The sequence below is a fragment of the Erigeron canadensis genome, chromosome 5, assembly GCF_010389155.1.
Source record: "Erigeron canadensis isolate Cc75 chromosome 5, C_canadensis_v1, whole genome shotgun sequence".
NCBI classification, from domain to species: domain Eukaryota; kingdom Viridiplantae; phylum Streptophyta; class Magnoliopsida; order Asterales; family Asteraceae; genus Erigeron; species Erigeron canadensis.
The window spans coordinates 19,942,342-20,014,430 of NC_057765.1; the positions used below are offsets into that span (position 1 = coordinate 19,942,342).

At 34.7% G+C, this 72,089-nt stretch overlaps 2 protein-coding genes across 2 annotated transcripts; both read right to left on the minus strand.

Moving 5' to 3' along the window:
* Positions 1–27,858: 27,858 nt before the first annotated feature.
* On the minus strand, positions 27,859–28,518 carry LOC122601332 (repetitive proline-rich cell wall protein 2-like). The gene has a single exon (XM_043774099.1). The coding sequence runs from the start codon at positions 28,516–28,518 to the stop codon at positions 27,859–27,861; it is 660 nt and encodes a 219-aa protein (XP_043630034.1).
* A 12,114-nt stretch (positions 28,519–40,632) lies between these two features.
* LOC122599180 (UDP-glucose:glycoprotein glucosyltransferase) lies at positions 40,633–60,120 on the minus strand. Its single transcript, XM_043771642.1, has 36 exons — positions 59,774–60,120; positions 55,874–56,320; positions 55,206–55,359; positions 54,463–54,634; positions 53,904–53,977; positions 53,575–53,671; positions 53,380–53,492; positions 53,180–53,295; positions 53,040–53,097; positions 52,283–52,435; positions 52,079–52,177; positions 51,297–51,455; positions 50,638–50,706; positions 50,450–50,532; positions 49,819–49,981; positions 49,157–49,291; positions 48,946–49,048; positions 48,773–48,867; positions 48,173–48,285; positions 47,869–48,058; positions 46,956–47,024; positions 46,719–46,864; positions 46,256–46,505; positions 45,741–45,797; positions 45,524–45,654; positions 45,354–45,442; positions 44,137–44,468; positions 43,962–44,057; positions 43,556–43,620; positions 43,363–43,465; positions 43,123–43,281; positions 42,899–43,039; positions 42,335–42,378; positions 42,115–42,229; positions 41,504–41,656; positions 40,633–41,115 (listed from the first exon to the last, which is right to left on the minus strand). The coding sequence occupies exons 1-36, from the start codon at positions 59,941–59,943 to the stop codon at positions 40,951–40,953; spliced, it is 4,878 nt and encodes a 1,625-aa protein (XP_043627577.1). The 5' UTR covers positions 59,944–60,120; the 3' UTR covers positions 40,633–40,950.
* Positions 60,121–72,089: the final 11,969 nt, after the last annotated feature.

A 72,089-nucleotide genomic window follows, 5' to 3' on the forward strand; every position in this document is an offset into this window, starting at 1 on the left:
CAGTGGGGTTCCATCAATTATTTTCCAAGAGAAACAGCTGCGGCACAGTGGTCAAGTGACACTGTTACAGAACAATCTTTATTCGATCTCTAGTACATGCCGAACTTCGTGATCTTTTCCACTTGAATCAACTCTCAATCATTCATAAATCACTTCTGACCCAATAAATCTTCCGAAATTGTACCAAATGAACGCAAAACCTGTTTAGAGCCTGAAAACACTAACAAACACCATAAACACGCCAAATGCATACAAAAACGACTAAAAACATATGAATAATAGGCCAATAATGATGTGGGTAATGGGTATAAATTAGTCACATCAAGCATATATACACGGTATATAACCGAAAACTAAATGTATTTGTCAAGAAATTCGGATTTATAGATAAGTATACAAAACATAGTCTATTTACACAAGGCAAATTCGATTTTTTTTTTAAGTTAAACAACCATTAACACGTTTGATCTAACAAATCTTACCAAAAACTATAAGAAAATGAAGAAGATGGAGAAGTTTGATGGTTGTTGGTGGCGGTTTGTGGTGGCTGAGCGGTGGCCGGATGGTGGTTTAGGGTGGCTGCCGTTTTTAGAGTGAGGGGGGAGAGAGAGGGCGGCTAGGAGAAAGAGTGGAGGGAGGAAGTGGTGGAAGTGAAATGAGGGAAATTAGGGTTTGGAGGGGGTTTTGTTTGCTTCCCAACCCTAGCTTTGATTGAAGTTGACCCAACTTTGACCTCACAAAAACTTGTTTGACTCGACCATACAAGAAAACTCGAGACCCGTAAATATATTTTGTCGATACATTTAAATGTAATTTTTCAATAGCTTTCTAACGGATATAAACATGACCATATTAGTTTATTAAATCTTTAATTGATTATATTTTAAGTATTTCATTTAATTTGGCATTTCCATAAGACAACTAGTATTCCTTCTGTTCTCGAGTCCACAAGCAATTTTTCTAAAGTCTACGTGCTCATAAAGCCCAAAAGAAACATAATTAAACTTAATCCATAGATAAAGTCTTAAAGTCTAATGACGTACTTAAACAAAACGAACTAAGACGACCGGAAAAGTACTTCGGGAAATACGCTTAGATGACAGTTGTCACATTTACAAATATAAAACAAACAAAAAAGGAACTAAACGATATAAAAAAAATAGTTTTAGTGATTATAAAATGTAAGAGGTTGGACTTAGATAACATGTTAATAATATGGTTTATTTTTAAATAGATAAAGATGGAAATAGAAAAAAAGATTTAAAAAAGTAGGAGAGAGAGAAGGAAAAATATAATTTCAATGGTTTCAAGAAATGTCAAATGTATCTTCAACCTCCTCTTTTAGTTATATGATAGATATTATTAACATGATTTTCGATCCACTTATAAAACGTACAAATACAAAATATGTTGAATATGACATGTTAAATATTGATAATATCATAATTTAACAAACATACATAAAAGATGTTCAATATCAATGAAGTTGTCATTTTTATAATAATCTTTTTGTTTTTATTATTCTATGCACCATATACATATCAATAATATCTTTTAGTTAAATATCATAAGAATCTAACGATGTAAAATTAAATACTTATAAGTTATGACCAATATTTACTATGTTATATGATAAAAATATTATATAAAGTCTTAATTTGATAAAGACATACACACAAAAGTAAATATTATAAAAAATAAAAATTTTAAAAACAATTATTATAAGCCAACGGGGTTGGTGACCTTGGGGGATCAACCTGTGTTCGAGTCCTACTTCCCACATTTATGAGGGTGGATTAACAGGAATTTTTCGAGAGTTCTGGATTTCATCTCAGGCATGCGTGTAATTTAAGAATAGGAGTATATTACTTTCTATAATTAATAAACATGTTTAATTTGATCAAAACTAAATTAAGTATAAAAAAGTTTAAAAATGTATATGACATTATTATTTTGATCTAATAGTTATAATTAAAATATAAACTTCATCCAAAGGTCTAAATTTTTTCATTTTAAAATTAAATTTTCTCTTTTATATATGTTAGATATAATAAATATAACTAATATGTACTAAATAATAGTAAAATTAACTTACCTACACTATCTTTAATTTTTTTTATCCTCTCCTAGAATTGAATCAGCACAATAATATATCCATTTTATTTATAAATTTACTCTTATCATTTTTTATTTTTAAGCACAACCATTTTGATTTTAATATATTTTTCATAAGATTTCCAATTGTCTTTTTTTTTTAATTAAAACCTATTTTGCTCTATTCCCGACTTGAAATCCATAACAGACTTATTCGTCAGGTCTCCGATAACTTTAAAATATATAAACTAACATTCATACTTTATATCAAATTTAAAAATTCATAATTATTTAACTCAACTTTTATTTATGGTTTATAAGATCTGGCTTCTTACTATTTTAGCTTCAAATTTGCACATTATCATAAATCAGTCCAATCCATCAAGTTTTTATTTAAACATCAAAGAGTAAAAAAGGGAGAGTTTTTTCTTATAGATAGTAATGTACGAGGTTTAAAAAGGGATTGATAAATATATTGTAAAAAGACGAAAGGTGAAAAGAGAATTGGTGGTGATAGTTTTTTTTTAATATTTAAATCTTAAATGAATGATAAAAACAATATTTAGTTTAAATAAAGTAAAATAATACTTTGTAGTAAACCGGTTTTTGTAACTGTTTTACCACTGTAGGGATGATTAATGAAAAAACCTCTGACGATGGATAGTTCACGATAAAATGAACAAATCATAGGGATTTTTGTAATTTACTCTTATTATATTAATACTTAAAGTTTTTGTGGACTTATATTTTTAATTTTTAATTATAACAACAAAAGTCAAAATGAAAACAAAAATCAATCTGAAGAAATCAAGATTTAAGATTGATCTATAAGTCATTAGGAAAAAGCTATCTTTTAGCATATAAAAGGATGACATGAGTTTTTATATTAGTCAAATATAAAATAAATACATATATGTGGCCTATTAAGCTTTCATTTTAGATATTTAATTTATAAAGTTTTACATCTTTCACAAAAGTTAAATGTAAAATATTTTTAAAAATTAATAATTAATTTATAAAAAAGTCATAAGTTCAATCATAATCAAGATAAGTTTTTCTTATGTTTAAAGGTTTCGTCATAACGTATACTTATATTGGAATATTTTCTATACTTTTTATGTGTTTTCCCACGTATTATGCAGGTTAATAATCTAGTTAAACAATACAATGTGACTTCTGCTAGTTTTAGCTTTAAGTTATTAGCTAACAAAGATTATCACGGTATAAACGACAATTAAAAAACAAAAATAAAAAGGACACGATTCGCATCAAATATATTCATGTGAAAATAGCAATGGCCATGCCATCGAGGTTCTTGCCATCGATTGATAAGTGATAATAAATTAATAATGGTGAAAGATGTGATAATGAAATATATAAAAGAGATGACCGTGTGATGCTCCTCCATTAAACTCGCCCGAAGAAGCTTCCATACTACACTCTACTACAAAGAGTCAAAGATACGCAATGGAATTTGACGTAACCAAATAAGCGAAAAATGAGGCTAGCTTGAGATACTCGTTTGGTATCATACCTTTTATTCTTCATATATGGACGTCACAAAAAGTTAATTAAGTTTATCTATATCTATACCACCTAATAAAGCAAATCCCTCCCCCTGTTAATTAGTTCTGTCTTCGAAATACCTAACTTGCCCTTGAACATTTTTTATTCTCATAATACCCTCTCCATCTTAAAATCAGGCACGCTCTAACCACTGTCTCTCTTTTGTAACCTGCAATTTTATAACAACCCTCAAATAAGATACAATGCTACTACCATTAGCTTAGTCTAGTAGAGCTAAGGTATATGCAATATATGCTTTCAAATTGAATAAAAGTTTACTGGTTATATTATATCTTGTCAAAAATAATTGCAATGCATATACTATACAGTGTATATTAGTATATTACAATGTGACATTTTAAAATTTAGCTACTTGTAATTTTATTTCTAAAATAAACTCAGATTAGCATGCTACATGATTATAATTTATATGTTGGAAACATCAAATTAATAAACTTTTAATATAAATTAAAACACACTAGAAATTAATTAAGTTTGAAAAAGGTTGACATGAGTAGGTGGACAAAAGTACCATTCTTTTATTCTTTGAAAATATTGGCTGTGAAAAAGATTTGAATCACAAGCTGCTTGGTCACTTGCTTATCTTCACTCTAGCATAGTTATGCTTGTTATCTTCTAAACCTACATCTAGACTGCCATTCTTCTTCACCAAAAATTGAACACGTTGACACATATCACCATCCTCAGGTGTAACTTAACAGAAAGTATAACATCCCTTTTCCTTCTTGACTAAGTCTCCAACACATCACCCTCACCTTCTTGGCACCCTATAAATAAGCTCTCCATCTCTTCATTTCAAGTCACCCTCAAATCTTTCTCATCTTCTAGTTCTAAAAGCATGTTTCTGTAAGGTGCCCTATTGTTGCGTGGATCGTAATAAGATACGATTCGTTATGTCAAGAGTGCGGAATCCTCTTGAGATAACTAGATTGCTATTGCCTTTTGTTAATTAATAAGTAATTAATCAACTCAAGGAGATGCACAAGGCTTGTGGTTCGTGTAGAAGAACACACGAAGGAACAAATAACCTTAACTCGTAAATTCGTGAATATCTCCCAAGAATTCGTAAATCATTAACCTAATTTCGTATATTAGGTCTTGTATTTATACTAATTACGTATTGGATCGTGTGGGCTTAGGCCTTAATTACGTATTAGGCCCGAAACAATAAACAACCGATCTGCCTCGTGTTGACGTTAGCACGAGGTTGTTCCTACATGCTGATGACGTCAGCACGAGGGACGACCCATTGTTCTTTGTTTGACTTCGTTTGACTCGTACATAACATCCAATCACCGTTTAAGTGTTCTACAACACTTATAAACCTTGATTCTATGTTCTTGTACCTGCAAAACAATATATAACACACAAACACAATACAAAACATAAACAGATATAATATTGAAGTTCAAACGTAATCAATAAATATCAACACAAGTTCTTATTTAAATGATTACACACAAGTTCCTAAAAACATAAACGATAATCAAATCTATGTTGCGATTGTCACAACGAATCTGCATCTACAGACTCCCCCTTGACGATTGCAACTAGATCTCTTTAAAGTCTTCAAAGTTTGAACTTCAAAGCTATCCGTTAAACAAAAGTCTGGTGCTATTCGCATGAATTTTCTCTTGCAAACAATGAGCGAGAATGTTGCGATAGCGCCTTTCCTCTACTCTCCAAAAATCCACAGCTGAGCAAGGTGTATCCAAAAGTCTTCTCTGATCACCTCTTGACAAGTTGACAACCTGCATCGGATCATACATGCGTAGTAACATTTGTTTCTTTGAATCATCAACAAACATTTGTGTTTCGCCTGACTTGATATCTATCTGCCAAAATGTCATCTCTGTCAGCATATCTTGATCCCATCTGATAGTGGGAACCTTCTTAACACATTTAATTCTTCTCTGAACAAACCAAAATGTGCCATCTGGATTCTTAATCTTCTTCAAAGGTGTTGGCTTTATCAACCTTTCTTTTGGCTTCAGACCTCTATCACTGAAATACTTAATTCTTTCATCTCTGAATCTATTCCAGTAGAAATCTACAAGTCCATTGCTCTGAAGATTAACGAACCAGCGTCTTCCCAAATCTATCATGTCAGAATCACTGAGAGAGTGGAAGTGTCTTTGACTTATTGACATGTACTAGCAACCCTCATTTCTCTTGATAATAAACAATTTGATTCTGTGATCATAGAACCAACTTGGTATCACTGAGAAGTATTTGGGTACATCCTTGTCTGAGACATATTCCCAAAACATCGATGGTTTATACGTATCACGTATCATCAAACCAGTATGTCCTCTATAAATAAACTCATGATCTTGTTGCACCGGAGGTATATTAAATCTTCCAAGGTCAACCTCTCGTGTAGCATCTATATTCCAGTATAGATCAAAAATATTGTCATGTCCTTCATCGACTATGTTTGCATATACAGCAAAGCTCAACCTTGCAGCATTCTTAGGTTCATCTGGACTATCTCTGATTGGATTAAGATTGAGATGTTCTACTTCAGCTATTGGTTCAACTTGAATGACTTCATCTTCATTAAAGACACGATCAAAGTCATAAGGTGTCTCAAGCAACCTTTGTCTATCAGCTTCCGAAGTAATGAACTCTCCTTCTTCCAAATCTTCATCATCGATACTTTCTAGATCTTCTTCAGCATCAAGATCGTCCAATGCACCTATTGTTTGAAGTTTATCTGCAATTTAAACGATTTACATATACAAAGATAAAGAACATAAATCATAAGTCAAGACATAATAAAATAGTATAAATACATAACGAAATTAAAATAAATAATACTATATCATAAATATAATGCAACAATTACATTAATATTTATCTTATAATCTTTATCTATTTTAACTTACAACAATAATATTATATCATAAATATAATGTAACACATTCATATTTATCTTATAATTATTATTCTTCATTACTCGAGTATTTTAAAATTACACTGTCAATATGTTAAGCCGAACAGAATAACTCTTTGATCACTATTCTAAGCTGAATAACACTTTGATTAACACTCTAAACTGTTAATATAACCCAAGTAATCTAATGTACACACATTATGAAACATAATCGATTATCATCAAAAATACAAAATCAATAGCACTAAGGTTCATAATCCGAATCTGAATCCGAATCTGACTCTGACTCTGAAGATGTATGAGTTAACCCTGACTGTTCTTTCATTTGATCCTAAAGTGATTCTGGATCATAATAATCATCATAATCCATAATCTCTGCTCTAGCTCTCATTTGAGCTTGTGGATCATATCCCAATCTCTTTTCTAGTCTATGCACAATTAATGGGTGCAAATCTGACTCTATAGAGGCATTGGTAGTAGAATCAGTCTTAGTTGACTCACTATCTTGAGTAGATTTTCCTTTGCTAAGATTTTCTTTTTCTTTATGATTATGAGGATCATTCACTATCTCCCTTTCTATTCTATCAGAATTAGAATCGGAGTTACCTGAATTGGAATCTTCCCTATCATCATTATTATCTGGATCATCAGGATCTGCATCTGGAGCGGCCATCACAGCTTGCCTTTATCTTGAGTCCCAGAAGTACTAGCACCCCATGAACATCTGCAGTCTCTGTATCCATAGCAGATCATCAGCAGCATCTTGATCTTGACATCTATTCTTTGGCTCACCATCTATTTGTTGTTGATTTGGATCTTGAGCTCGATCTTGATCATCATGATCAGAATCCTTACAACCATCTTTATCTCCCCCTTGAGCCAAGAATTGGTCAAGTCGAGAACCAAGAGAATGAACAAGAGCTGTCATCATGTCCATCTCTTCCTGATGCTTAGCAGCTTGGAGCTTTAGCTGACTCTCCAAAGCTGTAACCCTCATCTCTAACATCTTCTTCTATGAAAACAAACGACTCAGCTGCACTTGAACCGGAACAACTGGACGTGAAGTAGAAGCAACATCAGATGTAGAGCCTGAGGTGGCATCGTAGCTTCAAACGAAGGCATACGAGCACTGGAAGTTCCTGTGGGAGGCATCTGTGGTCTTTGCAGAGGAGCTAACAGACGTCCCATGACAGTAGAAACAGGAACTGTCGCCTGAATAGGAGCAGACGAAGGCCTAGGAGCAACAAGTGTTGGCTCTGGCTCTTGACGAACTGTAGACTCCGGAGCCGTAGGAATCATAACAGTTGTAGCCTCAGTAACAACTTGTGCGCGAGAACCAATTCCTCTTATGATAAACTTTGGTCTCGACCTTCTCTCCCCAACAACAACACTAGCAACAGAAGGAGCAGACACAGAAGCAGGAACATGAGAAACCGAAGCTCTTAAAGCAGCAACCAATGGAGTATCACCAACAGTAGGTGCATGAGACCTCTCCATGGCTTCAGAATAAGCAGCAAACTCTCTATCAACTTCAGCTTGAGATCTTGCATGTCTTCTTCTTCGCTTTGGCAGCCTTTCTTCCTCTTCTTCATCTTCTGAATCCTCAACAACATTAACCGGGACTTAAGAAGGACCAACATCAACATCAACTGGACCAGAGGTAGAAGTAGAGACTTAAGTAGATGGTGGTACAAGATTTGCGGGATCATCAACATCCTGCATAAGATCGTCCATATCTGGATCATCCTCCAGATCTCCAGCATACAGAGGAACATCATTTAGTCCCTCAAATTGATCAGCTCGCTTTTCTTGAGGATCTTCTTGAGCCTGATCATCAGCAGCAGCAGCAGGCGCTTCATCTTCCCAACCTTGTCGAGGAGCAACATAGCCAGGATTTATGAGATGTCCAAACAATGGTGGATTGACAACATTATCAGGAACACCATGACCTACAAAGCGCTTCATACTCTCAACAAACACCTTATGAGTCAGACGACCCAAATTGAAAGTAGGCCCATCAAACAGTAAATCTGCTATTCTGCACCGAATAATTATCGTAACAAATCTTGGAAATAAGAAGAATTTCTTATCATTTCCAACTGCTCTCAACTGCTTTACAAAATTGTCATAGATGTACTGGGAAAAGCTGTAGGGCTTGTTCAGTACAAGAGCAACCACCTAAGAAGCAGTAAAAATGTTCAACTGATCATGACCTGCACTCCGATGACTAAGAGACCTTAATAAGTAGTAGGCAAGCAATCTCCATTTGCCTAGAAGACGATTCTTGCGATAAGGATGAGTAATATCACCAACATATCTCATACGCCTGAGAGCACCGTCACGAAAGCTTTCTTCAAACTCAACAGGACCTTGCTCCATATCATCAGTTCCTAAGTCCAAAATGGTCCTTAAGTCTCCAGCAGTAAACTGAATGATACGTCCAGCAACAGTAGTGCGAATCATAGTGTGATCACCAACTTGCACCAATCTAGCTGAGTTTCAGAATTCAGTAATAAGACTTATGACCAGCGGAGATTTCTCGGTCAAAGCAAACAGACTCCTCTGGATTATCAACACCTACCACAAGGCCATAGATGTCTCTCTTCCTATGAGCTTTCAGCAGGATCCAGTCTTCAGGAATAACATATCCCGGTTTCAATATAAGTGCTTCTTTCTCATTAAAATGGATAGTGTTACCCTTGTCACAAATCTGAGAAACACTTAATAAATTATGTGATAACTGTTCCACATAATTGACTTTCTCCAGCGTAATCTTCCCATTGACAACATCACCTTGGCCCGAGATGTAGCCGCCCTTGGGACTTGCGAAACTAACATACGACCCATTTACATCTTCATAATTGGACAAAACGTTCTTGTCCCCTGTCATGTGCCGAGAGCATCCACTGTCAACATACCAAAGACTAATAGGCTTCCTTGGTTCTCCCTGCACATTAGACGATAAGATGGTTAGTTTCTGAAGGGTACCCAAACCTTTTGAGGTTTAGGTTTGCCGAATTCATCTCTAATGATTAATTCGGTCCAATATCCATCGCTCTTTAATGGAGCCTTGGATGAAGATGGTGTCATAGACTGTTTCTTAGGTGAAGTGAAACGAGTCTTAGGAGGTGGATTCCTTGGTGAGTAAGTACCAAATCTAGGTTGACTCCCTAATCGATCATAGAATTTAGCCGACCTATTAATTCTAACAGGAGGGGATCGATTTTGTTGAGTCATCTTCCTAGATGAATTACTCCTTTGAAGTGTACGAGAACGACTCGGACTTACACTACTAAAAGTAGTATTCTGTGAAGGTCCTTGTCGTTTTGGAGTCTTAGATCTATTGACACTAATCCTTTGATCTGTAACAATAGACTCTCCATATGACACATTTCTAAGTAACTTAACATAATTCTGTGCATTTTTATTATCAGGATGTCTTTTTGCATACTCCTCATAATAATCCTTTTTATATGCACTCATAAACTTTGGTGAAGTTACTTGTTCAACTAGTTTACCCTTGCCTTTAGGATTAGGAATATCACTAACATCCTTTGACTTGACTTGACTATCATTCTTAGGATTCTTGATCTTCCTATTTGGACATTCAATAGCTATATGGCCTTTCTCACGACAAGTATAACATTTCTTTACTTGTTGTTTTCTAGATTGACCATTTTCTATTTCAGGGATTGGTATACCATACTCCTTCATTTCATTAATGGTATCAAGCGTCTGTATTGCTTCTTCCATATTTGTTACTGGTTTAAAAGGAGCATAATGTCTATCCTTATATGGAATTTGTTCAGCTAACCATTCTTCTTTATTTTCCACACACCAAACTTTATCAATTCTTGATTTAGGTTCAATCCTATTATAGATACTTCTTTATCATAAAAAACTGTATCACTGTCTTTCAATGTGTAGTATACTACTTCATCTAGATTAAAATCTAATTCAGTTTGTTGGTGACCTTGTAGAAGTAAATCAGAATCTTTAGACACATTACTTTCCTTTTTAAGTATAACATTTTCAGCAGTTAAACTAGTTGAATTTTCTTTTAGTTTCAACATTTCTCGTTTTAAATCTGACACCATTCTACATACGTCAATGATAGAAGATAAAGAACAAGATACCTTCTGATCTGCAGCCTTGCAATCTGCCATGTATGCAACAAAATCTTCAGTTGTCATACCTTCAGGTATCACGAAGTTCTTCATCTGCTCTTCAATGCTCTTCATAGAAATGTCATCAACAGGATTTGATGACTCTTCCTTTTCTTCAGATGCTTTTACTGCAGTCATTTGTTCACTCTCAGATCTTACTGTCTCAGCAACATTACACATATTCTTCTGTACTATCTCAGATCCACTTTCTTCACTTGAGTACACAGCATAATCAATTGTTGCAGCTACCTCATCATATAATTCTACCATGTAGGCATGATTCGAGGTATCATCGGATTGTGTATTCCATTGATAAGTACCATCTGGATTTTGAACAACAACAACCTTTAAATCCGAAAATGGTGACGAAACTGGCTGTTGTGGAGTAGCAGGATATGTAATCATTGTTTGCGTCTTATGATTATTCGGAGTAATACCACCTTGATAGTAATTTTGACGACCAGCAACGGTATTATCAATCCGTCGCAAAATGACCTTAATAGTAAGCATAGCCTTTAGTGCAAAAGATCCATCGTTGACATTCTCTTGCAAAATGACCAAATCCATCGCAATTATAATATTTCACCTTGGATTTGTCAAAGCCTTTAGTGCCATTACCTATAGGTCTCCCAGTTCTCTGAGTGAATCTTCTGACCTTAATAGTAAGCATAGCAAGCTGCCATTGTAGATCCATTTCTTCCAAATCATCAGGATCTATTTGATTGTAATCCTCATCAATTACTGCAGGATCAATAACCTTTCCCCCAATAAATGCTTCATGAGCATTACAAAAGGCTGAGTAAATACTCATTCTTCCTTCTGCAGAACTCATACTCATTGGCATAGAGTGGAAAGATCATACATTGCTCTTAACATTTGAATTTGTATTGTCATAAGCAACATATCCGGCAATACCATCAGCATCTACTATTGGTGTAGCTTCTGCACCACTTAGAAATGCATTATTTCCTGAGCTGGAACTTGCTAAATGAACAGACTTAGCATGATATAAGGATGGATCTTGTGTAAAATCCGAGTGAGTGTCTTTAATCCTTCTCTTCATGTCTCTGTTCTTCAGCTTGGAGACTACCTTCTCAAAATCCCATGTACTGTATTCCTGATCATCTTGAAGTTGATGAACATAATCAGTCCAAGTTTTAGGCAGTGAATCCAGAAACTTATCAACTAGCTCAGTTTGAGGATAAACAACTTTAAAGTATGATAACTCAGTGGTCAAATGACTGAATCGAATAATAATCTCGTCAAGAGATTCTCCTTTCAGTCCATTAAAGGCTTCATACTGACGCTTGAGAAGCTTGATACGGTTTTTCTTGAAAGTTACATCGCCCTCACAATATCTTTCGAGAACATCCCATAAATCCTTTGAAGTAGTGTACTTTTTAAATAGATGTACACTATCTTGAGGCAAGGCCATAGTAAGAGTAGACAATGCCTTTCCCTCAACAGCGTATCTTTTATGTTCTTCAATAGGCATATCAGCATAAGTATACCTACTAATCACTCCGTTCTTCTCATATGAAGGCCAATCAAAACCTTGAGTTATCACTAGCCACATTTTCATGTCAGTGAGACGAATGTAGTCTTCAAAACGTCTCTTCCACATCCAATAATTTTCCATATGGAAAAGCTTTGGAGGTGTATTACCCCGACCAACCTCATGATCGTGCATGATCATCTGGCTGATAAGTAAGGCATTGGGTGAGTTTGCGACAGCTAGTAAGGTCGTCATTTTCAAATCTTTTGATGACAAATTAAACGAAATAACAACGTAGATCGTGTGGCACGAAGTCACACGAGGAGTACGTGACACAAAGAACACGAGGTCACGCGAGAAGCACGTGACACGAAGCACACGACGTCACGCGAGAAGCACGTGACACGAAGAACACGAAGTCACGCGAGAAACACGTGACAAAAAGAACACGAAGTCACGCACCTGAGCACGAAAATCAGTTCGTGCAGACGTGGCGCGAAGCTGACACGAAGTCAAGTTAGTACTGACGTAGGCACTAAGCAAGGATCTCCTCATGCTGATGTAAGCACGAGGTCGCGCGAAGTTAGACACGAACACAAAGAAAAACACGAATTTCGAACGAATTTGCAATCAATAGCAAATCAAACGATCTTAAAACTTCTGGTAATCAACCTTAGGGCTCTGATACCACGTGTAAGGTGCCCTATTGTTGCGTGGATCGTAATAAGATGCGATTCGTTATGTCAAGAGTGCAGAATCCTCTTGAGATAACTAGATTGCTATTGCCTTTTGTTAATTAATAAGTAATTAATCAACCCAAGGAGATGCACAAGGCTTGTGGTTCGTGTAGAAGAACACACGAAGGAACAAATAACCTTAGCTCGTAAATTCGTGAATATCTCTCAAGAATTCGTAAATCATTAACCTAATTTCGTAGATTAGGTCTTGTATTTATACTAATTATGTATTGGATCGTGTGGGCTTAGGCCTTAATTACGTATTAGGCCCGAAACAATAAACAACCGATCTGCCTCGTGCTGACGTCAGCACGAGGTTGTTCCTACATGCTGATGACGTCAGCACGAGGGACGACCCATTGTTCTTTGTTTGACTTCGTTTGACTCGTACATAACATCCAATCACCGTTTAAGTGTTCTACGACACTTATAAACCTTGATTCTATGTTCTTGTACCTGCAAAACAATATATAACACAAACACAATACAAAACATAAACAGATTTAATATTGAAGTTCAAACGTAATCATTAAATATCAACACAAGTTCATATTTAAATGATTTCATACAAGTTCCTAAAAACATAAACGATAATCAAATCTATGTTGCGATTGTCACAACGAATCTACATCTACAGTTTCTAAGGAATCAATATTAAGTTTCTAAGGAGGAATTGCTGGAAATATAGTAGAGTTAACAAGCTGAAGGGTCGACATTTTGTTCAAAATCATTTTGGGGTTCATTTCGAGTCTATAGCAGAAACATTCGGGTTTATTTCGAGGTCTATTCGGGTTTATTCTAGGTTGTTTCAAGGTTTCTTTGTGTTCGTTTCAAGTTTCGTTAAAAAATTGTAATCATCCTTCGGAGGTATATCTCATCGACCCATTTGATTTACTATCTTATATTTTGTCTAGTTGCCCTGTTTAGGATAAATATAGAAACACATACAAGCTGCTATCTTAGACATGCTCATCGAGAAGTATATGTAATCAAATTTATATAATTGCCATGAGTAGTTACAGATCTCCCATCTTCCATCTTCATCTACTTATCATGACAAGGAAATTCATCAAGCATTAGTGGGACTATCGTTCACTGCCTTCCCTCTGATCTACCAGCTTAAACCCTGTGTTTCTTCCTACTATCGTTCACTTCCATACCTCTGATCTACCGGTTGAGCTCCCTTCCCTCTCTTCCGTTTTGTCTGATAGTCATTCCCCGCGCTTCTTCTGGCATTTGTCAAAATCATGCTTAAAAGAAGAAACTGTGAAGTTAACAAATACTTGTTTTCTCTCTCTGCATAAACATGGAGTTTAGGAGAATGGAAATCTGGGTTTTTGAAGCATGTTAATAAAAGTGCATTTATTTAGATTGAATACCATAAAGCTTTCTATAAATTTATTACTATTATATTAGACTACATATGGCCTCTTTTTAGTTTTTAAAAGATCTTACAAGTTGATAATATATATATATTTTTTTATGGACAATATTAATATTTATGTTCAAAATTTATGTATAATACAAATCTTTATAAAACCCATATTTAAAAGCTACACAATTTTATAAAAGTGGTGTGTGCTCAGTCATGCTTCTAAACGTAGGTTTGTATATTCGACTTATAGAATGGATGAAATTTATATAAAATAAAGATACTAGCATGTTAGAAATAGTCTTAATAAAATTCTATTGTATATTGCCACACGTTTGAAAGTCATGTTGTTTCACAATTAATACAAGCAGCATGACAAATTTATCATATTTTACTATTAAATTGTAAATCATAGCTCTTCTATAATTTTCGGATTCAACATCTTTTGATAAACAAAATGTGTTTATAATAATAACTATGGGTTCTAAAGGTTCAAGATTTTTGGTTATCAAAAGTGTTCATCATCTCCTAGACTTTAAATCCGAATTTGGGAGTTCAAGGAAGTTGAGTAAGTGTTTTTTAATCTTTAAATTACTTGTTTATGATGTTACATGTCTTGTGTTACTAGTTTATTGCATAACATTGGTCAAATTTGGTGTTCTTGAGCAAATGGTCAAAAACTAGGTTTTAAAGAGGGGTTTTGATTTCCGGATGTGGGTTTGTGAAACAAGTTGTTTTCTAGCTTTGATTATACTTGTATTGATTTGTGGTACAGTGGGAAAGTTCTGTTTTGTGTCTAGCTATGCCAATTTTAAGCAAAAATTGGTTTAAGCCGTACAGTTAGAGCACGACCTCTAAGGGGCTGAGCATGGCCTTTGAGAGGCTGAGCATGGACTTTGCCCTATGCAAGAGTCGTGCTCCACTGCACTCTTCGGCTACTTTTTCGGTTCCCGCTTCGTTGTACATTCAATAGACTTGTAACTCTTAGGGGAGTTTTATATCATCAAATAAAGGTCAAATGACTTGTTACAACGCAAATACAAACACTTTGATTATCATGTCAAATTTTGGGTGCTAAGTCATTGAACCATAATTAACCAAAACTCTTCCTTTGACTTTTAAATGTTCTTGAGTCACTTCTAAAGTATCTTTTGGGAATGTGACATAGTATGGAAGGCTAAACCTTACCACTTGGGATACCGTGTGATGAATTGATGTTATGTAATAGGTCGTGATCGTCGTGGAGGTTGATACTCTGCTCATCAATCTTTGGAGATTATAGTTGCTCGTCTCAAGTGAGTTTCGTAGCCCCTGCTATATGTTGTATGCTTTGGGGTGAAAAGATACTCGCTACGTGTTTATGTGCTATGTCGTGGATTTGATTTTGGTTAATCCTACGTGCATAAGTTTTTGTGTTAGAACATGTCATAGGTAAACATGTAACGTGATTGATAACGTTGTGGATGTAGTTGAACGTATAAGATCCTTGTAGCCTATACTAAGATGACCTTCTGATTTTGTATATGATATTGATGTGTTTATATGATTATATATTGGTAGGGTTCTGGTATGCTTGATGGGTGTTGGTTGGGTGGAGGGTTAGCCGCCGGTACACCCTGTATACAAATTGGAAAGTGTATTCCTTGTTAAATGTGTTCATGTTCGTTATATGATCATTTTATGATCAAATGAAGGTTTCAAGGTTATATGTTCGTTATATGATAATTTTAAGATCAAATCAAGGTTTTAAGGTTATATGTTCGTTTTATGATCATTTATGATCAAATCAAGGTTTCAAGGTTATATGTTCATCATATGATCATTTTATGATCAAATCAAGGTTTCAAGGTTATATGTTCGGTATATGATCATTTATGATCAAATCAAGGTTTCAAGGTTTTGTGATCATTTATCGATCCAAACTATGTGATCATTTAATGATCCAAATCAAGCTTTCAAGATTTCAAGGTTATATGGTCGTTATGATTGTTATGTACATTTAATGATCGTTATGTTCATTATATGCTTGTTATGATCGTTATGTTCGTTATATGTTCGTTTTGATCGTTATGTTTCGTTATTCTCGTTTATATGATCGTTTGGTTATTTAACCAAGGTTACAGGTTCGTTATATATGATTGTTTGGTTATTAAACCAAGGTTACAAGTTTGTTACATGATTGTAGGTGCAGATTTGGTGTGACAATCGCAACATAGATTTGATTATCGTTTATGTTTTTAGGAACTTGTTTGTAATCATTTAAATAAGAACTTGTGTTGATATTTAATGATTACGTTTGGACTTCTATATTATATCTGTTTATGTTTTGTATTGTATTTGTGTGTTATATATTGTTTTGCAGGTACAAGAACATAGAATCAAGGTTTATAAGTGTCGTAGAATACTTAAACGATGATTGAATGTTATGTACGAGTCAAACAAAGTCAAACAAAGAACTAAAGGTCGTCCCTCGTGCTGACATCATCAGTATGTAGGATGAACCTCGTGCTGACGTCAGCACGAGGTCGAACGATTAGTTATTGTTTCGGGCCTAATACGTAATTAAGGCCTAAGCCCACACGATCCAATACGTAACTAGTATAAATATAAGACCTAATCTACGAAATTAGGTTAATCGTTTTAGAATCTTGGTTAATAATTTACGAATTTACGAGCTAAGGTTAATTGTTCCTTCGTGTAGTCTCTTACACGAACCACAAGCCTTGTGCATCTCCTTAGGTTGGTTAATTGCTTATTAATCAACGAAAGGCAATAGCAATCTAGTTTTCTCAAAAGGATTCCGCACTCTTGACATAACGAATCACGTCTTATTACGATCCACGCAACAATAGGGCACCTTACAATGATCGTTATGACCTAATAAGGTTATTTATTTGTTATAGGATCGTGTATTCATCGAATCAAGATTATATGATCGTTTTATGATCAAATCAAGGAAATCAAGGTTATATGATCGTTTTATGTTCGTATCAAGGTTATATAACCATTTATGTTCGTTGTTTTAAATCATTGATCGTATGAATATGTTATTGATGAGTGATTTATTTGTGAGTTTTTCCCCATTTGTTTGTCATGATTTTTGAGGTATAAATGAGTCGTTAGTATGAACTTTAAGATACTTAATGGAATTAGGTTTGTGAACAGGTTTGACTCGAGAGGTGACTGATCGAGAGAGTAGAAATGAGCTTAGGAAGATTAAGGATGAAGTTCGGGAGATACGCACATAAAGAATAAGAGCTGAATCAAGAAAACAAGTGCAACATGAAGCCACCAGCGCCGCTGGTGTCCAACCAGCGCCGCTGGCATCAAGCAACCAACGCCGCTGGTGATCAACCATCTCTTTGTGCTCTCCTTCGTGTGTTACTTCGTGCTTACGTCAGCAGGAGGTATACTTCGTGTTCGTGCTTACGTCATTGAGTAACTTCGCGTTTACTTCGTGCCACATCAACACGAACTACCCTTCGTGACTTAGGTCGTGACGTGTGTACTTCGTGTTTCACTTCGTGTGTAGTGTGGTTCGTGTCTTACTTCGTGTGAAGTGTACTTCGTGTTTCACTTCGTGCTTCGTGCCACGTGTACTTCGTCTCACACGAACTTAGTCTTATTTCGTTTAATTTGGTAACAAAAGATTCAAGATGACTACTTTACCAGCTGCCGCAAACTCACCTAATGCCTTACTTATCAGCCAGATGATCATGCATGATCAGCCAGATGATCATGCATGATCATGAGATTGGTCGGGGTAATACACCTCCAAAGCTTTTCTGTATGGAGAATTATTGGATGTGGAAGAGACGTTTTGAAGACTACATTCGTCTCACTGACATGGAAATGTGGCTAGTAATAACTCAAGGTTTTGATTGGCCTTCATATGAGAAGAACGGAGTAATCAGTAGGTATACTTATGCTGATATGCCTATTGAAGAACATAAAAGATATGCTGTTGAAGGGAAGGCTTTGTCAACTCTGACTATGGCATTGCCTCAAGATAGTGTACATCTGTTTAAAAAGTACACAACTTCAAAGGATTTATGGGATGCTCTCGAAAGGTATTGTGAGGGTGATGTAACTTTGAAGAAAGATCGTATCAAGCTTCTCAAGCGTCAATATGAAGCCTTTAATGGACTGAAAGGGGAATCTCTTGATGAGATAATTATTCGATTCAGTCATCTAACCACTGAATTGTCATACTTTGAAGTTGTTTATCCTCAAACAGAGTTAGTTGATAAGTTTCTGGATTCACTGCCTAAAACATGGACTGATTATGTTCATCAACTTCAAGATGATCAGGAATACAGTACATGGGATTTTGAGAAGGTAGTCTCTAAGCTAAAGAACAGAGATATGAAGAGAAGGATTAAGGATACTCACTCGGATTTTACACAAGATCCATCCTTATATCATGCTAAGTCTGTTCATTTGGCAAGTTCCAGCTCAGCAAACAATGCATTTCTAAGTGGTGCAGAAGCTACACCAATAGTAGATGTTGATGGTATTGCCGGATATGTTGCTTATGACAATACAAAATCAAATGTTAAGAGCAATGCACAATCTTTCCATTCTATGCCAATGTGTATGAGTTCTGCAGAGGGAAGAATGAGTATTTACTCAGCCTTTTGTAATGCTCATGAAGCATTTATTGGGGGAAAGGTTACTGATCCTGCATTAATTGATGAGGATTACAATCAAATAGATCCTGATGATTTGGAAGAAATGGATCTACAATGGCAGCTTGCTATGCTTACCATTAAAGTCAGAAGGTTCACTCAGAGAACTGGTAGACCTATAGGTAATGGCACTAAATGTTTTGACAAATCCAAGGTGAAATGTTATAATTGCGATGGATTTGGTCATTTTGCAAGAGAGTGTCAAAGGCCTAAAAGGATTGATAATACTGTTGCTGGTCGTCAAAATTATAATCAAGGCGGTGTTACATCAAATAATCATAAAACGCAAGCAATGATTACATATCCTGTTAGTCCACAGCAGCCTGTTTCATCACCATTTTCGGATTCAAAGGCTATTGTTGTTCAAAATGAAGATGGTACTTATCAATGGGATACACAATCCGATGATACCTCGAATCATGCCTATATGGTAGAATTATATGATGAGGTAGCCGCAACGATTGATTATGCTGTATACTCAAGTGAAGAAAGTGCATCTGAAACAGTACAGAAGAATATGTGTAATGTTGCTGACACAGTAAGATCCGAGAGTGAACAAACGACTGCAATAAAAGCATCTGAAGAAAAGAAAGAGTCATCAAATCTTGTTGATGACGTTTCTATGCAGAGCATCGAAGAACAGATGAAGAACTTTGAGATACCTAAAGGTATGACAACCGAAGACTTTGTTGCATACATGGCAGATTGCAAGGCTGCAGATCAGAAGGTATCATGTTCTTTATCTTCTATAATTGATGTATGTAAAATGGTGTCGGACTTAAAACTTGAGGTGCTTATTTTAAATAAGTCAGTTATTAACTTAACTAGTCAGAACAACATGTTTAAAAAGGAAAACGACTCTTTGTTTGCCAAAAATTCTGGTTTGGTAAAACAAGAAAGTCTTTATCAAGATAAGATTCGTGCATCTGATAAGGATATTCTTGCATTAAAAGAAAAACTAAAGGAGTCAGTTCTGATGGAAAAAGTGGGAAATGAACAATATGCTCAACTAACTTAAGATTTTTCTAAAAAGGAGAAAGAATTAGTTGACGCAAAATTGGAGATAGTTAAGCTTAATACAAGACTAGATCAAATTAGGGGATCTGAGTTAATACGATCAATGCAGATGCAAAAACCTGTACCACGGGATTCAAAAGATAAAAGTGGTTTGGGTATTAGTTATAATGAAGTTAGAGGTCCGTTCAATGATAATTATACAGATGCTCTAACGCAGCTCACTGAAAAGATTGACAATGGTGTAATAGATCCAATCGTTTCAGAAAAACAAAATGTTGATCAAAAGACCCCTAAGAGCTCTAAAAAATCGATTGATAAAACTAAGGAGCTTAACAAGAAACATAAGCTTGAAAGCTCGATTGATAAAACTAAGGAGCTTAAACCAGTGGATCCTAAGAATGGAATTTATGATGTTAGTACTTCTAAAGGATCTAATCAAGTGAAGTCAACTTGTCCTGTTGATAAGAACATTAAATGTTTCACAATGAAAGGATGTGATACTGTTTTTACATCAGATGAAATTGATTTTGAAAAGACCGATCATGACAAGATTGACAAAGTATGGAATAAGGGTGAATCTACGTCTAGTGAAGTTCCCTTAACTCCATATAAGACTCATAAAAATTCTCAATAGAAAGTACATTTTTCGGGTAAAAATGAGTCAACTGGTTTGTCAAAAGAGGAGTCAGCCACAATTGAACTTAAGGAATGTTTGGGTATGACTTCAGCTGAGTTTGATGTTAAAGCTAAGAAAGCAAAAGCTAAGAAATCGTGTTTCTATTGTTATGAAGTAGGACATGTTTATATTTGCTATCCAAATAGGAAACGGAGATGTCCTGATAAGGGTATGTCTTCTGGTGGATCTAGTGACTCAGATATTGCTGCTCATAATAATAGGTCTAAAACTCCAAAATGACAGGGACCTTCACAGAATACTACTTTTAGTAGTGTAAGTCCGAGTCGTTCTCATACACCTCAAAGGAGTAATTCACCTAGGAAGATGACTCAACAAAATCGTTCCCCTCCTGTTAGAATTAATAGTTCGTCTAAATTCTACGATCGATTAGGGAGTCAACCTAGATTTGGTACTTTCTCACCAAGGAATTCTCCTCCTAAGACTCGTTTCACCTCACCTAAGAAACAGTCTATGACACCATCTTCATCCAAGGCTCCATTAAAGAGCGATGGATATTGGACCGAATTAATCATTAGAGATGAATTCGGCAAACCTAAACCTCAAAAGGTTTGGGTTCCCTTTAGAAACTAACCATCTTATCGTCTAATGTGCAGGGAGAACCAAGGAAGCCTATTAGTCTTTGGTATGTTGACAGTGGATGCTCTCGGCACATGACAGGGGACAAGAATTTTTTGTCCAACTATGAAGATGTAAATGGTTTGTATGTTAGTTTCGCTGGTCCCAAGGGCGGCAACATCTCGGGCCAAGGTGATATTGTCAATGGGAAGATTACGCTGGAGAAAGTCAATTATGTGGAACAGTTATCACATAATTTATTAAGTGTTTCTCAGATTTGTGACAAGGGTAATACTGTCCATTTTAATGAGAAAGAAGCACTTATATTGAAACCGGGATATGTTATTCCTGAAGACTGGATCCTGCTGAAAGCTCCTAGGAAGAGAGACATCTATGGCCTTGTGTTAGGTGTTGATAATCCAGAGGAGTCTGTTTGCTTGTTATCAAAAGCAAACGAATCTGAATCGTTACTATGGCATAGAAGAATGGGACATATCAATTTTCGAAAGATGAATGACATTGTCAAACATGGTTTGGTTGAAGGCATTCCCATGAAACGGTTTGGAATGGAAGACAAATGTGTACCTTGTCTGAAAGGTAAACAGCAAAAGTCTACACATAAACCGAAACAAGAAAATTCTATTGCCAATCCTTTCGAGTTACTTCACATGGATTTATTTGGTCCAGTAAATGTAAGAAGTATCGGTGGGATGTATTACTGCTTGGTGGTTACTGATGATTACCCGAAATTCTCATGGGTATTCTTTCTTAAGTCAAAAGACGAGACTCAGCAGATTTTGATAAATCTCTTTGTCGAAACTGAAAATATTTATGGAGTTCGTGTTAAGAGAATCAGGAGTGACAACGGAACTGAATTCAAGAATAATGTGATGGATGTCTTTTGTTTGTCAAAGGGAATCCAACATCAATACAGTTCTCCGTATGAACCACAACAGAATGGAGTTGCTGAAAGGAAGAATAGGACTCTAATCGAGACAGCCAGAACTATGCTTGCAGATTCAAGGCTTCCTACTATGTTTTGGGCGGAAGCGGTGAATACAGCTTGTCATATTTTAAATAGGGTTACTGTAGTTAAATGTCATAATAAGACATGTTATGAGCTTCTACATAAGAAGAAACCGAATTTACGGAATGTTGAACCATTTGGTGTACCGTGTACTTTCTTGAAGTATCTACCTCAGTCAAAGTTTGATTCAAAGGTTGAAGAGAGATTTCTCATGGGTTATACACCGGGAACATCAATTCGACGGGTTTACAACAAACAGACCGGCAAAGTTGATTTGGGAACAAATGTCAAGATTGTCAGTCATAAGCCCGCTATACATTCTGGAAGTGGCAAAAACTTCGATTATGATAGTGTGTTTAGTTCACTACATGGTCCTAATTCTTATTCAGATCCTGAGACAGTTGACGATGTGATTATTTTAAGAAATCACATGGATAATACTCCTATATCTCCGCTTACTCGAAATGTCGATACTACTCCAACCAACGTTCAGTCTACTACTGATGTTGATGAAAGTGGTAAGGACAAGGATAAGACACCAGATTCAGACAATATTGAACCCGCAAACACTACACCACCTAATCCATCGAAGGTTACACTGCCTGATGATGATCCTATTTCTGAAGAATCGGAAGATGAATTCCACTCACCAACCTAGTGTTGACGTATTTGAGTATCTTTTCAGGTATAAGAGAAATCGCTTGCAAGCTAGGAATTGATTCCTATAGATGGACCTAAGGATCGTTTGATTGCATTCTAGATCTTTAGACTCGAGCACGATGCCTCGGTTTGTTTCCTTTTTATGGGACTTAAATATTGTATTTTGACTCGGGTATGACATCTTGTAGTCTTGTATGAACATTATATAGTTTCTCTGAGTAATTTGCATTTGCAAGCTTATTTCAGTTGCATCTCACGTTCACTACTAGAAACAGGGCTATCCGTGACCCGCTTTTTATGATCCACGCTAATAGATGACGCGCAAAGTAAAAAGTCATAAAATAATCTATCATAACTTGTTAAATCTACAGGGTTTATGACACACATTTGTTAGTGTCATAAAAAAAGGTCCCTAACGCGGAGTGTACTTACATTTGCGTGTCATCTTTGTTCCCCATATATAAAGCTAAAAAAAACCCTATCCTTTTTTTCAATCAGATCCAGAACGAACGAACCCCAAAATCTATCGAAGAGGAGCTCCAAAATCGAAGCCCCAAAATCAAACGACATCATCTACAAAAAATCGAATCCCCAAAATCGTTCGTTTTATAGTCAAAATCTTTCAATTTTCGATTACATAGATCTGATAATGGGAAGTTATAGATCTGTTCTAATTCAATTGAAAATAACTAGGGTTTCATTATTATTATTGGTTGAAGGTGTATACTGATGATGAGAAGTTAAAGATTTGGAGTAAGGATCATATACTTTTCATAATGATAATTTGAAGGAACCACACGTAAATATCTTATTCAGCAAATGGTTAGATTCATCTGCCAAGAAGCCGACGAAAAAGCCAACGAGATCTCAATTTCCGCTGAAGAAGTAATTATTCACACTCGTTTTTTTCTATTTCTATTTCAATTTCTTTTTTTTCTATTTCAGTTTCTTTTTTTTCTAGTACTTAGGGGACTGATAATGGATCGGTTTATACAAAAATTCTAACAATTTAAATTCAATACAGTTTGAAAAAAATTCATACATTGTGTTATTGTGATGTGTGTGTGTTTGTATGTTTTTATGTCTAATATATATCAGTTTAGGTAGTGTAATTGTGTAATTTACATCTGAAATATATATGTTATATAGAAAACTCGCGGCCGAATGGAAAAAGAGGACAACATTATGATTATGGAGCGTGAGATTATGAAAGGTCGAATGGAAAAAGAGGAAAACATCTTAAATAAGAAAGACGAGCAGTGACACCGATGATTTTGAGTTATATCCTGCAGCATAGGCTTGAGAAGGAACATCCAGAGCAAGTATTTCCAAATGGGCCAAGAAATATTGTTTCTCGTTTACTCGTTGAAATTCAAAAAGGTAATACTTAATCTGGTGTTTTGGTACGTGTATGTATGTTGGTATACTATTAGTCACATTTCTTTATATGAATGAATTATCAGATATAAGATTTACAGAATTCAGGCTATCTACACTTGCAACATCAGCTATTCTTGTAACTTCATACAAAGTCCAACCTGACATGTATTCAACGTTTAAGGAGAGCATTTACAGTTTTGGATGTGTCGAAAAGGTTAGTATTATTACTGCTATCTTTATATTTTTATTACATTTTTGCAAAAATGCATCTTGATTAGTTATTGTAACTCTCAGATTATGCAATGTTACTTTTAACTAAGGAATGGGCCTAAATAGAACAAATACACAGAATCATCTTTTTTTTTTGTTGGCTAATACGTATGATTTAAATGATGTCTATATGGCTACAGGTGGAAGTGAAAGCATGTCTTGATGACCTAAAGACACATTATATAGTCGATACGTGTATACAAGTTATCAAATTTTAAAAAGGCATTGTATAGATATGATCATAATCTTTGCTATATATAATTGCACACTATATGCTGAATCCTAAGAGACAAGTAGAACAAAAAGTGAAAGAAATGTCTGGAATGGGTGTCAGAAAGATGAAAGGAAAGATGGATGGAAATGAGCTATTGAGTGATCGGTATAGCCTAATGGAACGTGTTCTCATCTGCCTATGGCCTATCTGCAACTGTTTTGGAGTTCATTTTGGCAGCTTTAGAGACTAATGAACCCGGACACTAGCAGTCACACTTGCATACTAGAGCAACACCGTGTAACTGTTAGCTGATGAAAGGTAAAATTCAAAAGGTTTTGATCCCAAAGCTATTGATCATTGATTGCATTAATTCATTTTAAGGGATATATCGTTTCGTGGTTTTATTTATTCATATTCACAACTTTGGTAGTACAATAAGAAAAGAGATGTCATGAGAATCCGATCGATCTGCATTTTATGCTATCTTTGGAATATGATGTTTTGATTCTGAAATTGAATTGCTGAGATTGGAAACTGTGTTAGAGCTGTAAGATGGAAATATACATGTTTTTTCAGATGGTTGCAAAAGCCAAAGTTTGTGTGGTTTATGTGTGACACCTTAATGAATTGGCAGGTTGTTTTATCTTGATGGGTCGGGTTTTGTTTCTTATCTATCGTGTGTGATATGCTTAATATTGATCATTTATAAACAGTGAGGCATGTGAGCCGTTCACATTCTAGAAAGTTCTGGCTGGTGGAAGGGCAGGGAATGCTGGCATTGCAGTGAGGCATAAGCGCCGTTCACATTCTAGAAACTTCGTTAGGGTTAAGAAAGGTATTGGATTTCTACTTTATGAAGTTATTTGTATATGTGGTGTCTACTTTGGTGTTTTTTTAACTCTGATTTAAACAAGGGGGCTGCTGGTGCACGCGGTGGTGGGCGTGGAGCTGGACGTGGACGTGACACCTCCTTTCGTGGTAGAGGTGCTCCAAGAGGAGTTGGCTTTCGTGGTTGGGGTCGTGGCACTGGATCCAGCAGGGGACGAGGGAGATTTTAGAAAAATATGTGTATGTTTTATCTAGTATGCGTTTAGTATTCAACTTCCGCCTTTAGATGTTGTTTCGACATTTAAATTTTGATGGTTCTTTCCTCGGCTGCTTGTTCAATTGTTCCATTGAATAATGAATTAACCTCATTGTTTTGATATATATATATATATGAAATGCGTTATTTTGATATTTGTGTTTTTAATTTTGTATTATTAGGTTTTTAATTCTCATTTAATAGAAAATTAGGAACTGAAAAAAAAAATTTAAAAAAAAAAAATTAAGTTATGACACGCAAAATGGCATGTCAGAAAAGAGAGTCATAAACCGAGGGTCATAAAACGAGCGTCATAGATAGATGACGCCCAAATGCGGGTCATGAAAATTTATGACTGGTCCTTCCTTGACGCGCTTTTGCGCGTCATCTGACCCCTTTATGATACACATTGCGCGTCAAGAATAGCCCTGTTTCTAGTAGTGGTTTCTGCCATTGGTGGGGTGTTACATTTTGGGAGTAGAGTTTAATTGATGTTTAGTTACGAGGCTAAGGCCCATGTAACGGTTTTAAGTAAGCTTTTCTAGTAAAAGGCGTTGGAGGATATTGTCTAAGTCTCTAGTTGTGTCAACAAGAGTGAGATGAGGACTTCTTTGACTTATGTAGTGTAGAAAGGATTGTTGGTAATGGGTAAAACTTTGGACAATTGGATGTTGTAAGGAAATTATCGCGACAGGCTATGTGTGATCTTCTGAATCTACGGGGAGGTATATCGTTAAGCCTCTTAGGCTTAGGGGTAATGACAAAGTCTGTGTATGTTGACCGTCGTGCTTACGGAGGGGTTCTATTTAAAAGGTCTATGAACTATAGTCTCAATCTTCTTAAGCTTAGATAAGACTTTTTATACAAGATCATAGGCTCGTGGCCTCTGATATACTTTTGTTTCCGGTTTTCCCCAGGGTATATGAGTTTATGCGCTTGGCATTTATCTAGGTCGGATGTGTATATGCTCCTCTAGGGCACATTGATTTTTGGGGGGGTAACTTACTTTCGGAGTTTTACTCTATGGAAACGTTACGAAGGAAAAGTATTATACCCGATGATTTTGCTCTACGGAGGTTGTCTGATCTACGAAGGGTAGGAAACCATGTTCGTGGCTTTATCTTGACGGGAATATTGCAGTATGTCAATACTTTTAGGGGTTGATAATTTATGAGGCTTATGCCTTATGAATTGAGCCGTGGGTGAGCTTTGGTATATGGTTTAAACTATCGTGTAGGTGACCATTATACAAGCTATATAAACCTTTAGGCAAAATATAAAAGGTCATGGTTTTAGTGCATACCTTAGGATTTTAATGCCCATATAGTTTGGTTGGAGAGTTTTTACCTCACGTCTTGAGCTTTATAAAGGAAGATTGTGAATTTGGTGGAGAAAGTGTTAGAAAGATTTGTGAATTTGGTCGCAAGACGTCATCGAAAATGAGGTTTATATCATCATTAGCCCCCAGTCTAATATTATGGACTGATAGGTTCTTGATTTTAGACTGTACTCCTTGTTCGCCGACTTCACGAGTTATTGGATCGAACTTATTTCGATAAAAGAGTGTACCGAAGGCTGCTGAGAGTTCCTATATACTATCAGAGACTTCCGAAGGTCGCCGAAGGCTGTCGAAGGTTTCCGAGGTTGGCGTAAAGTCTTTTTGGAGACTTCTTGAGCTCATTAAAAGGCTTCTAGAGGTTTTCGTAGGTCTCTAGAAGCTTTAGGAGGTTTTCAAAGCTCAACGAAGGCTGTATGAGATTTCCAAAGCTCGTCGGAGGCTGCTGAAAGTGTGTGAGGCTTGATGAATGCTGACGAAGGTTTACAAAGGCTGTTGAAGATTCTGGGTCAAGTTCTCTATCTTGATCTACATCGAGAAAGACTATTGGAGGATGCCAGAAGCTGTAGGGATCCTTCGAAGCTCACTGGGGGGTCCGAAGGTCGCTGGAGACTTTATAAGATTTTTGACCGTAGCTACAGGCTGTCGGAATTTTTCGTAGGTCTTCCAAGGCTAATTGTGGTTTCTTAAGCTCGTCGAAGATTGTCAAAGGTTTCCGAAGCTTACTGAATGCTACCAGAGGTTTCCGAAACTCGTCGGAGGTTGTAGAAGGTCTTTGGAGCTCGGCGAAGACTGAGGAGGGTCTTACAGGCTCGCCGAAAGCTGTCGAAGGCTTCCGAAGCTTGCTGAAGATTGACTGAGGTGTCCGAAGCTCGTCAAAGGCTGTCGCAGGTTTTTGAAGCTTGCTGAAGACTGATGGAGGTGTCTGAAGCTCGCCGAAGGCTATCGGAGGTTTCCAAAGCTTGCTGAAGACTGATGGAGGTGTTTGAAGCTCGTCGAAGGCTGTCAGAGGTTTCTGAAGCTTGCTGAAGACTGGTGGAGGTGTCTGAATCTCGTCGAAGTCTGTCGGAGGTTTCCGAAGCTTGCTGAAGAATGATGGAGGTGTTCGAAGCTCGTCAAAGGCTATTGGAGGTTTCAGAAGCTTGCTGAAGGCTGTCGAAGGTGTCCGAAGGTCGCTAAAGGCTTCGGGTTGATTAATCCATTTGGATCTGGTGCAGGATAGGCAGCGAAGCACACTCTCCATCTCAATCTTTCTCTTTCATTATTATTAGTTTTTGTACCATGGAGATGGTTTTATTAAATAAGTATAACCGTTAAAGGTCAATATTTGTATCGGATCCTGTACTCTCATGATGTTCGATGGCATGCTTTATTGATGAAAATATTATTTATATATATATATATATATATCTACTGTGTTGATATAATGGCAGCCGTAATATATGAATAAAATATTTTTAATATATTTACTCATCGCGTAATTCATGGGGCCGCCAATTCTCAATCAGTAGATCTTGTGTGTTGTATTGATTTGTCAATATAAAGGCAATAGTAGTTCGTCGCAGTTTTCCTTTACGGTGGTGATCTATCATCTTTTTAATTTGGTACGACGGATCATAGTGTGGTTTAATGGTGGCTTTTTTTGATATGAATCAATGTGGCCCCATGGATGGCGCCAAATAAGCGTGCACCAAACCGCATAGTTGATGATAACTCCGGCTAGGGGTTTTGATCGTGGAGAGATGATTGAGGTTTAAGGATTTGTTGGCGATTCCTCGAAGGTAGGAGCGGTGCTCCATTACGTCAATCTAAGGTTGTTTGATGTGGATGTCGAATCTTGTTCGACTTTGATTAGGGTTTTGGTTCGATCCATGATCATATGTATTATATGTGTATTCGGTTGATTTGTAATCATACCAATTGAATGAGGGTTACCTCTCCTTATATAAGAGAGAGTAACCTAGAAAGAAAGCTAGGGTTTTAGCCACCTTTAGGGTTTCAGATATCATTGCTATGTTTATCCGATTTACTTGTCATCATCATCCTCTTTATAATTGGGATATGATTTTCTATACTTTAGGAATGGATTTGTAGCTATCTTTAGATATTTAATTATTATTAATATCTTCGAGCTTCGTGTTCGGTGGTCTTCGTATCATGGTTCGGAGGGATACATCGTCATAAAATATATGCATGGCTTCATTGTATGATAAGCTTCTACTAATGTTGAAGTTCAACTGAGTAAGTTAAAGAAAAGTTGACATAAGACCTTCTCAAATAAGAGTTGGTTGGTCAAAATGCTTTCATAATATGATGTGACAACGCTTTACAATGTACCTGCATATTTTAGTTTCTTTCTACTATCCAATTTCTAGTTTAATATATTTTAGGGTTTATTTTTTATTTAAAAAATAACATATATAACCTTTTAAAAATAATTAAAATATATAATTTTCTTTTTATAGCATTGAAAATACTTTTAATATACAATTATTTCATATAAGTTTCATCAAGCATTATTTAACATAAACAAAACTATTTACTTTCAAAATTAAAAATGTTAGATTTTGAAAATTAAAAAAATAACATTTCTAATGAAACATATAACTATTTATCTGTGATTATAAATAATTTAATTTATTTAATTGAGAAATGTATTTCTAGTATAATCATTAAATATTATATTTTTTTATATGAAAAAAAGTTTAGTTAAATTGTTAATGTTTGAATTTGGTTGGGTTAGACTATTAAGAGAAAAAAAACTATTTTTTTAATAAACATATGATTGGCTTGATTTGTAAATCGAGATAGCCTAATATGAAAATGGTTGAATAAAGGGCAAAATGAGTAATTAATATTTTAAAAGATCCCTAATGCTAAATCTTTTCTTATATATGTTTAAACATTTAAACAAATCATTTTATGTCTTCATAAATCTCATACCCTGTGAAAGTTTAATTCATAAACCACACTACTTATACCACTATACAAAAATTAGAGTTAATTGCAAGATTGGTTCCAGTGGTTTGTACATTTTAGCAAGGGAGGTCTCTTTTTGAGAATCATTGCAATGGTGGTCCGTATTTTGAGAATTTTTTGAAAAATTGGTCCAGTTTTGATGGATCCGTTAAAGGTGGCCGTCAAGTGTGCACGTGTGCAACACGTGTGGAGGTATTTTTGTACTTTCCACCCCACAAGGACCCCCGTTGCTAAAACAGAAAAACCACGCGGACTAATCTTGCAACTAACTCTTCTTGACCATTTTAGCAACAGATCCGTCAAAATTGGACCAATTTTGTCACACCCCGACTAAGGCAGAAAACTCGGGGTGCAAGATAAGCACACGCGCACATGGATGTTACATAGGAAATAACTAAATGAGTGCATAGATTAAACATAAATAGTCGAATACATAGTTCAAATAAACAATCATAGGTTAAAACACATAGGTTCAACAAAGCATTCCAAATAAAACATAAGATAAGTTCCCACGCAGGAGAAAAGATTAGGCATATTGCCAACAAGCACATAGATAAACATGCAAACTCCAAATCCTAAGCCTGAAGTCTGCTACGAGTCCCATGCTACCATTCCTAGCCATGATTTGCTCGATTACCTGAAAGGATACTTAAAAGCGTCAACACAATGGTTGGTGAGTTCGTAAGTTTCATAGAAAGCATTTAGTAGTAAACATGCTTTTATAAGTACACGCAGCAGCGTTTGATTATAGACTTACTTTAGATATAATAAGTGCACACAGCTTAAGATTCCAAAACGTCTCAAGGCCATTTGGTTAACCAAGCAGTGGTAGAACACACAGGGATAGGCACAAAGCACTATCGACCACATAAAGCACACACAGGGATAGGCACACGACACTATCGATAAAGCACACACACGGTATCATGCAGTAGTCTATAATCGCCATAGTAAAAGAGTATCCGTCATGTAAACGTAAATGTAATCCAATGTATGAAATCACAAGTGTATCTGAAAAATGTAACCACAAGTATATCCAAAATTGATAATCATAAAGCACCATATACGTTTTATCAAAAAAGCATTTTGTATCCTTTCAGCCCCATTAAAACATGTGAAAAGGGGGGTACGAAACTCACCTGAATGCCAACAATAAGATCAAGCTACACATGATATCAGAAAGCAAGTAACCGTTACGCAATCAATCTGTTACAAGTTATCATAATTTAAGTATTCATTCCATATAGGTAAACGTGCTCTTAATGTGTCGCCAAGTATCGACTAAATTTTCCAATAGCATACTAGTTTGACTTTGACCCAAATTCGCAACTTTGACTAACGTTGACCAACTTACGAGTTTGACTAAGTTTGACCAAATCGACTAAAGTTGACCAAACCGACCAAAGTTAACTAAAGTTGACTAAACCGAGGTAGTAATCAAAATCCGAGGTCACAATTGAAAGTTGGGGTCTTACACTGTTATTGAGGTCTTAATTGAGAATTTAGGGTATTATTTCACTATAGAACAAAATTGAAATTGAGAGGCTGGATTTGAGAGACTAAATTTGAGAGGCTAATAAATCTGGGGTAGTATTTCCAAATACGAGGTCACATTTGAAATACTAGGTCGTAATTGGAAATACGAGGTCATATTTGAAATACGACGTCGTAATTTGAAATACGAGGTCACATTTGAAATACGAGGTCATAATTGGAAATCCAAGGTCACATTTGAAATACGAGGTCGTAATTGGAAATACGAGGTCAAATTTGAAATACAAGGCCGTAATTAGAAATACGAGGTCACAAACTGACGGGGTCGCAAACTGGGCTGTTCTTTCCCAAAATTCATTCTAGAAAACCCTAATCGTATCTTTCGATATGGAAGGTATTTTTAACATCAGATTGTACTTTTAGACTCCCTAATATGATGAGAAAACAATACTAAAGTTGAAAACTCGAAAACGGACTTAAATCTTAAAGACCCATTTGAACAAAGTTTATAAAAAGTGTACAAAAATTCTTATAACTCAAGATTTTGTTAACCAAATCACGCGAAACTTTAACAAAAGTTGTAGTACGTGATTTTAGACGTTTTGGACATAAAAAGTTCAATAATTGATGTGTGTAGTGTGTGTAATAAAAGAAAAACCGAAAAATACCAAAAGAAGAGCATAAAAAGAGGTTTTGATTTTATACCTTATATCTGTAAAATATATGTTTGTGATGATGTTTAGGACGTAAAATCACTCTTATTGAAGTTAAATCTAAACAAAATAAGGTTGGATTTCAATAGAATTTGATGTTTATGAGGTAGTAAAATGGGGTAGTAATATGAGGTAGTAAAATGGGGTAGCAAGAGGTGTATGTGTGTGTTTTTGCTTGGAGGCTAAGTTGATGAGAATGTGGGTTGGTGAAAGAAAGAGATTATTTATATGTAGGGCAAGATGGGAAGGTTCCATGTTATGTCACCTTACTAATCTGAAATACGATCCCGACCGAGAATACGAGGCTACAATCCAAAATACGATGCTAAGTTAAATCACGAGGTCGCGTTTTCTAAATATGATGCCAGTTTTCAATTACGATGCCGGAAAAGAAATACGATGTCGTATTTTTCAGTTTAAACTTTTATTTTGACTTAAAAGTTTTCGTGGTTAACTCACGGGTGTTACAAATTTTGCAAAAAATTCTCAAAATAGGGACCTCATTGCAATGATTCTTGAAAAGGAACACCCCTTGCTAAAATATACAAACCACAAGGATCAATCTTGTAATTAACTCCAAAAATTATATATCCTTAATAAAATAATTTAATAAAAAATAATCATTTTACTCTTAATAAATTAATATTCACATTAAACTATTATCTTGTTAATTTAGACTCTAAACCTTTATCTTTCAAAATGTCTCCACTACCATCTTTAAATGAATTATGTTTACATCCACTTACATCAATCATTCTCGTCACCACCGTCAATCATCGCTGCCAGCACCACTAGTCACCAATTACCGACGTCGTCATCACCACAGTCTCATTACGCGAATATCGTGCTACTAATTCCTTATACTCTTTTTCCAAGACCTTAGCAACATAGATAAATTTCATTAGTAATTAAGTTTGAGATCTTAACTTTTATATTAAAATTAAAAGTCAATATTTAAAGATAGTTTTTGACTTTTGATCTTGATTTTAAATGAAAGGTGAAGATGTTTATTAATTTTTCAATATAATTAAAAATAACTTTTATAGATAGGTAGAAATAAGCTTATTGATTTTTCATGGGACTTAAGATTTAAGAAGTAAAATTAACAATAATTGGTTGTGAAAATTATTAGTAGTTCTAATTATTGGCTAATTATGTATCATTATTGATTTTTCAAGAGATAATCGATTGAAGTTAAAGGAAAAATATAAAAAATGACAACATAGTTTTCGATGTTCTTACGGTTCACCCTCACCTACGATTAGTTGAAAATTGCATTAAAAAAAAAGCATTCATTTAAAAAAGTTATACTTTTCTAATAACTCTTTAAATGATGACACCAAAACAATTTGTTCAATCGATAAATTAATCATTAATAAAAATCTTAGGTATGTGTTTTTTTTTTTTTTCCTCGAAAGACATTTGGTTGAGGTGGTTGAAGTGTTGTTTGTGATACAAATGACTCAGGTTTAAATTATGTCATCAACATCATTTATTTGGCATCATGTATAAAGAAGGAAAACCGGCAAAGCTTCGACCACATGTTCGATCCCAATGGCGACCTCGTATTGCCACTAGTAGGCCTTCGGGCTTGTAGATTTTCTTCACGCAGTTAGGTGGACTAGGGGGCAGTTAGATGGACTAGGTGTTCCGTGCATCTGAATTGTGACAGTTTGTGCATAGCTTTAGCCACTGGGACGTCACGTACGGAGTATCCGGCATTGTCATAGTTGCTCATTAAAAATTCAAATAAAAGTGTTCTTTTTAGAAATCAATTTGTAAATTAAACTGTTCTCATATATTTAACAAGCTACTCTACATAGAAGTCCACTCTCTTGGTTAGTTGGTGGGTTGGGAGTTTGGGGTATGCACGTAATCATAATTTAGCAAAAGAAAATCTAAGAAAGGCTCTTAATTCAATGATGCTACATTATGTTTCTTGGGCTGTAAAAAGTTTGAACACAAATTTTGACCCAGATTTCCTTCTCATTCTTCCATTTTGATTTGCTTTCCCCCTTTGGAATTGAGTGCTTTTTTTTAACCTTTTCATAAACCCAACTTTCTATACATTCCCTAATATTAAAAGACCCAAAACTATATCATATTTAATTACAGCTACAAGTGTTAAAAAGGCAGGTTGGAAAATTAGGTGTATCATGTCAAAAACATGTGTTTTTGGATATAAGAAAGGGTGAGTGATAAAGTTATAATAAGTTTTTCTCTATCTACGAGAATGTATGTTTTATACCGTTGTATACTATGCAGTAAATTATATATATTTGATGTAGATGTTAAATAATTGTTGTATATTTATCATTATCCATAAGAAAAGGTTTATGTTATTATAGTACACCACTACGTACATGTCATTTAATTTAAGATCGTGCCTGTTATGCGAAGCAGATTTTCAATAATTCGATCGATTTTTTGCAGCAAATGTTTTACATGTCAGAATATTGTACATTATTTCTACTCCTTACTCTTAAACTATCCCAATATACTTCAAAAAAAAAAAAAAAACAAAGCCTCTATCGCCCACTAATGTTAGAATGACGGATAATCCGAGCATATAACTAATTTCAAATTTACTTGTATCCATGAAGCAAGTCAGATTGTTCTTTGTAACCGTATTCTTTGGCAACTAGCGACTTGCTATGCCTTCTCAATAATATTTCTGTCGTTCCAATAAAAAAAAAATTAAAATTTGATTGAATTTTCTATATCTTTTTGAGACATCTGACTTGTTTCCTTTTCCCTTAGATGTGCAATATATTGACCATACGGTAAGTTGATATCTATTTGGTGTACTCTATAAAATTTAAAAAATCACCCACGTAAAATTTCATTCAAGCTAATAACATATGCTAGACGAGTCCCATTAGTAAGAGATTGAAACGAATGATGTCAATGAATATCATTGTATATATGCTAATTAGTATTATTATTGAGTAAGTTATTCTTTTTATATATAAAAAAAAGTTGGTATTGAATCTTCATGGTACAATGTTCCCATGAAGCATGGGGCATTTAATAATAATATTTTGTTTGCTTATATAAAGGAGATATGCATGATGAGGTTCCTATTGTGGTGATTATAATTGTCTATAAATTTAAAGACATCTTTCTTTTTTTGGGGGGTGTTTTTCAAAAAATTGGATTATGTTAAGGCTCTCTTAAAGACTATTTAGGTAAACTAATTAACTATGAGAGTTATTACATTATGTAAGAAGTACGTTTTAGAAAATTTTATCAATAACTGTTATATTTACCTATTTTTTGACATATATATGTTGTCTCTTTTCATTTACAAGAAAATGAAATATGTGAGCAGCGTATGCAAATTGAAAATGTATTAGTCCAATTTATCTAATGTAACGCTTATTGTTTTCGGCATCTTGCTAAAAGATTATTTATTCAATTTAATTTCTTTTTAAAAATAAAACTACATATACAAGGTGATTCTTAGTTTTCGTGTTGATTTTAAGAGCGTATGCCCAAAAAATATAATATTAGCCATAATGAGGTAAATATAAATTTTGGAAAAAACTTGGCCATATTATTCGCCGAGTCCTTTCACTGGGAGAAAAAATGTGCTATCGAGCTTGAGAGTTGACTAAAACGTTCTTGTATCTAATTATCTTTCGGATAGCCAAGACAAACTAGGACTCAGATCGGTCATCTGTATACTTCGAATAGATAGCGTACGTCTGAATTAAAATCGTCATTCTTGATAATCTCTGAATAGAAAAATCTTATCTAATTAACTGCTTATCATATGTTATACATTATTGTTTCCATATCCATTTGCCCATTTGAAATTTGTTGTAGATTAATTAGATTAATGGTGTTAAAGTACTTACATCCTGCCTACTTCTAGCGATTTAGTTGAAAATGAGTTCGAAAATTGCAACGAAAATAACTTTTCACAATCAAAGATTATGACATAACATAAGTTCCTCCTAATTCCTTGATATATATATGTTCAATCGCTATATGATGCAAGGAAAGTCAATATGATGTCATTCAACTACCTTATATTTTGGTGAAATATATAGCTACACGATGTGTTGCAAAATGCAATGAAATTCTCACAATCAATGGAATTATCGAAAAAGGAAAAGGAGCACTACTCATATTTTGAGATAACCGAATGTGCTTCAATTCTTTGCTCATTCGAGACCTTAGTTATTTGTGGGATTTTTCGTAAAAAACTGTTTGTAATTTGTTTGACAAATATTTAGCGTTCCTCAAAGAAAAATTCAAGGGTTCTTATTAATTTTGAGAATATTTTGAGGGTATTTTGTAATTAAATAGGAGTTTTTTACCTTGCGAAATGAAATAGATCTTATATAGATCTTGAAAAAGAAAAATAAAAGGGTTATTTTAGTTGATTAATTGAGAGTTTGAAATTGCATATTGAATTAATTATTTGATTAATTATTTGATTATCGTGTTTGTATAATACAAATAATGTGGAAAAGTGTGTCTACAAAAATGATTATTTGCGTTTAGCTAAATCAAAATGAAGTTTTGAAAGCCAAGTAAAAACACGGCTTTTCAAATATAAAAGATGTAATTTCAAAAGTCAATCATAAATACCCCTAAACTTGTATAATTAGATTTTTTTTAGAATGACATATTAGTTGATCAGTGGTTCAAATTTTAGCAATGACATTCAAGCGGGCAGTATGCTAAATGTGCCCTGGAAACCAAGAGTATGATAACACAGCCTGCACGCATCCAAAAACTGATTAGGTAATTGTTATTGGTCAATGTAAGTAATATTTTATAAATAAATATGTTATTGGTCAATAGGAGCTTATTTCTTAAATTCATTTTCCAATATATATGCGAATAATCAGGTTTAGGCTTGTTATCAGGTAATTGTGTGGTTATACATAATACCAAAGAAAAACCTGATCCTACACTTAAAAAGGAGAGTGATCCACGACCTAATTGAATCAGATTTTTGATTTCCTGACGTATTTGGGTGGTGTTGTCATCCCTAATTGAGTCCGACCTACCTTAAATACACACACACATATATATATATGGATAATGATAAATCAACCTAATTGATATGTCTAAAGTTGTGTCTAATTATAAGATGATGACATGTGGAAAAATCAAGGGGCAAGATTAGGAAAGAGAATTAGTGCATTCCACATGTCAAATTCCTAAGGTTTTAGGCATATCTTTAGGCACACCAATTAGGTAGATTAATCATTTTCCTATATATATATATATATATATATATTGACAACCCATTTTTTTAAGAACCTTGAAAACTCTAAAATTATGTATTGGATCACATGTTTTTTTTATTCATTCACATGTAAAACGTTATAAAAATACATGTTGTAGAAAAAAAAAATTTTTCAAAACCTTATATATCCCCATTTGTTAACATGTGAATAAAAACGTGAAAATATTCATTCACAAGTTCACAAAAAGCTATTTTGAAGTTTTTTATAAAAAAGTTTCTTCTACAACATACTTTTTTATATCATTTTACATGTGAATAAATAAAAAACATGTGAACAAATATATTATTTAAGATTTTTCATAGTTATTAAAAAAAATGGTTCCCAAAACAAGACACTCTAAAATTAATATTATAAAAAAAAAAAAGGAACACAGGAAAGTGCCCATAAATCACAAAGATAGTAGAAACTTAATGACACAAACGAAAGGAACAAAATATTCTTTTTTCCCGTTGTATCTTAACGATACAATTGTTAAGCATAATCTACGACATACAAGTACAAGAGTTCTAAAAAAAGGTGATCTTTTATATGCACAAAACGTTGCTTTCCTCAATGATGGGCGATAAAGAAGAGGGTAAGAAGGTGAATCTTATGATATTTCATTATAGCAGCTAGACATAGTGAAATCTCTTAGCCTGATCTCATTATAACTTGGTTGAACCAAAGCCTTTATTAATTTCTCTCATTCTTTCACATGTTTCAAAGTCTTTTTAAGTGGCAATTGGTTTTCCATTTCTTGCATGGTTGCAACTCAACCCCCATATTGCATATTTGATGATTGTTCATGAGTTTGATCTTTAGGGATAATAAGTTTTGAGGTTTTTTCCTTTGAATACTTGTAACAGCTCATGGTTAACATCTCATTATCTAGGATACGTGCAAGACTTCACCATTATACAGTGAGGATTCCCAGATGTCGCATACTAACTAAATGTTCGAAAAAAAAATATACCATTTTACCAAACTTGTTTCGAGTTTGTACAAAATTCAAAGAGCTTAGGATTTTGACTTTGGAGGTTGGAGGAAACATAGGAGTTGAAGGTGATATATGTACAAATTATATGTTTACCATTAATTACAAGTTCCATAACATATATTTTTAAAATACAATTATATGATAAATCTGTTATAATATAAAAGGGACAGCTTGCAGATTTGCATGGCTTCTTGCAATTTTGATGGGCATTTCCCAAAATATTTTGGATAACATGGTATATTAGTGGTTAATTTCCTTTCCATTTAATATATCGAGTTAATTATTTAAATGGTCTCTAACTTTTGTTTGATGTTGTTGGTTTCATATGTTACTTTTAGTTATTACACAGATCATATCTAACGTTGCTGTAATTCCACTAAGATATACCTGGACCCAAGAATCGTGAACTGGTCGTCAAAACACCCCATGTGACTTGCACGTGAAAGGTGAAAATGTAATTTTGTGTTTTTTAATTACTTAAATGGTACATAAGGTTTCCTCGATATTGTTGATTTCATACATATAAAGTTTAGTTATTATTATTTTTTTAAAGGTGAATTTTGCTTGAAGCTTCGTGTCGCGATTTAAGAGCGGGGTGTCTAGCTTACGTTGTCTTAACCAGATCGCGCTAGAGAGCTCACTCGAAGTAGAAATGTCTATTTTAAATATCCGATGGATAAAAACCCTCCACTAATCCGCCCGAAAACATGACGAATAATAGGGGTAAACCCTTGCCTCCTCCAAGATTCGATACTGGTAGTCCGTGGGATGTTAGTACCGCTTTTCTTTGCCACCAGGAGTCCCCCAATGAAGGGGTTTGGGTCTGGTAACACTAGGTTCGAATCTTGGAGGAGATAATAGTTACCCTTATAAATCGTCGTGCCTTCGGATGAATTGATATGATTTTCCCCATCAGGTATTTGAAATAGTCATTTCTGCTTCGATAAAGCTCTGTAGCGTGAACCCGGTTAAGTCAACATATGTTAAATCTCACGCTGTTGAATAACGACATGAAGCTTAAAGTGAAATTCACTTTTCGAAAAAAGAAGAAAAGTAATAACTAAACATTAGGTATGAAACCAGCAATATCGAACAAATGTGGGGTGTTTTGACACTCTGCTGAGGCGTTTGGGTCCAGGTATGGTTCGAGTAGGATTTTAACAACGTTGGATATGATCCGCGTAATAACTAAAGATAAGGTATGATACCAGCAATATCGAGCACCGATTAAGTAATTAACTCTAACATTTATTTATAATATATAGATTTCACATCAGTATTGTCAGTAATAATCGGACTACCTGTATGAAGCACAAGATGTCTGAAACAAATCATTATTTTTAACAGCATCTGAAACATATAATGATGGTTGAGAAATTGACATTCACTCTGACTATACAACTACACTATATGCTTTTAAGTCCAAATGTACAAAGTTGACTATTCATAGAAAGAACACTAGTAAAAATAAAAAAGTTTAACAATAGAAAAGAAGAAAAAGAAATAAGATAACGATTAGAGTAAGCTTACTAAAAACCAAAGATCAAATAAAATTTAAAGTCAAAATATTAACTTTCTTTTAACAGATTCTGCCAAAACTTTTTTGTTTTCTCTTCTAATCATTGACATTAATATCAAACTCACTATTAACATTAATATTATCATGAAAAATCAGTAATTTAATAATGAAAAAATGATACGTACAACTAGTGCCTTTCACAATGAACTTCATCACGTGAACAAAGAGAAAAATAAAATAAAAATAGCTAGTAGCACCATACCGTTGAAGCATCTATGTTAATTGTTAACCCTTCTAATAATAAAGGTTAAAAAAGTAATCAAAATTTCAGTTGTCATATCATAAAAAAAGCAGTAGCAGAATAATGGAACAGCATGGTACCCATACAATAAGATCAATGTACAAATAGTTAGTACAACCTCAATAAAGCTGTTTTATTCTATCATAGAACATTAAAATATGACTTACATTCAATTCTACATTTGGGTATTAAATCCAATGCCAAAACTGGTCACCAAAACTAATCAAATTTTGTTTTTTGTAACCTAATAATATCTAAATTCTTAATTAGATTTCTGGGTGACAGATAATCATTCCTGCATTTAGAAACGAAATCTCATCTGAATGTCCTGTTAGAACATGAAGACCACCAAATGTTGTCTTTCTTTATGAGACGGGTTGACTGTTTCAAAACACCTTTTAAGGTAAGCACCTCTCGGTTAAGTATTCACAACTCGGCTCTTGTTTCTAGGTCCTCTTCGGGTACTTGTGGTTGAGCCTCAGGGATAACAACCTTCTCTACCTGGCTCACGGCTTCGCCTAATATTTTTGAGGTGAAATGTCTTGCTTCCTGATCAAGATCTGGCCACTCGGTTACGATCCTTCTGGCACCCTGAGTTCATAAAAATGCAGTTTGAGATACAAGGGTCTTTGAGAAAACAAAATGTAAGATGTTCAAAATTTTAATGATACTAATGCGTGGAAAACTCCAATTATTAAAGGAACCAATGGACAAAATTAGCAAAAATGATATTTTTTATGAGAGAACTAATATCCCTAATACAGAAAGTTTCTCAACTGTGGTCTTAAGTAAGGGCAAACCATAAATAGGTTTTCTCTTTTTCCCTTTGAGAATCAATATTGCTGGAGCTGATATAAAGTGATTATTTAAGAGGTAAACATTTACATATTTAAAAGAAGGATCGAATGTGCTAATTCAAACTGAGACTTCACATCGTAATAATTAATTCCGAGATTCAAATTCAAACACGAAGACTGACCTGAAGTTTTGGTTCCTTGGTCATTGGATTGTTGCAAAGATCGATGGTTTTAGCACGGGATTTTGTCGCGTTGCCACACCATGACTCGCACCATAGCCATTCTTGTGGAAGAGAAAAGATGGGTACAGTGTGTTGTGCGTAGTTCGGCAGATCCTGGAATATAGATGTCGTCTTATAATAAGTGATTCTCAACAAAAATTTATAAATCGCTATAGCAAAAAACTCCAATTTTTACTACTATACTAATACTTCAGTAATTACAATGGCCAGGTTGGACAGATTAGATACGGTCAACGCAGGTAAACAAGTAAACCTGGGTACAGGTTGAAATAGGTTAGGTTAGGCTGAACATAAACACTTCTGTTTCCAAAATTATGCTTACCTCTAATATTATATATCGCTAGTGTTTCAAATACAATAACAATATACATACTATGATATATTGGTACTGACTTTAAACCATTTGACCTGTTTCCTTCTAAGAAAACTTGTTGCAGTTTACATGTTTGACCCGTTAGAGATAAAATGTAGACTGAATTGACGGTCAAAATAGGCAATTATTAGATAAACTAAAACATAACATGTAGAAATGTTCGTGGAGTTGTCCTTGCCTGATCAAGATTAGAGAGACTGTTTGGATCTTTGCTAAGTGTTTCATAGAACACCCTCAGATTGTCTCCAGCTGCAGTTTCCCGAAACTTGATCAAATCGACTACATACAATGCACTGCAACTCACAGAATATACGTTAACAAATAAATTCAAGGTTTTCAATGAAAGTAAAATTATAGGTATGTCAGTATGGACTTTGAAGAATATATGTGGATCTTACCTAATATGATACGGTCTTCCTCGTAAGTGTTCCTTCCAAAAGCCCTAAATCAAAATTTCAAGGCATTATTGTATTGTAAACATTGGAAAATATAAGAGGGTGATTATATGACTTTGAATAAGATAATCCGTTCTACTAAAACAGGGGGATGTAATTTGCTGTTTAAAGTTGCAACAACAAAATAATCAGCAGTTTTAGTGTTTAACAAATTTGGATTATTCAATACAGAAATTCCCAGACAATGGTCAGATTGGGTATCGTTGTTGTATTCAATACATAAAATGACCAAAAAAGACATTTATGTGAAGAAATGAAACAATGAGGGATAGTTTTAAGTTATGTTCCGAGAATAGCATTTAGGCTTTTTTAAAATGTACTTTTGATTCACTTCTACTGAGTATCCAAAACTGACAATCAGAAGCATAATATATTTATCTTAACATGAAGAAATAACTATGACAACCACTAATCCTATAATCAAATAATCAATCTCCCACTTGCAGACCACATATCCAAACACCCACCCTTCAAAATGATAATACCAGGAAATATAAGAAAACATACTTGCTTCCAAAACCGGAAACCATCCATATCCCGATTGTTGTCACAAAATGGGGTATAAGCAAGAGGTCTTCCTTTCAAATTCATGTCATAAAGTTCTCCCATGTCAGCTCTAACAATCTGATCCGCGTCAACAAATATAACCTGTAAAAACATACATACATGTTAAGATGCCGATAATATTCGTAGGTTTTAAATAGAAGTTAACACAATTTTTCCTCAACTACCTTCTCGAGAGAAAGAGGGAAAATGACATCAAGAAAGAGAATTTTATATGCCCAAATAATTCGCTGTTTTTCTTTCTGTTTATGCAACCAACTGGGCCACTTATATGTAACCAATTCATACTCGAAACCATATTCTTCTGCCATATGTGGAATCACATCCTGCATATAATCAATTTAAAGATCTTTAGTTTCTAGGAAAGTTCAGTAAACTGAAAGATGAAAACTTCGAGAAAGAACAACCTTAAACTGTGGTGAAAGGTAATTCTTTATAAACCAGAATTTCACTGGGCGTTCTGTGTTTTTCAGAACACTTAGAATCATGATTTTCAGAAAACGCTCATATCTGTATATATCACACAAAAAACGTATAAGAAAGATAGAAGAACCTTTCACGATGACATCAAGGTATCAAGATCAAGAATGAGTTACTTACAAGTGTCCAGAAGCAATAGAGAATATATTTATTGTTTTACCCTTTCGCCCACTGTTTATATTATCCTACAGAAAAATACTGATCAGCTCACAAATTCAAAGGTAGAGGCTGCAGATACAAACCATTTCCTATAAATGGTGATTTGCGTCATAATGTTAGCAGTCAAATGGGTAAAGTTTACAGCAATGGTGTCAAATCAAACAACGCAAATTAGTGAAATGATTCGTAAGTGGTAATAAATATTTTTTAAAAGTTTAAAACTTCTAAGATCGCTTTAGTCTAGATACAAAATCCACTAAATATCTAAAAAAAGGGGGTGGGGGGAATAAAATTACCCATTCAACCAAGAGCTCACAACCAGCCCATTACCCCACCTCTAGTGTGACATTTAGAACCATATAATTACCACTTTAGCGGTTCCACTGTTCTTTGACTGCACATTGCCACCAATAAGCGAAGACGCCCATTTCAAAATATTAGAATTCCAGGTATCCTTCTCATCCTGCAAATATCAAACAAACCTGCTTTGAAAAACACATTAACAAAAATGATTATCAACTAAGAAATAGATGAATCTCAACTTGTTTCCTTGTAGAATCATCATCAGAAGGAATCAGTAGTTGTTCATGTTCTTTTCCTTTTTTCTTCACCACTCCAAGATGAACGGGTTTTCCTCGCAAGTAGTCTATGGTGATGCGCTTTGTTGGGCTCATTTCTGATCCATCTTGCAGAGTGTAAAGATCAGAGCTTCGACCAGGTGCTAGCTGAAGGTACCAAACTCCGGGTGACACTTTCATTTGCCAATAACCCAAATTGGCCATCACAAGTGTGTCAACCAAATGGGGATTATTTTTAGTTCCAAGTATCATTTGTAGGCCTCGTGGAGGTTCATGATCCTTCTCTGAACAGTGGCCTGGATAAATAGTTCATTGGTCAGAAGAACATGCTTCAGGTCATACATATATAAGACAGATGTGTGAAAATAAGTGAACAAGATAGCGGATCATACGATTTTAATGCATGTCAAAAAGGATTGATTTGGTCACAAGCAACTTTCATGTTTCTTGACAGGTTAAATGCAGCTTGAAAACCATGCAATGACAAGGATACATTGATACTGCTATACTTTTTTAAAAAGGTTGTATGACACGTTGGGGTGTAATTGAGTAAGTCTAAAGTTCAAACTATCAAAAAATTAAATCAGATGGAACTTAATCAAATGGGTAAATTGGTTCCTGGTTCACAAAAATTCAAAACCAAACCAAACAGTCCAAAGTAGGTTAAACTTGAACTAATTGAACACTTATTAATATAGCTTACTTATTAATTCCAAAAGGTGATAAAAAGTAAGGTGGCAAATTCAAACCAATCTTATATTTTCAACTTATCTATAAATTCAAAAGGGCATTATATGAAAGTAGCTTAACTATTAAGTCACTGGGTTTTTTTTTGGTTTTTTTTTTTTTTTTTTTTGAAATGTATTTTTGGGTTCTAAAAGTAAGGTGGTAAGTTATTACAAATTTTTGGGTTTATTTTTACGTACTTTTGAACAGGTAGATTTGGGTTGGTTTTAATCACTAATAAATCAAATTGGTTAAGCTATAAGCTTTAGCTATATATGAATCAGGTGATTTGGATCGATAGTCATCCAATATGTATTAAAATGTACAATGCCTCCCTAAACGCTTTACTAGAAGGCTATCATAAAAATGCAAGTTTTCAATCACAGTTAACATCTTTATCATTTATAAAATACGAAGAATATGAAGACAAATGAATGAGAGACTGTTTGCATTACCGGTAAGAACAAGAGCTTCAAGTTCAAAAACCGCCTGCAGGGTCCTTGTGTCACCAAGGTTCTCGAGCAATATATTGTCAAGATCATGACTAAACATGCAACAAACAATTAATAAGGGAAAAAGCCATGGGAGTGACACTGAAAGATTGCACAGAATGGTAGATACTTACACTGCAATCACTGGTTCAACAAGCCATGATTCAGGAACATCGAGATTCATGGTTAGAGTTTTCGATAGTGGCATATTCGCAAAAAATGCTTTAGGGCCATGAACCGTTAAGTCATGGTTGCTGAAATCTTCCTGGAATTTACATGTAATAACTTTAATTCCAATTAAATATAGACAAAATCAAAGCATCATGAGCGATAATTGTTGGCAGATTATACCATTGTAGGAGTTACAAATCTGTAGTAATTCTTCAGTGGAAGATCCACAAGGGAACTCTGTCAAGAAAATATTGAATACATTTTAGCATAAGAAGGGCTATTTGGAGATTTGATAGATAGTCAAACAAATTCAAAGTTTCAGACTACTTGCCAAGTCAACAAAGCATTGATAAAAGGGAGGAATTTTAACGTTTGAAGTCGGAGTACTAAAGTTAGCCATTTACTTGACAATTTGAATCTAAAGTGGGAGACTTTCACATTTATTTGACGAAATGCCTTTTTTTTGTTTTGTAAAATGCCCATTTTGATCATGTATCTATTGAATCCTAATAATAAACATTTGGCAAACATTTTAATATCTGAGTATTACAACTTCAAATAACAAAAGCACACGTAACACTACTTTCCACTACATACTATGTCACAAACTATTATCTGAGTAAACGTACATGTTAACCTTTCAAAAAAAAATATTTAGGGTTTTAAATGATTATTAAGCTACATAAGAAGCTGACCATTGGGTTGAACACAAGCCTCATGCTTGGTTGAGTGCATTTCCACAGTATCCGAAGAAGTGAAGATACTTTTTGACCAGAAGAGCTTAGAGGATCAATAACAGCATCTATATGAATGGTAGAATTCTCACTACCAATAACAACAGCACTGTAATCTGAACTCAGCATTTCAAACCGGGCACTCTCAGAGCTTCGATCCCGTGTAGAAAGTGAAGATGTGACAGACATTATTATATCACTCATGAACTTGCTGCACAAAGCATTGAGAAATAAAAAACTTACAACTTTCCATGCATATTAGAAACACAAATGCTTTAAAAAACAGGTATTAGAGATGGCAGCCTGCAGAGGTCAGGTCGATTCGGTAATAAGTCAAAACATGATTTCTTCTGAGGTCAAAACCTTCCAACACATATGTAACTGTGTGACGTGTAAAAAAAAGAAGTATGCATAAGCCAAAAACCTCATAAGCGTGTCTGGATCGACGTTCTCCCATGTCACCTCTTCAATGATGTCAGCCACATGCTTTATTCTTTGCTTATATTCTACAGATTCAAGAAGGTGCAGATCTTGGCTTAAAAATGTTACACCATCTGGGACACGAACCACCTATTCAATGTCAATAAAGTAAATTCTGATTAGCATAATCTGCACTCCTATTAAAACGTAAATAAAGTACAATCGGTTGAAAGGGACACACCCTTCCATTAGTAATGACTGCATTAATGCCTTTTTCAAGCCCCACTTGTCCATATAGAAATTGACCCACCTGCACATTATGTTAAGTATTACGAATAATGCGAAGGAAAGGAGAAGAACACAATGTGAACGAGAAATCATGGATTTTCCTTTAAACTAAATCGAAGTCATTGATTGGACAACCATCATACTTGGTTTTTCATAGCAAACAACAAATTGTCCCAAGTAAAATTGTAAAGGTAGGCCTTTTGCATTTACAAGCTTATAACTTCTTCCAAATTGTTGCAAAGTAGAGTGCTCATATTTTTGCATGACTCGCTGTATAAACTGCGCCTAAATATGATAGTTCGGGAAGTCCATCATTCAATTTCAATACGTTTATATGTCTCTCCTTTCCCATTTGTTAAATCATGAATGTTATTTTACCATTGTTCAATAACATAACGCTTAAAGTTATGTAATTAACTATTTTTTGATACGAACCAAAACAGATTCGAATCTATAAACACAGTAAACAAAGAAAACGATAAAAGGGTTCTTGCAATTCGAGAAGCAAGGATCTCCTAAAAGTTTTAAGACCTCAATTCAATTCATCCATAATAAATGTTACAGCCTATTGTCTATATAAATACCAATTCTATAGCTTGATTAGCAAGCTAACTAAATAATATAGAAGATATCATAACTATAGTAATACAATAGTTTCCTAATCATAATAATAATAAAACTAATATTATATTTCTAAATAATAATAATATAATCTTCCAGCAGATCCATATCATTTTTCCTTCACTAAATCGATTTACAATGTTACAAATCAACCTAGTAAAGTACTTTCTTAAACTCAAACATGATTATTAGTTCATTACAAATCGTATCTAAGTTAATCGCGCAAACTACAAACTATATTTTACCTTCTTTAGATGACTTCTAAACTTTGCGATCGAAAATTCCGAAAGAGCGGACATAAGTCCTTTAGAATTTATTCCATTTGCATCAGCAAGTTCAGAAATCTTATCGAGAAGAGCTTGACTGCTTTGAGAATCTTGAGAGCCATATAACGAGCATATTTGGTCCAGAAAGGTTAGAACCTTCTTCTTATGACTGAAAGATATATTCAATATATTCACAATCAGACTTTTATGAACCACAAGAGTGAGAACATGAAGAAATTTATAACTAAAATTTCCCCATGGGTAGCTAAGGTGAAAATCATACCAATATGAAGAGACTGTGATTTCAAAAGTCTTCATAAAGATGAAACTATTCGAATCAAAATCAAAATCCGAATTAAACAATAATCCCACTCGAGCATTCGCAGAACCTCCCATCTGTAGAGTCTCATTAGTGTTGTTATACGATATAAGGAACATACTGTAAATTTCATGATCAACAATCACAAACACACAATAGTAGTTGAGAAAAAAGAAGTAAACAAATTAAATTTGCAGTATGAAAATGGTGCAACAATTTGCCTTGATTCGTTAGCTAGACCCATTAGTCAAACCGAGGGTTTTGTCCTGTCTTTAAAGGTTACACTAGGAATGAATATATGGACTTGGTGTTTACATATTGGTACCTGCTAGAATATAATAATAATAGCCATGTACATCTAGTCTAAATATTGTCATACCTGTGAATTTTAATGGTCCATATATAGAAAATGCTTTAATTTATATGAAAAAACCAAAAAATATACAGATAACTGGTAATCATCATCCTACTCATTTTAACTGATTGACAAACAAAGGTCCATCTTCATTGTAAAACAAACATAGAGATAAAAGCATATTCAACAAGCTAGTAACTAAAACTTACCAGGTAACGTATTCCCTCATGAAGTAGCTTAATCCCTCTTCTTGATGTGATATCAACAGCAAGGAGATGAGTCACAGGCTTCAAGTCATCAATAGCTGGGACACATAAATTAATTAAAATATGAAACTTTAAGGTTAACAAACATTAAATGTGGGAACTGATCAAAATCTTACTTCCAGCAGAGTGTAAATACTCGATAGTATTTAGCAGAGATTCATCTCCAACAATTGATGCAGTCAGGGAAACAAATTTAGGCTTCGCCTTATCTCCAACAATCTGTATAATAAATATGAGCTAGTTTCAATATGAATTAAATTCTATTAAACTAATCAAGAGAAGTGCCAATCGATATTAGGGTTGGAAAACGTGTAAGACATGCAGAACCTGTGGGTTAAAGCGCTGGATACCACTTTCGGATAGAAATTTGTCCAAAATGTCAGTTCGGGAATTGATCTGCCCATAATAAACTTGTTCTTGGACTCTCGGGAGCTCATCATTCATTGCACTCATTAGAGCCTCCTGAAAAAGTAACTAAATAATGTAAAATTCATGTCTTAAGAAATGTATAGTTCTAGTTTGATGCTAAATGAGTGGGTTGGGTAGACCCAATTAAGTAAATGTAGTCATAAATAAGGTTACTCAATTTCCAGCTATGAAGCGAGTCTAATGACCTCAAGGTATGAGACGAGTTTTTTGGGGCATGATCTCATAAACAAGCAGCTTGACCTTGATATATAAATATTAAACTATCATATACATTTCAGATAGCTGCGAAACAAACATCAAGCTCAAGCATGAACAGTAACAAAATGTTTGGGCAAAGCCACTTATTAAAATTCACCAATTACCACAGACACGACCCCGTGCACATTGGCAAATATGTAAAGAAATACAAATAATAATAATAATCATGCATGTACTTAAAATTTAGCTATGAATGAGTCAATCCCAAATTCCCAATAAGCCATATTACAAAAAAATTATAATAAAAGACCATTATATCATATTGCTAAACTTAATATGCAGTTATGCACCAAAAAAGGTACCTCGTTATAACTGTGGACAAGCCCGTTCATCAAGAGGGAACATTCCAACTTTCCCATGCCAAGCTTGAACACGAACAAGGAACTCTCCTGAGATGATTCACGGAATGATTGCTCCGTTTCAAGCTTTAATAACGTGTCTTGAGGTGGGGATTTAGATGTTGGCCTAAAAATATAAATATTCTCAATGTATTATACAAAGAAAAAGGATATCTAAATGTACATATCAAACCAGACAAAGATATCATCTTTATGTACAAAAAGAAAGTTAACAAAACATATAACCAGGTTAAAGATAACCTAAGGTGGTAATCTCAACCCATTAACTTATAAATGGATCGACTCAGATAACTTACTTTGACCGGAGTCAGATGGGTAAGAATAAAAATATGTACGCGTAAAAGAGAACTGAGTCAAAAGGTAAGAGTCAAAACAGGTCGAGAGTCGCGCAATGTGTATTTTTGAAATTTGAACCATTAAACCCTATAAATCTTTTAATTCAAAAACGTGATTATTATTGATACGCACATGAGCTTGTAAAGTTCATAACTGTTGAACAAGTACTTGGGTCAGACCAACCAAATTACAAGTGTTTCTACAAAAGCCACCTCTGAAGATATTCTTCAAGACTTACAATAGTGTTTCTACATATGCCCCCTCTACATGGTGCAACACAGGTTCATCTTCCTCCCCTGACTCCAAGCGCAATTTGTTTACCTATTATAATCAAGCTATCAATAGATATGTAGCTACGTAACAATCCAGAAATATGAATGTGTATCTGTTGAAAAAAGAATGTATATTGTACAAACAAAACCATACATTGCTGAGAAATTCAAAAGCCTTCAGCATCCCATGACTTTCTTTGATATGATGGAAAAGGCGTATGGTCTGGAATACAGTAGAATACACAGTTATACAATACTGTTTAGCAATTCACTGTCACAGAGTATAACCAAGAAGCACAAACAATGAAACTGGAGGATGTTTTTCAGATACACAAACCATAGTTGTCAAATTCATACAATTCAAATTAGATACTTATTAAGCTATACAATTCAAAAAGCACATGATCCAGTTAGCAAACGTGATATCCATATGTATCATCAAACAAAAAGGTTTTGCTCGTCCATAGTTTATCCAAAACTTTGTACAGACATGACACATGTAAGAGCTTGATTTTTTCTCCATGATTAAGACATACAATTAAACGGACAAGACAGTGAATATTCTACACCAGCAGAATGCTTAACATTTGTGTTTTGCACTTCTTTAACATACATACACATATACCCGTAAATATAGGAAGGGGTTATTGTAAAAAAATAATTTATAGTAAAGCAGGTGGAAAAGGAGATGATGGCACGCTGCAAGGACACACAACTACCTTTGAAACAAATCTCTAGTTCCAGACGATCCATACAAATCTGCCTATTGGATGAACGAAACCATCTCATAAAAGAAAGGAAAGGATAGATTACCAAGCTAGAGAGATCCTCATGACCATCACTTTCAAGAGAAGAAGGTGGGAATTCTCCACCATTTGCTTCAAGTGTCTCAATCGACTTTTTAGAATATAGTATCACTCCAAACCTTACTGGAAGACTATTCTCAAACAAAGTGACAATCGTATCAATTGTCTGCAAAATGTAGCACGAATAATATTTATGACTCATTCAGGAAACTCAATATCGATATAATCAACGGTGGCAAAACGAGGGCAAAGGCAGGTAACATGTAATTTTTTGTATGGGCGTAGTCAGAATGGACCCAAGGTTGTAAATATCGCTTTTCGGTATCGTCTCGGTCGACCACCGATAAGCGATATATCGGGGATATATCGGAGACATATCGGATTTATCGGGAATATATCGGGAATATATCATCTCGGTCGACCACCGATAAGCGATATATCGGGGATATATCGGCCGAGATAACTGAGATTTACAACCATGAATGGACCCAAAATGCTCTATCTCCAAAACTAATTAAATTTGTGAAAAACATGAATTTCATATGATAAAAAAAATATTAAGCAATTCAATACTATTCAGAACTTCTGAAAAGAGCAGCTTCATACATGCATTAATAATACACAGTTGGGTAAATTTTGACCCGTTGGACCCAATTCCCTTTAAGCTATTCTTAATTTTAACCACATGGCCCACATGAGCCATCAGTTATAAATCAGTAACCAACCAGATCAGTTCATGCTCATAAATAAAAGGGACATATTGCCATATCTAGATACAATTAGCATTACCTCAAGTCCACATATGGAGGCAGGATCCAACACATAGACTGCATGGAACAGGTTCTTGCGAATATAGCGTTGTTGTCCAGGAAATACGGGCATTAAAAGCTATAGCATTAGAGCAGCATATGTTACACCATCATAGTAGATTATAAAACTTTATTTACTTCTAAGAATTAAAATAAATAAATCTGACGCAAACATGACCTATACCTCATTTAGGTTACTCCGCCACTGCTTGTACCGGCTATCCACCTCTAAGTTATTGATGTACTGAACATGGTCTGAACGGAAATCAACACGAAATGCATTGGATTCAGGAGGAGGCAGAGTTGAAAGAAGCTTCCTAACTGTGCCTGAAGGAATCTAAAATATATAACAAATGTTAAAACAGATTTCCCCGTATAATGGATCAAAACGCATTGGTGCGGATCAATACGAGTCAGGTTGGGTCGATTAAAATATAATGTGTCCATAAAATAAAGTTTGCAAAATATAATTACACAAACTACTTATAGAATATTAATGGTTTAATATTCAAATTCTGAAAATAAACTGATTTTGGAAGTTCATGCATAAAAAATACACTTTGGGTGCCTTTTGGGCCGTTTAACCTATTCCTCTTTAGCTAACTATTGAGAACTTTAAAGTTTACCTTTTAACATTTAAACATAAAGCGTAGCCCGAATAGACCTTTCATTAGTTAATGATTTAACGCACCAAATATCTATACAAAAACCAAATTATTCCATCAATTATTAACTTTAAAAAATGATTTATAAGGTTTCATACATTAAAAAAGTACACGCTGGATATGCGTGACCACTTTACATGTAAACTATTTTTTTATGTTTGCCCATTGACCCGTTTGGGATAGAAGATCATTCGGATCACCCGTTAATGAGTAATGAGTGATAACCATCAACTCTAATTTTTGGTAAAAGTTGAAAAATATTAAAAGTCCCGTTACCTTCAGTTTTGTATATTGATCAGCTAAAGATAACTCCTGATGGACCATGTCGAGTAAGCTAGGAGAGAAATAACACCATTTTATAAGCTAACAGTAGATGACTTGCTCAGAATTATTAATAGAAAGGGAAAAGGCATTACAGAAAAAGGTCTAAATCGTCGATGTCAATTAAAGCCCCATTCAGAGCCATTAAGGATTTGCCAGGTGGGATCATTCGCTGATTTGCAAGTATTTCACCTTTGATTGAATCATTGAGCTGCATGAATTATCAACAAATTAAATTGTCCGTCAAAACTACAAACTAGAGTTAAATGGTAAATGAAAAAGCAAAAAAACTTACCTTCATATGAGACAAGTAAGAGACAACACTAGGGAAATTTTGATTAATTTCTTGCATTGAGTGGAGAGGATCTGATGCATGTACAATCTTTTGTACAGTTTGATGTCCTAAATCTGTTGAGAACATAAACATAAGTAAATGACAAACATGAGAAATAAATGCACGCATTTGCTTTAATGAAAACCATATGGTTACCCTTCAGTTCCCACACATTAAGTGTATCAGATACTGTTGATGACAAGAGAGAATCCCTAAAAGCCATTATTTCAGATGTTAGTTCCGGTTTCCTTTCCTGCATTAGAAAAAACAACATGATATTAAGCTCCAAAATTCAATAATGGGAATTTAATTTTAATTCACATAACAAAGCCTACATGTTCTCTGAACTGTCGATTAAAGAAGAAAAAGAATTAGGAGTACTAAAATTATATATCTTAGAATTCAACAATAATTCCACATGTAATGATGTAAAACGACTATATAGAGCATAAGAATTCAAGAACAGTGAAAATATGGATCAATACCAAAATTTTAGAAAAGATGAACCCTCTAACTTCTTGGCTTAAATCTTCAGTATGAGGGTCTTCTAGAGTCACACCTGCATTTTGGATTAAACTGTTTAGATACTGCCTTTTAATAAAATGGTTGTAAATTCACCCTAGCATATTCAAGTGTTTGCAATATCCAAATTTTGCAACATAAAGTAGCGGACAATTCTGTCTACAAATAGATTTTATAATCATATATTATATAGAAGTTATATGAAACTAAGGAAAAGACAAAACAAAGAGTCGAGGGTCAACCCAACTCCTATTTTCCTCATCCTGAAAACAAAAGTCACACTTTTTGACTCATTACCCAACGATACTGACCCGTCCATTTTGTCACACCTATGTTTATACTCTATCCTTATGGTTGATATTAAACTCTAAAGTTACAACAATACTAAATGATCATATTTCCAATTTGACATGAAATTATATAGAACAAAATAAATAAACATGTGCACGATTTTTAATCACCAAAGAGGAGTTCACTTTCAAGACAATCTACTTTGATAAACAAAAACAATTTCACGCTGACCTTTTTTTATTTCACTGTCATCCATGGCCTTATATTCCATGTTCTTTAATGCAAGTTCTATACCGTAACCACCCAAATTCAAGGGGTCTTTTGTCCCGGTTGCTCCACAATGACCAGTTTTTGATTCACACCCTGAAGGCAACACAGGCCTGACTACATACTTAACTTTTCCCTGTCAGTTAATTTTACTTTATCAGCAGCTAATTAATCAACATCTTCATCAAAAATTCAAATATCAGAAAAAACTGCCTTTTAATATATTTTTTTTATTCGGATCGGATTTGACTAGCTGAATTAAAGGGGCCAGAGAGCCGACTTGAATTGGAAAATCGAAGGAATGCACCAAAATTGATGGTAACATTATAGATAGCAATCACAACCCAAATACGTATGTATGGGGCAATTGGGTTATGGTTTATCTCTGGAGAGTCACAGGAGTTAAAATGCATAAGAGTCATGCCAAATGGGTCCCATGCGCCAAATGCATAAAACCTTCTAAATAATTTTACTGAAGAAACTAGATTCTTATTGAAACAATATATATGTTGTAATCATACTTGACACACTAGTCATGTATAAAATCTAAAACAATTTTTAACGCAAAATATTTCGGGTCAATTCAATCAGACCCTTACAAAAATACTGACCAACTTGAACCAGACCTGTTAGACTCATTACTCCATCAAAACATTTCGCCAGATCTTAGTAAAAGTAGTATCAAGCAAAAGAAAATATTGACTGACCTCTTTGGCTGCTTTCACCAAGCTCCTATGAAATTCCCTAAAGCAGTCTGTTCCAAGAGCTCCATATAAGATAGCAACAGGACTTCCAATAGATGAATCGAAGTAAAGATGGTCAAAATCAAAAAGTTCGGGTTGCTGAAATATATCTCCATCCCTGCAATGGTAGAAGTCATCAGGAACTTGAAATGATCCAAATTTGTCCATCCCAAATTATTTGACACATTATTTGATGTGGCAACTTTGTTTTCACAAACACTATAAATTCCACATAGCAAATACAAAGGGTGTCAGAATGTTTATTATGAAATTTACAATGAAAGGTAAAATACACTTCCTGAATAACACTTATTCCAGCACAATTGATTTTTTTATATTCTTATTACACACAAACCATTTACTTGTTTTCCATAAGATCTGTCTCTATTTTCACAAGGATGTCATTTTTAGTCATTTTTTCGCTCATACAATTGATTTAATCGTTACAGCTTCAAACAGCATAAGCACATTCAACCATGATGTCCAATATCAGATAATCACCTTCAAAACAGTCATCCAAAGAACCCTTAAATCTTACAAAATTTTTGCATTGATAAACAGTTGAAATGTAGTTTAGAGTATTTGCATAACTGATTAAGTTTCCAACATGAAATACAGTTAGGAGGACGTACTTATGGGGATTATGAAGCCATGATGAAAGCTCCGGGACATAAAAAAACAGGGCCCCACCAGTGTCTACCCAACAACACTTCCCTCCAGGGCTTCTCGGATTGACACCTACAAGCAAAGAATCGGCCTTTTTGCCTTCTTTCACTTCATTTACTTCAGAAACACCTCCATCAATATAACTGCTGTTAACGTCATCAGATAATGGATGTGAAGAAAGAGATTCTTCTGCTAATTGCTGATAAAGTACTAATCTTGGAGATGAAGATCGAAGAATAAGAGACAATTCAAACATTGATGTCAATGGTCCGGTCACAAGTGATTTGCCATAACTAGTAATTTTCAGCAAGCAATCTCTGGCAGTGTATGGATCTGTAGTTTCACTTTCATTACTTAGCCATGCCTCTATGAACTCCCAGTAAAGGTCTTTCCATTCTTTAGAGAGTAATTCCCTGTGAAGCACAATTCATGATAGTGTACAGATATTAAGTAAAATTTATAATGTAAATAAAGTTCAGGAATATGTAACACATGCACTTAACGTAACGCCACCAAGCACTGCCACCTAGATTAGATTATTTACGCTAAAGTATTGCTTTTTGGAGCAAGACATATATCATCAGTATATTTGACTACGTTTTGTCTGTCTTCTTTAACAAGTCAAAAGGGTCAAATATAAAATTTGGTTGAAGTGTATTTATAATGGATCACCTCCTAAATTGCTTTAAATAAGAAGTATATTAACATTATCATAGCATGGTCTCTCAGATCATAAAAAGTGTATTTAGCACAGTAACTATAAAAAGCTAAACAAAAGTGTTTTGGATCACCCTGACCCACCCTCGTTTGGTACCGTACTAGAAGCACTAATTCAAAAATAAGCAAGAGTGAAGCACTGAAGCCATATTCGCACTGCAAAAGTCACTATAGTTACCAGTTTCAGGTTCGCTTCGCTACGGGGACGCGGGTTAAGATTGCAGTTCGTAAGGCGTGATGAAACTGATCCGTGGGGGTAGGTACATTTCTGTTCTCTCTGGTACAATGTATCGTCTAGTTTGGTATGACGTACCCTATAAATAATAGTTTAAGTTTTTATATGTAATATATATTTCATTCATTTTAAAAAGATGATATTAATACTTAATATCATCTCATGCTTGGTTTTATGCATGTGGTAATGTTTAATATGTTTTACGTTGTTTAATATGTTCAAATGGATTCTTGTATGTTATGTTTTGTTGGATATGTTCTCAGGTGTGCCATGTTGTATGTTTTGTTATTCTACTATTTTCTTAATGTAGCCAAGTACTCGGCCGACAGGTATGGGTACCCAATGGCGGAACAACACTATAACCAGGAAGGGCCAAGGCCCACCCTACATAGCCCATCAATAATAACATTTATTTATATGATCTAGTAAATTTTGATCCATTTTATCTTATGGCCCAACCTAATTTTGAAACTTCATAACTCTAATAGGCAAATCCATTCAGTAGTCTAGATAGAAGGTTATAAAAAAGTAAAAACCCAATTAGAATGTTCCATAAAAGTCATTATTAGTTTTAGTTAAGCTCGAGTCTTATAGTGTTTGACACTAATACACATCCCTGTTCGAATATTTTCTCCCTTTTCTTAAGTGACATTTATTTTCTTCAGTTTACATTATTAATTCATTAATTTTTCAAGGGCAATTATAAAAGACATCTAGTATCAAATTTTTGCCTACTTTTTTATAACAAGATTGGTTATTCAATATATACTTGCTACTATTTTCTACAAATAAAATAAAAAAGTTACTTTTTGTTGTTATTTTGCAACAAATTTTCATGCTTTGTTGTATGCCTTTTTTTGTTGTTATTTATCAGCAATTTCTTCTAAGGCCGCTTTTCTTAGTTCATTGTTCATAAGTAGTTTGGTAAAGTAAAAAAAATTGGTCCTCCTTAACTCAACACCTGGCTTCGCCACTGGGGTACCTATCTCTTACAGTCACCGGTTCTTTCCCCGTTTGCCCGGGGGTCCTTATGGAAGCAGTCTTTTTACCCATGGGTAGAGGCAAGACTGTCTACATCTCACCTCCCCCATACCTTATTTATGCAAGAGTTTGGGTACTGTATACTTAAGTCTCATAATGATAGTCTAATATTCCAGCATAATACTCAAAAGACAACAAAAAGGTATACTGAAACTTAATGACATTGCTAACATCAAAATGTTTCTGATGCAAAATTTTCAGGAAAATAAAAATAAAAAAGATTGTAAGTTTTCCCATTGCATATCTTCCAATTTTGAGCTTGAACCTGATGCAATAGTATGTATTTAAACAATTTTATGAGACACTCTAAGTATTAGATTACATATAAATCTAAAAGATTTAGTTGCTGACTTTTGGTTCCCCATACTTATTTTATGGGTTTTGCTAAAAGCAGTACGACTGCAGTTAAGGTGCATTAAATAGTTGTATACTTTACCATAAAATTCAAGGGTGGGTTTTTGATATGGAAGGTACAATTTTTTATGCACATTAAGTGCAGCCGTTGCATTTAGCATTTTCCTAATTTTACCGAGCCTTCTTTTTACTAGTTAGAAAATGTTGAGTTGTTTTGTTAAATTAATTAGTAGATACTTTCTAAAAATATTTGCTAAAATTCGAAGTCGCCGATTCTGACAATTGAAAACACTGTCGTTCGAAGTTGAGTTCGCGTACCCAAAATAACTCGATAAAAATAAGAAAGAACTTGGGAATGTTAACTTGGAACCACAATTCGCGATCCCGATTGTTCCGAATTCGGTTTGGAACCGGATTCGGTTCGGCTAAACCTGGAACGTGGTTCGTGGCAAGATAAGCAAATCTAATATTGGGGAAATTAAACTATCAGGTCCAAATAATGCATTACACCACCATAAGATGAGTCAGGCACCAGCGAAGCTACATCCTTGATGATAAATCCGAGTCATCTGACCTTGGTTTGGGTACCCAAATATCCCAAAACACCGTTTTTCAGAATTGCATGAGCAGACGCACATTACAAAACTTATTAGCTAGGAATGATTCTTAAAGAGTGCCAATAGCAAGCAAATGGTCCATGACAGGTATTTTGCTTGCTAAATCAAATCTATCAACAATCCTTAATTAGGCCAGACATTCCTCAAAGTCAAATTGTCCATGCTCAGCTACAACTACTAAGATCTACTCAAATACACCAATATGATTATTAGATAAGTTACTCTTCCTACAAGTCTCATGCAATTGGTGCTCATAAGGGCAAGTGTTATCTAGTTAACTCCATACACCACTAGCGGTGGATCTAGAATTTTAGTTTGTCCCAAAATAAGTCTACTTTTGTAAAGTAACATATTAATTTTGCCATTCTACCCTTAATACAATTTCAGAAAGGTTAGAATCCTAAGGTCCTGTGCAAAGAGTCAGTACCCAAAAATATAAAATATGTGCAAAACCTAAGGATAGAACAGTCATCTAGCTAATGCAATAATAATGATTCCCAAAACCGCATGCCGTTGTCTAGCAGACATTTACTTTGGGACGAAAAGAGTTTCTGTTTTCTCATCTAATGCACTAAGAATATACTACTGCAATTTATCAGGATACTCACTTACATTCTTGGGTTTCATACTAATTTCACCTATTGTATATCACTCTATTCCTATACTAAATCTACAAAAATAGCAACCTAATGGTTCAGTCCCTGTAAAGATCATCAAATAACTTAGTTCAAACTCACAATGTGCACGGTTAAAATAAAAACAAACATAAGTGACACAGTTTCTAGCTTTTGCATTAACACATCAAATTCATAATCAATTAAAGTATCACTTTACTATCACTATCCCAAAAGCATATACACATATAAGAACTACAACATAAAAATGAAATTTTTTGGACATACCCAGCTTCAAGAAGGAGTGATGTACCAGGCCACTTAGCCCTCAAAGCAACTTGTACATTTTTGGGTCTTTGAGTCTCTGCAGAAACTGAAGTGACATACCCACTTAATATTATACAACAAACTGCAATCAAAATCACAGCCCAAAACCCAGATCTTATCCGGGTCTCCATTACTTCTATTCTTTCTCTTTATTATATTATTCTTTAGATCACAAATTTTCAAGAATCTTACACATTCGATAAAGGTTGCAACTTTATTTCTGGGTTTTTTATTATTGTTTTGTGTGTTAATTTTTGAAGTGAGATTTTGGGTTTTAAGTCAAGTGTTGAAGTGATTATGATTAGGGTTCTTGTTATTTAGTCAAGAAAATTGATTGATGATGGGGAATTAATATTAAATTAAAATTGAAATATTATAGTTCGAGCTTCGAGGGTAAACGCTTGCATGGACTTTTGATGACATTTTGTAATTTTTTTTATTAAATGACCACGTCTTAAATATGACATGGCATTATATTATTGGGTAATTATACTTAAATATTGTTTTTTAAGTAAAAGTATTTCATTTTTCTCTCGTGTGCCATGTTTAAAGTTTGTGAGCAAATGACTCTTTTGGTTTAGAATTTTTTACTTATATTAAATATAGATATCTTATATAATATAATATATAATATAATACAATAGATTATATAGAAGTATCAAAAAATTATGAATTAAAAATATTTCATACAAGAATATACTTCACATGAATTAAACATCCAATCAATTCGTCAATCTATTTATTGATGAAGATAAAGAAGCTTGCAAAAGACATAGTCCATCTCACTAAAAATATCCATATTCCATTTTGTATTTCTCCCATTACAAATGTTCACTTTTAAAATTTGTTAACCAACTATCAAATTTACCCTTACACGAGTAGCATTAATAAATAATATTTATAGACTCACGTAAATAACAGAAAACAAAACAAAAACTTTATTTCTTTTCATTCTCAAATACAAGTACATACATTCACCATTCTGGAACTTTTCATACGTTTATATATAATAAGACAAGAGATCTTTCTTCTTCATCGATTCTTTTTAAACATCCATGCACTTACAATACTAGCTTCATCGAGCTTCATCGTTATCTTTTCTTTTTACACGGATTCTACCGATACAAGCATGAAACTACCAGGGTCGGCTATTAGAGGGTGCATGGGGTGCTAGTGAGCCGAGCCCACCTTCTTTTAGGGTCCCACCATTTTTTAATTTTATATGTATAATTTTTGTACGAAACCTATTTACTTTTTTACATGCCCTAATTTCAACCATGAATAAATTAAAGGCCATGACTTTGGACATGCCTAGTGCCAATCTGACATCTCAGTCTTCTACTCGTCTGACTCCTTTTGACCATCGAAACATCACAACTCCACACAATTCATATTCATATCATATATATAAATTTATTAAAAACTCTTTACCTTGTCAAAGCCACGTGAAGACTGAAGAGTTGCAGTCGTGTCCCAGTGTTCCACTATCCATTTGTTTCTCAAGTATGTTTCATTCCTCAGTATTTATGTATTCATATTTAGTTATTTAATTATATATTAATTAACTTAGGAGATCTTATAACTTAGTTATTTACTTAGCTAATAACAACTTTATTAAGATTTAGACATTTGAAATATTTACATTTTGAAGACTGAAAATACTGTTCACATTGAATTAACATATTAAAAAAAGTAATATATTTGAATCCTTGAACATTATTGTTATATAGTTAAGCCATTCATATTATAATAAATTTTATGAATGCTAATTTTTACTTATCCAGTAGTCAAAAACGAAAAATGTGTAAAAATATAAACTAAATTTGTGTAAAAATATAAACTGGAATATAGTTTATGTGATACTTTGTTTTTATTGTCTAAAACATTTTCTTCGTAATATCATGCAATCATATTTTATTATTGACTAGATATTTTAGAGGCCCACTTTTTATTTTCGAGTCAGGTCCGGAATAGATTTTACTTCATCAATCAAGTTGCTATTACATTCGATTTGCAACGGTAACCTTCCTTGACGTTCTAATCTACCTTATCGATATGTGGTGTTTGATAATTGTTGCTTCCGTGCACCTTCATGATTTCTTTCATGCATGTTTGTAGAGTCAAAATGACTTTATTAAGCTCATGCGATGACATTTTGTCAAAAAAAAGTTTGGACCGCATGAACCAATTCATCAATTGATCCTAAAACCTCTTGTTCTTGAAGTGATTGAATTGCACGAAAAAATCCGAGATCTTACGCATTTAAATCTGGACTATTGGAGGTTGAAAGCGAAGTGGAATATCAAACCCACCTCGAGATGCTTCTTGAACAAATTGTTCATCGTTAATACTAATATGTGGTTTCGCATTGTCTTGATGAATGGATATTAGACCCGTATGACCTTGTGACCATTTATCCCTAATAGTCGGTAGTACTTTATCAATTAACCATGACCTCGTAACTTCTTTAGTCACTGATTAGATAGGCTTAATTTCCATCGTGCCCGCAACATGATTCTTACTTGAAAGTTTTGCAGGTTCAAGTTTTCTAAAAGGAAAGATACCAATCGTATAACTGCGGCTAGAAACATGACCTTTGTGATAACTTTTTTAGATTTACATGTTCTTTGTAGCTCATCCTCACCAGGTACAAGGTAGTAACGTTTAGATGGTTTTGACATGTAACACCATTTTTCATCAACGTGAATGACGTTAAATATATCACAAAAAGAAGGATTAGACAAAGATGGAGTAATCATAGATAAACAAAATCTAACCTTTCTTTTTTATTCTTCTCGGTCAAATTTGGCTTGATAGCATTCGTATGAGGTCGGAGTTCACCTTCTTTTATTCTTCTATGCACAGTTGATTTTGAAACATTGATTTCTTTCGCAATAGATCGAATATTGGTTCGACAACGTATTGGCAAGAAAAAGTTCAGGTTTTGCACGTATGAATCTTGTGTTTTTGCTAATAACAATTTCGTACGGGTCGCGGTGCAAACTATATCCCTCATATCTTGGATAGTCATAAGCAGTATAATGAAGTTGGAAGTGATGGATTTCAAACACGCCACCCACCAAATTCATCCGTTTATATTGTGGCAACAAATGACTATTGTATACAACGGCAGCAAACGTGTTTCCCTAATAGTTAAGGTTCGTTCAATATCTTTACATGACTTTCATTTTAAGCAAGTGAAAATGTTCGTTCAATACCTTTTTTGTCTAGCAAAAATAATTGCAGGTTGTTATCGTGTACATTGTTGTACACGAATCGGACACGAACAACATTGATGACATACCACACTTGAAAATACCATAGTTCATCAAAAACGTCAACATGCTCATGGCCATCGTACACCTCAAATAAGAATTAAAGCAAAAGGTAGAAGATCTTATTAAAGCAACAGTAACATGTTCAACTAATTAAAGCAAGAACTTGTGCTGTTCTTCCAGTTAAGTCACAAAAATTCAATATAAGTTGGTCCTAATTAATTCTAACAAAAGGTATAAGATCTTAAGAACACTTCAATAATTTGAATAACTACAACCAAACACATTGCAAGTTAGCAACAAGAGAGATCCTTTTGTTGTTAACAATAGGAACAAAATAGTTTATTTACATGTTTTCAATTTACTGTGTTAAATTTTATGTTAGTTTTTGCATTGTGTGTTATTTTTTATGTTATTGTGTGTGTTGGTGTTTGTATTGTGTTATTTATATTCTCAGTTTCATAATGAACATAAATTTTCATAATTTGCGATTATTTATTTTTGTGGTTTATATATATAGAAAACCAACAAATTATCTACGTAAAGTATTTAATATATCGTTACCTCATCACCGAAGGGGGCAACCATGAAAGGAGCAACATTGGACTGTAACCCAATATATACATTTTCGCGTTAAGTTTTTGCAATAAACTAAAATCGTGATAGAACTAATGAATTAATGGTTTACCTCATTAGGAATGTTTACCACAGATGCATTGAAAGGAGCGGGAGTGGTAGTGAGCACAGATGATGAAAAGCATGTGCCAACAGTGGCTGAAGCACCATTGACATTAGTTGCCATTGGCGACTTGGTTGGAGTTGGAGCGACAGTGACACCAACACTTTGAACGGGTGAAACAAGGGCAGTGGCAATTGTGGAGTCACTCACCAGTAGACCAGATGATGGAGATTTCATGTCCATGATGGAAGAAGAAGTGGGAAGGGCGTGAGCTACAAAGAAGCAATTAGTCTCTAGCTTCGTGGTGAAAAAAAGTAAGAAGATAATTAGCCTTCACATGTATTTATATACCGAAAAAATACTGAAAATAAAAGGGGTATTTAAAAAGTCTAAAAAATTAGTTTTATTGGGTTATGCATATGCAGGGTAGATAAACCTGGCATTGGGAATTAAAGATAAAGATAAACATGATTTTGAAATTTGAATCTATTGAATATAATGGGACATGAGGTAGTACCTTGAATTGGCAGGATTTATATATATATATATATATATGATAGAGATCAAATGGAAGGTGCCTTACGGAGAGAAGAGAAAGAAGGTTTGTTTTTGATTTTTTTTAGTTTGTTTTTTTGAAATTTTTTTCTTTTTTCACTTTTCTTAGTTTGTTTGTTTCTTTCCTAAATTTTGATTTTAATTAAAAGGGGGACGGTGGATGGAGGTAATTCTAGGTGGCAGTGGTTGGTTGGTGGTGATTCTAGTTGGCGGCAGTTGGTTGGGGGTGAATGTAGACGGCGGTGGTTGGAGGTGACTATAGACGGCGGTGTTTGGTGGTAATTGTAGGCAGCGGTGGCTGGTGGTGATTGTAGGCAGTGGTGGCTGGTGTTGATTGTAGTGGCTGGTAGTAATTATAGGCAGCGTGGGTGGCGGTAGCTCGTGGTGGTTATAGACGGCGGTGGCTGGCGTTGGTTACAGACGGCGATGGCTGGTAGCGGCGGCTGTTGTTGGTAGTTATTAGGTGGTGGTGATTGGAAAGGCTTGGGGTAAAGGAGAAATAAATGTTTAGTCAGAAAATTCCATTGGAAAAGGTGATCGGAAAAGAAAGAATGGAAGAATAAATTTATTTGTATAATTTTCATTTTTCGTTCCTCAAGTAGCTATTTTTTCACTTTCGTCCCTTAGGTAGCTATTTTTTCACTTTTCGTCCCTCGGTGTAAGGTGAAATGACATTAGTGCCCTCACGTGTCTAGCACGTGCGTATGTTAACGGCCATTGTTTAACGTCGTAAGGCCAAAGGACGATTATTGAAAAAATTGGCCAACTTTAGGGTCAAAATTGTAATTTTTAAAGTTTAGGGATCAAAAGTAAAAAACGTGCCAACTTTAGGGAGGAAAAGTGTAATTTACTCTAATATTTATGTTGGCATGAGGAAGAGTTTGTCAAGAGAATCAAAATAATATCATCAATCTAGTAAGTATTGTGTTGCCACGGGCAATTTAGTATTTTTTCATCTAACTATTTTTCTAACTCTTTCCTAAAATAGGGGGGTAAGAATCATTATAAAGGAGTAGTAGATTAGCATATGTTATAGTTAATTTGACATCATTATCACCTGCAAATAAACCAAGTTGTTATAGTTATATATAATTTTTTTAAGAAAATGATTATGTAAAAGTTTAAATTAAAATATATAACATAAAATCACTAATGATTATACCGTCTTGAAGATGTCAAGATTTTTACACCAAGTTACACTACCAATGACATCTACGAAATACTACAAACAATCAAAAATAGCACTTTTACAAGTACTTAAATTGCACATAAGAGAACATGTAAGTAAGTTACTAACCAATATTGAGAATCTCTTTATCACGGGCCTTCTTGACAGTGATTTGATCAAAAGGAACAATACTTAAAGCTATAGAGGTGACCATTGAAAGTCACATCAGGTGAAACTTAAGTAGATTCGTAGAAGTTCATATTTAACTTATGCTTTACAACGGGATATTTTTCATGGCACAAACACACACCAAATTTTTTGATCATCACCAGAGCGTCCTCCTTCACTTTTCCATTAAAAAGTGGAATCAACTCAGTTTTGATAGTGGCTTGAACTTTTTTACCCTGCAAAAGATTCATCATATATAGACAAACACACCATTTGAAAGACATACATAGAGGAGAAATATATTTGAAACACATAGATGAGAAATATATTTGAAATAGATGAAAAACCGATTTAAAAGACATACATGAGAAATAGGGGTTCTGATATGTTCATTTATATTATGCATTCTCATATCGTTTCTAAGTCTATTTAAGCTTAATTAGTGCAAATTACATATAGAAATGACATTTGGAAGGTTAAAAGGTGCAAAAGGATGGTTCGTGCACGAGTTCGTGTGACGTCGAGATGGAAATTACAAAGTTTGGCTGAAAAATGGTTTTGTGCGACACACAGATGTTTTGTGTTGCGTATATATCAAGATTATTTTGATCAAAAAGTTGGAAAAATTCGAGCCAAGAGTTTGTGCGGCGCACAAAATTGGTGTGCAACGCACATCGGGCAGATTGATTTTTGGAAAGTGAGTTTGTGCGGCGCACAGAACTTGTGTGCGGCGCACAAATTAGGTCGGCAGAAAACCCTTTGAGATTTCACTATAAATACAAGACCAAAACCCCTCCATTCGATATACTTTCACTTCCAGACGATTTTAGGGTTCTTTGAGGCATTATTCAGCAACTTTTTTGTCCATGAAGATCTAAGGGTTGCTCAAGAGTTTCAAGGCATTCAAACATCGATTTCTTTAGCTTTTCATTGTCTTTCACACTTTGGTTCAAGATGTTTACTCTTTCTTTTGCTATTTGTGATTTATTTATGATTATGTCTAGCTAAATACTTCATCATCCACTGAGATGAAGTGATACAATGAATAATGGTTGCATAATCTTTTGAATTCAAGTTGATTGTTAAACGTTTTGTCGAGATCTTAATGTTTTGAGTTCTTCTGCTCTTATCTATTGCTTTGTTGATAATGTATGAATGATTTAGAGGTATCTAAGTTTAGGAGTACATTGTTCTAGTTGATTGGGTACAATTGATAGGTGTTAACTTGTGGTAATAAGATAATAAACAACTATAGATAATAGAATTCAAAGTGTTAACGGTTTGGTAAAATTGATAGACAAGATTGTTTACAATAACAATACCAATTCGTCAATTGAGTAGGTATTGATAAGGATGGTGGTCACCGGAACTTAGGGATTGAAAGATTGGTTAATGGGTCGGATAGGGTAATAAGCTAGGAGCGCTACTAGTGAGTTCTTTGTTCTACCTCGTTATAAAATCAACATAATTGAATTGGTTTTAATTTAAATGCAACCTAAATAAGTTGTGTCATGGAGGTGGATGATCTTTTAATCTATATTAATATAGGACAATTTTCTCTTCAATTGAACTCTACGGAATTGCTAACTCTTTTTAATTAACTAACTTTTCAAAACAAAATCCAATATGACGGGAGTCTTTAAAATGCAACCCTTTTTCTAAACTACTTAAAACTTGCTTGCTCTTATTAGTCTCTGTGGAACGATCCTGGACTTACTTTGAACTATATTGCATACGGACGGGTCCACTGCCCGATTGTGTGTAGTAATCGGTACGAAGTATTTCTAGATTTTAATTTAACTAGATTTTTACACATCAAGTTTTTGGCGCCGCTGCCGGGGACTAAGTTAAGAGTTTAAGTTTGTGAATTTGGTAGTTGATCCTTTCTTGTATTCACGTACAAGAAAGTTACTTGTTTTCTTAGTTTAATTTTCAATTATTGTCGTTAATTTTCTGTTTTGTTTTGCTTTTGTAACCTGGTGCGTTTGACGGTTTTTCTTTGTTTGTGTTTTCAGGTTTTCTCTTTTAGTTGATGAACTTGAGGTATTCTAGCGAACCACTAGTGAGCCCTCAATCTAATCTGGGAAAAACCAAGAGACGTGGGAGGAAACCTTATAAAACCGTTTCCTCTACGATTAGCAAAATAGATTCCTTAGATTTAAACCTTGAATCCGAAACTCTTTCTCATTCCGCAAAACCGGAAGACCAACAACCAACTCCACCAAAGTCTCCACCGAAAACTCCACCTAAAACCTCACCGCCTTCAACACCATCGTCCACTCCACCCTTTACTCCACATGATACACCTTGAAACATGGCTGAAAATATTGTTCACCCTTTTGATAGGACCATTGGGGAGAGTACCCGAACCATTGCACCAAACAGGGGTTCGGCTATTCGTCCTCCACAAACCGCACCGAATTTCAATGTTAAAGGAAACCATATAACCCGAGTTGAAGAAAATCAGTTTGATGGGGTACGTAAGTGGGATCACTATGATCATATGGAGAAGTTTGAGAAGGTGTGTCGGTTGTATAAGTATGGGGAGACTCAAATGCCGCATGTTAAGCTTGAATTGTTCCCATTGTCTCTCACGGGAGAGGCTGCAAATTGGTATGATGAACTTGATGAAAACATATTTGAAACTTGGGAAGAATTGCGGGAAGCCTTTATTGAGCGGTTCTTTCCGACTCAATTGGTTGAAACTTTGAAACTTGAAATAAGGGCATATAAGCAAGAGAGGGATGAGGATTTGGTTGATGTTTGGAAACGTTTGAAAGAGTTGATGAGGAAATGTCCGGGGCATAGTATTCAATTGAATGAGCACATTCTTATCTTCTTTCGGGGTTTGGATCTCCATACTCAAAGGGAATTGGATTGGGCTTGTGGGGGTAATATAAATAATGTTACTTACAATGAAGCCTATAAAATTATGGAAGACATGGTAAAGGCTAGTGTGACTCAAGAGGCGGGTAGAACTAAACCGGAACTTGTTAAGGCAGGTAGTAAGAGTGTTGCTCAGGTTGATAGTGATGGAAGTGATGGTGTTGTGGCTGAAACTAAGGCATTGGCAAGCCATATGGATAAGCAATTTGCTAGTATGGATGGTAGATTTGGGATGATTGAGAGGGATCTGAAAACGGCGGTTGCGGGTTGTGACGATTGTGGTAATAGACATTACACGGAAGATTGTGATAAAGCACCAAGAAAGGAAGAAGTTGATTATGTTCAAACCCAATACCAACCTCTTTTTGCAAATCGAGGGCTGCTTCAAAGGAATGGAGCTTATGAAAACTGGTACCAAGGTAATTCTAATTCTAATTTTAATTCTAATGGTGCAGGATATTACAGGTCTAGATTGAGAGCTTCATGGGAAGGAGGCAATCAAGCTCAACCTTCTAAAGTTGTTGATCCTAATGCCGAGCTTAGGGATCTTGTGAAGAAGTTCATGATTGATCAAGAGAAGAAGAATGACAACTACCGAACCGATATCACTGCTTTGAATGATAAGATGAATCAAAATATGAAGAATTAACAAGCGGTGATCAAGGATTTAGGTGTAAGGCTCGATAGGTTGGGAAATACTAATCGTCAACAAGGTTCTTTGCCAAGTAACACCCAACAAAATTCTAAGCCTTCCGGTTCAAATGATGGAGGTAATAAGAGATTGTAGTGGAGCCGAACCCAGCCGTGATTCCACCGGCCGTTCCATTTACATCTACTCCATCGGTAGTTACACGTACACCAGTTGCTAAACCGGCGGTTGTTGAACCTGAAGTCAAGGCTTACAAGCCTAAGATTCCTTTCCCTCAATGATTGAGGAAGGATACGCTCAAGGAACAATATGGTAAGTTCATGGACATGATTAAATTAGTTTATATTAATGTGTCTTTAGTTGATTTGCTTTCAGGAATGCCGAACTTTGCCAAGTTCATCAAGGAGCTTGTGACGGATAAGAGGAAGCTAGAGGAATCTAAGGCTACTTTCCTCAACACGGAGTGCTCGGCAATTGTGCAAAATTAGATTCCTCTTAAGCTTGAAGATCCAGGGAGTTTTCTAATTACTTGTTCTCTTGATGCTAAACTTACTTGTGATGCTTTAGCCGATATTGGTGCTAGCATTAATTTGATGCCATTTTCAGTTTATAGGAGATTGTCTTTAGCGGCATTGAAGCCAACTCGGATGAGCATTAGGCTCAACGATCATTCATTTCAATATCCCATGGGGATAGCTGAAAATCTGTGTGTTAAAGTAGGCCATATTGTCTTTTTGGCCGATTTTGTTATTCTTGAAATGGAAGAGGACGCCAAGGTGCCTCTTATTTTTGGCCATCCTTTCTTTTATACGGTCGATGCTATTATCCGTGTCAAAGATAAGGTCATTTCATTAGGCATAGGAAATGATAGAATTTCATTTTCACTTGATAAAGCTTTGCAACATCCTTACTCTACTAGTGATTCATGTTTCAAGATTGATGTGATTGAAGAAGATGAAGCTTTGGAGATGGAGTTGATGAACTTTTTGGACATGTATGAAGGAGAAGCTTTGCTTGCTTGTAGTAAAAAGGAGCAAGTGATGGTTGAAGAAATGGTGAGAGAAATCATCGAATTAAGCACCGATGAATCACCACCAGAGGATGAGACTTTTGAGGAGATTGAAAGAGATGGTTTAAAGATTGAAACTTCGGTGGAGAATCCACCAACTGATTTGGAGCTCAAGCCACTTCCCGAGCACTTGGAATATGCATTCCTCAAAGGTGCGTCACTTCTTCCTGTTGTCATTCATCATCACTTTTGGATGATGAGAAATGTAAGTTAATGACTGTCCTTAAGTCCCATAAAAGGGCCTTTGCTTGGCATACATCTGACATACCCGACATTAGCCCCGAATTTTGCAAACATAAAAGTAATTTGCATGAAAATTGTAAACCAAGTGTTCAAAGACAAAAGAGGCTAAATCGGAATATGAAAGATGTCGTTAAGAAAGAGATAATTAAGCTTTTAGATGCGGTTATTATTTATCCTATCTCTGGTAGTCCATGGGTTAGTCCGGTACATTGTGTACTGAAGAAGGAGGGAATGACCATTGTAACAAATGACCGTAATGAACTTGTCCCTACTAGAACGGTTACCGGGTGACGTGTTTGTATTGACTATAGGAAGTTAAATGATGTAACCCGTAAGGATCACTTCCCTTTACCCTTCATTGACCAAATGCTCGAACGGTTAGCCGGTATCGAGTATTTTTGTTTTCTTGATGGTTTCTCCGGGTATTTTCAAATACCCATTGACACCAATGATCAAGAAAAGACGACCTTTATATGTCCTTTTGGCACATATGCTTATCGTAGAATGCCTTTTGGATTATGTAATGCTCCCGCCACCTTCCAAAGGTGCATCATCACGATATTCAGGGACATGTTGGAGACGTCTATGGAGGTTTTCATGGATGACTTCTCGGTCTTTGGTGACTCTTTTGACAAGTGTCTTTCCAACTTGGATAAGATGCTTAAGCGATGTGAGCGGGCACACCTTGTACTTAATTGGGAAAAATGTCATTTCATGGTTAGAGAGGGAATTGTTTTAGGGCTTAAGGTGTCTAGTTTGGGGATTGAGGTAGACAAGGCTAAAACTGATGTTATTGCTAAATTACCTCCACCTACTAATGTAAAGGCCGTTAGAAATTTTTTAGGTCATGTTGGGTTTTACCGTAGATTTATTAAAGATTTTTCTAAGATCACCCGACCTATGACCCATTTGCTTGATAAAGATGTGCCTTTCGAGTTCAACTCGGATTGTTTAAAGGCATTTGAACTTCTCAAAGACTGATTGACTCATTCACCCATTATGGTTTCTCCTGATTGGTCTCAACCTTTTGAACTAATGTGTGATGCTAGTGATTTTGCAGTTGGAGCAGTTTTAGGACAAAGAGAAGGTGATCATTTTCGTCCTATTTATTTTGCTAGCAAGACTCTTAATAGTGCTCAACAGAATTACACTACTACTGAAAAAGAGTTGCTTGTGGTTGTTTATGCATTTGATAAGTTTAGATCATACTTAGTGCTTAGTAAGACCGTTGTTTTTACTGGCCATTCAACCCTTAAGTACTTGTTTGCTAAACAAGATGCTAAACCTCGTCTCATACTTTGGATCTTGCTCTTGCAAGAGTTTGACATCGAGATAAAGGATAAGAAAGGAGCTGAAAATTTAGCGGCCGACCATTTAAGTAGATTAAAGGATCCTCACCGTGAGGAATTGAGGGAAGAGGATATTGATGATGCCTTCCTGGATGAATATTTGATGAGTATTGATTATGATGTTCCATGGTATGCAGATTTGGCTAACTATCTTGTTGCAGGGGTACTTCCTAAAGGATGGACACATCAACAAAGGAAAAAGTTCTTTTCTGTTGTGAAACATTACTATTGGGAAG

Bases quoted from the DNA above. Each gene is read 5' to 3' on its own strand.
- LOC122601332 (XM_043774099.1), bottom strand. From the start codon at position 28,518: ATGGAGAGTGTGCTTCGCTGCCTATCCTGCACCAGATCCAAATGGATT.
- LOC122599180 (XM_043771642.1), bottom strand. From the start codon at position 59,943: ATGGAGACCCGGATAAGATCTGGGTTTTGGGCTGTGATTTTGATTGCA. The intron at 55,360-55,873 runs GTACGTCCTCCT...CTACCATTGCAG, and splicing joins TGGCTTCATAATCCCCATAA to GGATGGAGATATATTTCAGC. The intron at 49,049-49,156 runs GTTCTGCATGTC...TTTATTATACAG, and splicing joins TCCAGCGCTTTAACCCACAG to ATTGTTGGAGATAAGGCGAA.